Source organism: Cynocephalus volans, chromosome 4 (assembly GCF_027409185.1).
Source record: "Cynocephalus volans isolate mCynVol1 chromosome 4, mCynVol1.pri, whole genome shotgun sequence".
In the NCBI taxonomy this organism is placed as follows: Eukaryota; Metazoa; Chordata; class Mammalia; order Dermoptera; family Cynocephalidae; genus Cynocephalus; species Cynocephalus volans.
This window is the reverse complement of record NC_084463.1, coordinates 126,922,318-126,994,406: the sequence shown is the minus strand read 5'-3', so window position 1 is coordinate 126,994,406 and position 72,089 is coordinate 126,922,318. Positions and strand designations below refer to the sequence as shown.

The following is a 72,089-nucleotide window of genomic DNA, read 5'->3' as shown; positions in this document are numbered from 1 at the left end:
AAGAAGTAGGAGGGAAGGAAGAAAATAATCTATCCAACACAAGGTGAGATGAAGAGCTTGGCAATTTACTGCAACCAAATAGATTTGAGAAGAATAGTTGGGAGGAGAGAATGGAAGAACTGTCTCATCCACATGTGCCTTGATATGTAAGAAGGAGTACACAAACCATCTTTTAAAAAGTGACTTGCTGAATTTCCTTTTAGGAATCAAGAGAGTAGACTTTTGCTCAAGAGATATTCCAGGCATCTCTTAATTCTCTAAGAAAAAGGAGTCCTCTTCCATTTCTGGTTTTGTAGACTCCTGTTTTGTTATCCCTCTTCCACTAATTCCAGGACTCTTCATACATCTATTTAATGATGTTTTTCTGTCTCCTAGTCTTAATGAGCCCCTTCTCATTATTTTTGAACACATCTTCATAAAGATACAGGCAAAGACAAGCTTTATAAATGTGGCTTCGGTGAAACAAACAAACAAACAAAAAGTCTGTGTGAACACTGTGGAGCTCACCTACAAGGAATACAATACCCATAGTTTGAAAGCAAAAATCCTTCCTTCTAAGTTGTGTAAATACGTTTTGCTTTAAGTCTGGCTACATTGCTAGGTAGTGATCTTTAAGGAACAAGATTTGTTTACTATTCAGTGTGAAATGTTCTTACCATTACTAAAAATGAATGGGGTCAGATGAACCTAGAGAAATGTAATATTCATGTCATAGCTGACTAGGTTTGGGTGGAAAACTAAGATGAATGACCTCAGGAATAAGTGCTCCTGAAACTAAAATTGTAGCGGGTACAGTACTTGGCGTCTGTCTTAACAAGATGACTGTAACATTTGCTTGTAGTAGACACTGGATTTCTGCAGATGAAAAGAAAGGAAATATGTGAATGGAAGGAGATAAAAGGCTGGAGAGCTAATAATGCACCAAGAGAAGAGAATTTTCCCCCAGATCACTGAGAAATCAAGGGAGGAAAACAATATATAAGTGAAACACCATCTCTTCACCCTTCTCCCCAACTCCCTATAGCAAACTCTCACTATATAGCAGCCTCTCACTATATAGCGACTCTCTGCCCTCATCTTGGTCCGTGTGTTCTAGGTTTTAGTAATGGCTCCAAGAAATATAGGCAGTGATCAAAAATATTTCTCAAGAAATATTTTCAGTCCAATCATGTGTTGTCTAAATGATTTCAAACTAATCAATCATTCATGTTCTAAATCCTCAGGCACCTATGCCAACAATTCAGGGTATCCCACTATGAAATATGGCATTCATTTTCAGAATAAAGATCCATCAGAAAAGAAGCTGATAGTGTCTATAGAGAACACAAACTGTTGACAAAGAAGTCAGATAAATATATCACATGGATGACAAGGCGGAATAAGTGTGTTCATATAGTGATCATCTCCCTGTGTCATTTCAAATCTGGACTAGAGTCACTGAACTTGTCAACTGGCAAGGGAAGTTATTAACAGCATTATGGTTTGCATTCTCAGAAAACCAGTTTTTCCCACAAAGCTTGTACCCCAAGAACTCTGAGAATGGTATGTGCCAGCTGTCCCAGTCTTAGGGCAGCATCTGCTGGCTAATTCATGGATGGACAAAAAGTGGCAGTTTGTGGTCAATCTGAGCAATCCTTTTAGTTGGAGGGAACCGTTTCATTGGTGACTGTGAGGGTGTCTAGCATCCTTTTATGATGAACTATCTCAGGTCTCCAGGAGGGTAGCAGGTCTAGAACTGTCCCTAATGAGGTCCAGGAAGGTTTGTATATATGTATCTTCTCTGGAGCCTAGGATAAGCCGGTTTGACTTTGGAAACACCTCTAGAGAAGTATGAACTCAACACTGTACTTACTGCTAATAATAACCCGGTTACCAGTGGGGGCTCCAATGAACAGAGTCCCATAGACAGAATTAGGAAGCAAAGCTGATTCCATCAGGAAGGCCTTTCTGGGATGGGAGGGGAAGGGGAGCAGGACCTTGAAGCAGACCCTGAATGCTAATGTTCTGTTGCTTCTAATTATCCTATTCGTGTAACTGAGGTTTTTATACATAAGGAAGTATGAATGACATTCAAATACAGCACTTTTGATTGGAATAAAGTAACTGGAAATTGGAAAGGGCTGGGTGGTCTGAAATTTAAGAGCTATCCACCATCTTCTGCAGCATCTCTCTGCCTCATCTCTGCAGTCAATAGCGCCACGGCCAGGGCCTGTGACGCCGTTTGGTGGGCTCCCCTTGGTGGGAACTCTGGGTGGAGAGTAAAGTCATGGTGTCGGTGCCAAAACGACGAAACCTGAAATGCTTCTGGGGACTTCCCAGCTCACTCGCGCTCCTCCGAGCGATGGGCATCTCCATAACAACTGGTTCACATTCATCCTCGGTTCCTCTGCTCGGCAGGGCCGGCGATGGCTGGGGGTGGGCCAAGGGCAGCTTCAGTGGAAAGATACCTCGGGTTAGCGCCTCCCTGGGCTGAGGGACGTTGCCAACGCTCGAGTGATAGCTGATTTCCGGAGATTTCCGGAGTTGTCCCCAGGCCTCCCGCAGAGAACGGCGCCCCTCCCCCGCCCGCCTTTCCCTTTATTTTACACACGGGGGGTGGAGGAGGAGGACGGTTGTTTTATTGCGCTTTTCTCTTCTTCTCGAAGTTCATCCTCTCGCTGCCAAGTTACTTTCCGTCCACACGTGACCTCTCCGCTTCGCAGCCTGCGCAGCCGCTGGTGGGGAAGCGCGGTGCTCACCGCGGGGCTTCCTGGGAGCGCCCCCTCCGGACGCTCGAATCCCGGCTCCGACTCCCCGCCGCGCTCACCCCGGCACCCCGGCGGCCTGGGCGCCCCCGGGCGATGCGGAAGAGACCCCGGGAAAGGGGCACTGAGCCCGCCGCGGTGCCTCCGCTTCCTGCCTTTGCCCGCTGCTCCGCTCTCCGCGGCTCGCCATGCAGACCTCGCTGCGCACCGGGGCTATTAACTCACATTGGAGAAGCCATAACCCATTAGAGCAAAAGCAGTCATAACTTCATTCAACTCAGCCGCTCGAGAGCTCGGCTCACACAGGCTCCTGTGGGCAACTAGTGGCTCGCCCCGGTGCCTCTCGCCTAGTCATCGGTCCCTCAGAGGGAAAAGGAAAGTTGCCGGGCTGATGCACGCTTCGACGCATGCAGCTGTTCCCAAGGACAAGTCACTAATTTCCCCCCGCCCCTCCGCCCGGTACCCCAACCCCCATTTGATCATCACGCACGACCTCATCGGCTGGAGACCCTTAGTCATGACGGGGTAGGGGGAGGGGCACGAACTTTTCTAAGAAGTTTGCTTTTTCCTAAGGGAGTCACAGTGGGTTGGTCACGTAAACAGCCTGGATAGTCGTCGTCGTTGCCACCCCCCACCCCCCACCCCCTCCCCGCCGCGCTTTTCTGGTAATATTATTAAAGCGGTAGCCGGCTGGCGCTGATAAGCAACAAGTTCCCCAGCGGTCTTCCCGCCCTAGCCTGAAAAGAAGGTTTTCTTACCTGGCGACAGGGAAATCTCCCGAGCCGAGCTCAGCTTTGCCAGAGCCCCAGGTGTGACCTGAGCAGTGGGCAAGGGAGCGGTGTGCAGGCTGGGTTATTTTTACGGGGTTACCCTGAAATGCCTCACTTTCTCGGGGAACTTTCAGTGCCAGGACCCAGTGACGGGCAGTTAGGAGGCAGCCCCAGGAACCACCAGCTATATAGCAGGGCAGTTGGGCGGTCATTGGTAACCTCGCTCATTCACTAGAATCACGTAAGAACTCAAAGGGAAACGCGTCTCTCGGAGTGAGTGGGGTTGCATAAATCTATAGGTTTTTCAACATCGGTGCCAGTTGCTTTGTCTTCTGTAGTCGCCAAGGTGGTTTAGAGTCTAAGCTTACGGATATTGCAAAGGGTTATTAGATTCATAAGTCACACCAAGTGGTGGGCGATCCACTGAGCAAAGCCGAACTTCTCACATGATGACTTCAAACAAGACACATTACCTTCCAGCATCTGTTGGGGAGACGAGATTTTAAGACACTTGAGTCTCCAGGACAGCAAAGGCACAATGGTAAGTAGCAATAAACCCTGCATTATAATTGAAAAATCTTGACATGTTGCTTAACAACGGGCATATCAGGGCTCAAAGCTAGCACTCCACACGCCAAAGAACAGCAGCTACTCAGGCCAGGGGAGTCGGGTTTTTACACAGTGCAACTTTAATTGAAATCATTTGAGATTGAACACAGCAATGTGGAACTGCGTGGAACAAACTTGGAGCTGGAGGGGGGAGTGTGTGTTATACTGGCTGCTCAAGGCTGATGCTTGTCTCCCAGCCGTCTTGCATTGCATTCTTTGCCTTTATGTGTGTGGTGTATGAGCATATTCTATGATTTATATGTGGGCATGTAATTGACATTCGCGAGGGGATTAATTTCCTTCTGAAAACGATAATGCTGTTAGAGGTTGGGGTTATGGGGTGGAACGGGGGTAAGGGTGGGGTAAAGACTGGGAGTTTAGGTGCGGGTGGGGGTGGGGGGGTGAGAAATAAGTCGTCAGAAGTCCATATCACCGGTAATGAAATGGGTAATCCTCTCATAGAAGAAAAGGGTCTCATCAACATGTGATCAACTGTTAACAGGATGGCTTTGGCAAAGCCATCCACACGTGACAAAACGTAAGGAAGTGGAAGAAACCGTCTAGAGCAATATCAAGTATCACTTAATTAGAGATGTTTTAGCCTTTTCCTCCTGCCGCGCCGGGTGTGCAATCGGGGCTATCGGAGTCCATTCAGCACCTTGGACAGAGCCAACGGATTTGTCCGAGGCGGTGGCACCCCAGGTAGCCTTCTTGGCCCCGCTGTGAAACCAGCCCCGTGTCGCCCTTAAAAAGCGTCTTTTCTGAGGTTCGGCTCACACTGAGATCGGGGGAGAGTCAGATTTTGGAGCGGAGCGTTGCGAAAGCGAGCCCCAGTTCGGTCCCCTCATTGAGCTTGCTGAAGTTGGCTTCCTAGCGGTGTAGACTGGAATAGACTCTTGGCAAGCTCCGGGTTGGTATACTGGGTTAACTTTGGGAAATGCAAGTGTTTATCTCCAGGATCTAGCCACCAGGGTGGTGTAAGCCGCAAAGAAGGTAAGCACCGGGGCGGGGACCCCCTGCCTCCCCAATTCTTGAGCTATTTTGATACTCGATCTTCTGGAGAGGACGCAAGGTGGAGGGGAGGAGGCAGAGGGAGAGCGTGCGAAGGGATTGTTTCTTGATATTTGCCCAGTTTGTATTGCCCTAGGTGAGAAACCAGGGGCAAAGCGAGAGGGGAAAAAAACTGCTCAGTCTTCCTGCGGATATAATGAGTTTAGTTAACTTGGACCTGCAAATGTCTGATTCAAATGTAAGATTTCTCTCTCTTTTTTCTCCCCTTCCCCTCCCTCTTTTCCGTGTTCTTTGCTGATGTGTGTGTGTATACAGTAGATTCATTTTACTAATGATGAAGCTTTTGCACAACATTCGATTTCCTAAAAATTTGACTTTGTACCATTTAGAATCAGGCGGTGGAAGTGGTTGTGCGATGGGGAAAGGAGAGGTGGAGATTGGGGAGAGGGGAGGTGGTAACGCTAAATCTCCAACACAAAATGAATCAAGGTAATTCCAGCTCTTCTCGTGAGAAGGATTCATTCTCTCCACATCCCTCCCTCTCTCCCTCTTTCCTCCTCCCTCCCTCCTTCCCGCCCCCCCCCCCTTCTTCCACCCCGCCCCCTCCTCCTGCCTCCATCCCTCCCTCATTCTATCTCTTCCTCTCGGTCGCCCTCGCTCCTTGCTGGATGTTTCTTTCTGGGTGTCTTTTTTTTTTTTTTTTTTTTTCTTCTGTCCTCCCTCCCCACGAGTTTCGAGGCTTAGAGGGCTCCCGCTTTCTCAAGGGAAGGGGAGCCGCCGAGACAGCGCTCCGCTCCCCCACCGGGCCGGATGCCTCACTGAGCCCAGGTCCGAGTCAGTCAGGGTAACTCAGGGACAGGGGGGCCTCCGTATGGGAGTAGAAGGTCCTTTCTGGACCAAAGAGCCAGGGAGCGGGCCGGGGGAGGGGACCTGAGCGGCTGAAGGCGGTGGAGAAGAACACTCGTAGCTCCGCGCAGCGGCTGGACAGAGCCACCAATCAGCTGGGCGCGCCGAGAGCCCAGCCAGGGCGAGGCTGAGTCCGGAGGCGCGGGTGGAGGGCGGCCGGTTCTCGGCGGTGCCGCCGCCGCCACCCGGGTGAGCCGGGAGGCTGGTGGGGGGTGGGGAGCCTTGGCGGATGGTACGGAATAGGCTTGGAGCTGCCTAGCCTTCCGTTCCGCCTCCCCCGCCCCCGTCTGCGCCCCCGGGGAACCTGGAGCGGCCGGAGCGCGCGGCTGCGTTGTCCTGACTCTGCTAGGGGAGCCCAGGGACTTGCGCGCCCCTGGGCTGGGGCCACCAACATCTCCATACTCTTAGAACCCTCACCCCTACCCGCTTCCCGGGCCCTTTGTTCCGACCAGGAAGGCTTGTCCGGTGGCAGTTTCGCCCCAGGGCTTGGTCGTTCTGGACTCCTCCCCGGATCAGTCCTTAATTAAAAAGCAAAGGCTTGGGGTGGGGGTGTGGGCAGCGTTGGGAAAAGCCTATTTCTGAAACTCAAGACTCGACTGTTTTCGCGAACGAAGGAAAGAATCCCAACTCTGCGCAGGTGGAAAGGATGGATTCATAGGCAACGCGAGGATACTGTGGAAATTTAGGAGGAAAAAATAAAAAACAGGCACTAGGATCAGATGACGGTGATAGGCTGTTCGGCACACAAAGAGAGCGTAGGGCAGGGTTTACGGAGCAAGCCTGCAGCGAATGGGGCACAGATTGTTCCGAGATCCAGTCGTTTTCTCAGTCATATCTACGCGAAGGGAGGGGAGGGGAGGAGCTGGGAGGGGAGCTTGGCGGGAGGGGCTGGGCTTGGGGGCGGGGGGATTTCTGATCAGTCTGATGCAATTCCAAGCGTGCTGCAAAGGAACTCCAAGGCGCCCGCATCACCGTCGCCACCCACCCTTCCCAGATGGTGCTGTTTTAAATACGGATCTGCAGGGCTGAACGCAGAACGGGGCGATTTATTGCAAAATCCCGGGAAGGGGGAGGAACGGGGAATGGATGGGCAGAATTTAAAGGTGCAACGCTTGCTTTTCCCCAATCAAGAACCGGTCGGAATTTTTTTTTTTCTTTCTTTCTTTCTTTCTATCTGCTTGTCTCTGGATTCTAATTCACCAAGGAAGAGGTGTAAATATTGTGACATTTTGAGGCGGCTTGATGGATGGGGAAAAAATCAGCTGTCACTCTAAATTGCAGAGTTCCCTTTCCCCGCGCCATGCCTGACTGGCGAATACTCGCTGCTGTCTAATACAGTTGCCAGGGCTTCAAATGAATGCATCGTTGAGGAAATATTATCCTTTTAGTCGACTCACCAATTTGTCTGACAGTTGGACCGAGAAAATTGTAGATTTCATGTCTCTGGAGAACAAGGACGGTAACAGTCTAATTCTTGTAACCTCGAGATCCTTAACAACTTAAATAAACCTCAAAAGTGTCACGTCATCCTCTTACACGCATACACATACACACCCTCGACTTGTGAGGTGAAATGGTTTCGCCTAAAAGTGTGGTGAAAATGAATGTCACTTTAAGAATGAGGCACCTGATATGCACCATTTATGTGTATTTACATAGAGTTCTTCCCTGTGGAGGCAAGAAATTTCAATTGTCCTATTTTGAATCAGTCAGAAGATTAAAAGGTGATGATAGAGAGGAGAGGGGAAGAAAGAGGAGAGAGAGAGAAAAAATGTTAACCCTAAAAAAATTAACAGTTATTTGGGCTACTTTTGTACTCCCTGGCCTTGCATATTATTTCTGTGTGTGAGATTTTAGCTTGGTCTAGCTCCCCCAATGGAATATATCAGTATTGATTAAGATGAAAATATGTGCATCCTGCCCGTAGCTTTTTCAGTGTCATTGATAGTAGACCTACAACACAGCAGTTTTTAGAGGATAGGAGAGAATGTCTGAAAGGGCTTTGCAAACTGGGAAGCAGGCACTCCATAAATGGGAGGTGTTATTCTGACATTCTGTCTGCATATAGCATTTTCATTTGATGGAAATAGTGTACTAGTTATTAAAAAACATCATCTAATTTGTATGGTCAAGACAGTAACTGGGGATTTCAAAAGGAAGGGATTAGTTTACAAAATACTACTTGTCAATTGTCTATCAATGTAAATTGGAAAGAAGGCTTTAAAAAGCTCTGAAATCAACATATATAAGCTTCCCCTTTTGTTTGCCAGACTCTTCCTATCAAATCTCTCATCTAAATTCTTAATAAGAAGAGAAGCTGGTGAATTTAGTTTCTTTCCTTTTCCTGGCCTGTCCTCTAGGGGAAGCTTTAGTAAGAAACAGTGTTCTAATATCAGACAGTGAGAGAGAGCAGGCAAGAACTGAATGACCACGAACTAGATAATCAGCCATGAAAACCAACAATTAGAAATAAGGGAAAATCAGCATTAAAGTATGGTTTTTATTTTTTAATTCTGTGATCTTGAGACCAGGCTCCAACTTGCTCAAATGACATTCACTCGATCATATTGCTTACAATCTGTCAATTAAAATGATGTCTAACTGAACATATTTTTTTATTAAATATACTTCTACTAAAGACCAGTAAAGCTAATCTTTGCTTTTAATTAGCACAAACTAATCTAACCATTTAAATGATTCTAATGAATATGAACTGATATCTGATTGTAAAACTCTGCTTAAAACTAAATTTGTTCTGAAAAGCACTGACTTGCCAGAAAAATATCTATTTTTGCAGCTTTCTTTTCTCTCTATGGGTAATTTAATGAGTTGCTTATTTTAATTTTACAACTGCTACCTCAGAAATATCTCAAATTATCTTTCTTTGGCTGGTGTTTTTCTCTGCTGATCTACTGCTGTGTGTTTGTGTGTGTGTGTGTATGTATATGGGCGTGTGTGTCTCTGTGTGTGTTTTCTAGTGGGAATTTAACAAGCAGTGAGTCTCTTAAATTTACATGCCATAATCTGTGAAAAGAACAGTGTGTAGTACTTAATAATAAAAATAAACATTAGCATTTAGTGAAAGCTTACTTATTGAGTGCTATGGAACTGGGGGAAGGGCGCCTTAAAGGGAGAAAGATCAAATTCTTAAACAATAAAAAGAAAATTTTCTCTCCCTTTCAGCTTAAGAGTGACCATAATTTCAAAAATATGAAATTTTTCTTCTTTCACTTTGCAATTAAGAGCTGCTGCTTTAACAAGTGTCTCTTGAGAAAAATACACATATTCCATAAATAATAATACCCCCAAAACACCATGGTGCAGAGATTGAAATATTGAATTCTTTATCCCTCCCTCCTCTCTCGTTCGGTGATTTTTGGAGTGTTCATTCTGAGTTTTTAAAAATTCAGATGGTTTTTTTTTCTCTCTCTCTCTTTCTTTCCAACATTCTAAAAGAGTCCTATAATGAATTCTTTCTGTTATAGTGCAGACTTTATTTGTATTTGTATTTTATTTGTATTTCATAGTAACAGTACTTTATATTCGTATAGTGCTTTAGAAGCTATTTACAGGTTTCTTCATTTGCTTTCTTTATCAATTGAATAGTGTTGGAATCATCAATCACCTTTTACAGATGAGGAAATTAAGGTACCTTGTTGGCTAAGACTTCCCTGCCAGTAAGAGGTAAAGACTGACTTGGAACCTGTTTCTTCAAATTTCAAGGACTGTGCTTGTTCCTCTCCAGACTTTGCTACTTCAAACCCCACTAAGTCATCTGAGGGGGCTATAGGCATTATTTCCTCCTATTTTGATTTATTTAGTTTTTTAAAGTCTACAAATATTTTTGAAGATTCTGCAGGCCTAATGGAAAGTGTTAACCAGCCTATGACCTTACCTTCCTAAGCCCTTCTTTCCCTCTCCCACAGTTGGAGACTCAAAGAAGGCAGGAATCTTCCTGTAGCTGACACACACTGTCTAAGTCACGGTAGCTAATTCCCCTCAAAATAAACACTGAGACTAGGAAGAGCCAAAGCCAAGAAGTACATTACTTTTACTTGTGAGTCATAGAATCTGAGGGCTGGAAGGTTCTCAGAGGTTACTTTGCTCAGCACATATCTGATGCATGAACTCATCCTGGCTTTTTTTTTTTTTTTTTTTTTCCCCAACCCTCTGGAATTTCATCCCAGTCTTAGATACCTGGATCCTCGTTTATCATGGTAGACACTCTGATACTTACGTGAATCATGAACTTGAATGGCCATTTCCCACTTTGCTCAAAAGATACACTTTCCAGAGACTCTAACATTCATAATTTTATTCTATAAGCATTAATTGACAGCTTACTATGTGCCAGGAACTGTGTTGGGATCTGGAGATTCAACAATGTGCAAGACTGAATGGTCCCTGTATTGGTGGAATTTGTAGTCTAGAGACAAAGACTCATTTCTTTATTTGCTCTGATCCCTAGAAGGGGCTGGACTTCTGGATTCTTAACTCTTTTCAAGTGAACACAGGCTGGCTGGTTAGCTCATTTGGTAGAGTGTGACACTGATTACATCAAGAGAACACAATGAACCAAACTAAAGCCTGAGTTCAAGCTTAACTCCTAACTAGTTGTCTATAGCTAGAAAAGTCAGTCACTCTAGATCTCTATTTCCTCACACATAAAACAAGGAGGATATTCTCAGGATAAACTCTAAATTCCATTTCAGCTCCAAGTTTGACTGATATAAAAAATATGGTTGATAACTATTTCTTGATGGGAAGTAGGGCCCAAATTACCCTAATTTTTGATTATTTTCAACTTGGGGCACCATCAATTTTTAACTTGTGAAGAAGTACATTAAGAAAAATCAAAGCAAATTATTTGAACCCAGCATAGAAGGAATCCAGATGTTGAACCTATCATTTTTTGAGGAATGATGACTTGGAAAGTTTTAATTTGAACAATAACTTCAAACTTCTGCAGATTATTTTTAAAAGGGGGTGGTGTGATGGAAGACCCGCTATCAAATTTAATGCTTATTTCCTTTGTGCAAGCACAAGTTTCTAATTTTTTAGGTCATTTCCTTTTAAAATCAAAGATACTAACACCCTCAAATTGCCTGGGTCTCATAAATAATGTATTATATACACATGATAATAGATAATTAGATGGGCCAACCAGGAGAAACATAAAAGAGAATGGGTAGCCCAAGGATTGCAGAAGGTGTGTGGGCATTTTGACATCCAGGAAATGCTATAGATCTGTCCTTAGCTAACTCAGCCTGGTGGAGATAATTAAGAAAAAATGTGGGTGTAGAAAGACTGCAAGCCATTCCCTGGGATTGGCTAGATTGCTGCAGTAGTTCAAAAACAATTGGCACAGCCACCCACACTGGACATGATTGCCCTTTGATGAGGCAGCTATTGACTTTTATAAAGATGCCATATTTAAAATAACTTCTGATGCACCAGGGATGACAGACATCATTCTTGAATTCTATTTTAGACAAATGGCAAAATAGATTCCAAAGTATTAATTTAAAAATAAAAAACCTTTAAAATCTACTTTCTAAAACCCAGCAGTTTAGCAACATATGACCTCTAAATTTAACAATTCAGCCTGAAGCTGGGCGAAATCTGTAGCTTATATGAGACACTTTGACCGGTTATGGGCATTTTCTGGACCACTACAGGAGGTACAAATTTCTTTGCCAATGTTCTTAACCCAAGTGAATGTTAAATGTACTCCAAAACCTTCACATACTGGGATAGGAGATACAGCAATTGCCCTAAACAGCAGGGGAAGAAAAAGGTCTCAGATCTTTGTGCCCATAGTGCATGTTATAATGTTATGGTATCTGGAAATTCCTTCAGATTATGCTAAACCCATGCTTATCACTATCAGAAGGAGTTAGAACTAATCTATCTCAGCTTCAAAGAAATAATATCAATTACCTATTGTACCTAGAAAATAAGGCTACTATGGGGGAAAAAATACCCTAATTAGATGATTGCAGAAAAGCTCCTCAAATATCTAAAGCCTTTTGGGTAAGACTGCAGGGTGAATGAATAGAGAAAAGAGAGGGAATGTGGAGAAAACTGAGTAGAGAAATAAAAAGGGAAACCAAGATAGGGTTAGGATTATACAAGGGCTCTTAAATTGAAGTTTCCTCTCTGTGAGTATTCCTCAAGGCCATTTGTCCATTGAGACTAATCCCTTCCTTCCATGTTCATTATTGTTCTAGTTACTTTAGTTGGAAACAATGATTTCTTCTGCTTTCACCTTCTTCCTCCTCCAAGGGCTTCTTTCTTCTCAATGACTTTCATAATCAATATTTAAGAATTGTTCTCATTATTATCTTTTACTGCATATTGGATTAACATAGGGTTTGTAAGCACTTTTGTGCTATGGATTCCATAGCACAAAGAGCATATATCTGCTAAAGCCTATGTCAACCCTTCTGAGAATAATGTTTTTAAATGAATAAGATAAAAAGTATAAGATCACAAAGGAAGCCAATTACATTGACATACAGTTATAAAAAAGCTTAAAACAGTATATTGTATAATATAACAATATATGTGCTTTTTCATGCATTAAATAAGATCTAGCAACAAGGTAAATACCATAGTTTTGAAGTAGTGATAAGCATCGATGTATTTTGAAATATATATGATTGACACATGATATGAAGGTGTCTGTGATTTCTATTGGTGATAAAGTCTACAAATACTACTGTGCAACATTTCCACACGTATTTGACAGCAGAACACTTGAGGACACTTATTAACATAGCATAGATTCAGAAATGTTAATTTAATCAATGTCAACATTAGCCATTGGCTTTTCTTTTCTGGCCAAAAAAAAAATGGCATCAGGGGAAAACTTTTAAAATTCACTTTTGCCAGTAGACAAACTGCCAAGTGGGGAAAGGACCAAATGATGAAATGACTAAGGTGTGGTAGGAATTTTTTATTGACTGAGCTTGCTGTGAACTCTAAAGTTTATCCTTAGTATCAGCAGCACAACTCCCACTGCCCTAACAATTCATCACTCCATTGGAAAAGATAAAAAGTTCAGACTCTGGTCATTAACTCTGTGAGCATTGCCTCAGATACCTGGTATGACCCCACTCACCTCAACACACTAACAAAACTCTTCATTTTTGTGATTACTACACCATAGGAAATTGTAGGAAAATTTCAATGAGGTGGGACAACATTTATTTTGCATTTTCCAGTGCTAAGTTATTTGCTCTGTATTTAACATGTATTATTTAACCCTCAAAATAACTCTCAGAGATAGAGTATATTCTAATGGTATAAATAAGGAAACTAGAATTCAGAGAGTTTAACTAACTTGCCCAAATCTACAAGCAACTCTTAAGTGGAGAAGCAAAACTTCAAACTTAGTTTTCTGGTTCCAAAGTCATTACAAAATTCTGCCTTCCTATCTAATACCCACCACCCAGATTTGATTTGGGTCTCCCATTTTCAGACGGTTTGCACATACATTTTCTTAAGAGATCTCCACCATAACCTTTTGAGATGGCCAAGTCTCAAAATTAGTGGCCATGAGTGCTACTTTAGAAGTATTTTAAATCTTCTTGAAAGTCTTAAATGAAAGACTTTCAAGTAGCTAATTGTTACCTCTGCTTTCTGAAGCCCACTTTTCACAATCATAAAATGGACAGAAAAAGTGTTTTGTGAGGATCAAATAAATGAATAATAAAATCAACTGCATTTCTATAGTTCATTGAATCCTCACAACAATCTTCCTAGGCATAGATGATTATTATTCATATTTTAAAGACAAGGGAACTGAGGCATCAGATAATTAACTGTCCTATATTAGCAGATTCAATAAGTGGCAAAAGTTGGACTGCAACCTGGGTCTGGCTAATGCTAAAGCCCTAACTAACTAATCTAAAGCCCTAATCACTGAACTAATCTTCAAATTCCTATGTGACAATTCCTAAGCAATTATTATTATAATTGTTGTCACATTTAAAACACTATCAAGATGGAAAACTGTCCAGAAATAAGTATATAGTCACTGAAGAGAAAGATGAGAATCTGAAACTCTTCACCTGCACATTCTTCCTTCCACTTATTTTAGTTTATTAATCCAACGGATGATGTCTAACTCCTTTCCTAACTTGTTTAGGGCAGTTCCAAGTCAGTTGACTTCTGAGAGTTATTGAGTAAGAAATGTTATAAATTGTTTAGATTAGGATTTAGTGTGTTTAGAAACCATTTCATAAGTTTGCCTTTCCAAACTGTTACTGGCTACAGTCTTGCAGATGCTATGATTAGGAACGCCCACTCCAACGACACACAGTGGATGACAAACCTCCAAAGCTAACATATTGTTTACAGATATGGAGGAAAAAGAAGATGGACAAGCACAGTCTTAAACGTAATTACAAGGCTTACAGTCCCTGTTGGGGACTAAAATGTTTATTGGATTTCCTTGTGCAATTGAATGTTCTTCCTCCAAAGGCTCTACTTCAAACTTGGAACTCTCTGGAAATAGCATCTCATTTGGAAGAATGCCAGGAATTGGAGTCTGGGTCCTTTGTGTCTTTGTACCAACTTAAAACAGCTCTAGAAACTAAGCTGGGAGATAGTCTGGGTAAGGGAATCGTATATCTACTTGGGCATCTTCCTGATAAATTTCATCCATTTTCCTCCTAGAAAGCAACTCATAGGAAGATGTGGTTTTAGATGAGGGTTTGGATGCATACTGGTCTTAGTACAAGTCAGTGGTCTTGGCAGATCTGCCAAAGTCATGTAAGGAATCAAAGATGCCGAGGTCTATGGAGAGACCTCATCCCCTCTCCACTCTGATTTATTCAGGGAAGGACACCATTATTTCACAAAGCATTTGATATGTCCCAGAGCTCAGAAACCAGCCCAGCAAAAAAAGGATGATCTTTCAGGACATTTTGATATGTGAAAAAGTTCACCTAAAGCTTTGTCAGAGATAAGTACTATAATAGAGGTAACTAAATAACATAATATAAATTAATATCTATTATATAGAAGAGTGAATATATGAATCCTTACCTTGGCTCAAGGCTCTAACCTTAGGGCAAATGATTATGTGAGTTCCAAGTTTAGTTTACCAAATGATATGAAGTTCCTGAAAGCAGTTCAAATTCAGGTGGAAAAAATATCCTTAAAGATCATCTAGTTTACTACTGAAATCACCTGAATCATTTGTTCTTTGTGAGTCAAGGTCTACATATGTTGCCAGCTTTGGCAACTACAGTTTAAGGCCCACTGACCTCATTTTATTGTTTGGGCAACTGAGGTGCACAGTAATGATTTCTCAATTTATTCAGTAAACATTTATATGGCACATATAGTATGTTCCCAGGTCACATGTCCAGAAAGTGACAGCATTTAAATTAGGACCCAAATTCTCTTGACTACTACCTGGATCTTATCTCAATGATATTTTTTCCATTTCCTAATAATCAAAACAAGAGAAAACGATGTATAGTCTGTGCAAGATTTTAATTATCTCAATATTCAAAATAAAGCATTTTGTACATATCATAGATTAACTACTAAAATATAAACATAACAAAATGTTAATAGCATGCTACTAAGATGTCGATAATTTCAAAATGGTAGAACAAAACTAATTACACTTTAAACTTCTTAAACACCTTGTAGCTGAACAAGATGAATTGAAACCTCAAGTTTTCATTGATTCCTTTATTATTACTTGCATTTCACAGTTACTTCATTTGGTTCTCTTCTATGACATTTGACAGTAGCTTTATTTGGTTTTCAGTGACAAAATTATCTTAGCTCTTCCTCTCCCCCTCAGAAAACAACAACAGCAACAACCACCACAAAAACTGACTTATTTCCCTTAAAATAATCAACAAATAAAGGAGGAATTCTAAAATTAGTTGTATTCATTAAGATTCCCTACTCTTTAAAATGTTAGAAAATGTTTGTTTTTTAAAATTTATATTTTTAATCCACATCATTTTCCAAGGAAATACTCTTTAGGGCTGTTCCCTTGTTCTTCATATGCCATCTGTATGTGTAATTCTGCTTTTGTGATTAGCTTTCATTATTAAATACTGTTCTTAAGTTGTGCTCTTATAAACATTGATTAACTGAGGGTAAATTAGATATTTTATAAATTTTTTCTAGGAATAGAGGGCAAAATCATATAAATAAATAACAGTATAAATTTCTAAAAACATAATAATAAAACGTAATATTAGAAAAACATCAGTTTAGCAAATAGTCAAGAATATGTCAAACGTCTACACATTTTTGAGATAATTGGCATATGTAGGTTAACATGGTTCTCTTTCATGGAATTCAATTTATTTTTACTCACTTTACTCTAATTAGTTTTTGTGTGCAGACAAAATGGAAGGCAATGGAAATCTGGCTTGCAAAGTAGTTCTAACATGATCTATACGACAATCTGGTTGTGATGCTATAAGAATATGTTTATCATGTGAGAATGGTAATTAAAGTCAGTATTCAGTATCGACATAAAGCAACCAGCAATGCAAAGCTAACTTCAGTTGTTTATACTGGAAACATTTTTTCTTAAAAAGGTCAGGGGATGGTAATATGTTGGGCTCATTCTTCCCAAGGCCTTCAGGAAAACATGCCTGTGAAATAAAAGATCCTCACTGCTAAACATTTTACTGTACTTGGGAGAGGCATGAAATTTGGTAATAAAAGAAGTGTTGGATCTTCATTTTTCTAAGTCAGCATGGAGACTGTCTTGAAGAAAGCTGACTGTGGTCTGAGTTTGTGTCCCAAAAATATATTTAATTTACATCATGGCATCAATATCTGACTTCCGAAATTGGATATCTAGCCATATTCTCACCCACCAACAACACCCCCTCCCCCAGCCAGGTCATGACAGCTTTACTGTCCAAATAGCAAAAAGTAAGGAGTTTCCCAGATGCGTATATAGCAGTGACTACAAAAAAATAAATTAAGGGGTCTTGGATTATAAAAGCTTGGCTCTGTTTTCCCCCCATTCATTACCTATTCCACCTCATCTCTGTCTTCAACTTTTATGAAACATTATGTTTGTCCTATCCATCTGCATCAACATCACCCTTTCTTAGGTCCAACTAGACTTACCACTTCTTCGTGCCCTTCACTGGCAGACTAAGGTTTCAGAGGTGCTACTTGCAGCAGCAAACACTCCTAGTAGTCCCCTTTTGGTCATAGAGTCCCTTGACAATTTCTCAAAGTGGTATTATGAAGAGGAAGTAAATGTTCTCCTCTCCTACTCAGTTTCTTTTTAGAGTGCTGACTTCATTCCATATCTGGCCTAATTTCTTTTGAGGACCATTGGACTGATTTTACAGTCACCATTGAATATGCCCTAAACAGACGACCATAAGTAGTGGAAATGGTATTTCTGCTGATCCCATACTCTTCAGCTGGGTTATAAAGAATTAGAAGGCCCAAAATATTTGATCATATTGGGTTGTGAGGCCTTATGGAGATATACCTGATGAGTGAAACATTCAGGTAAAATTGATCCTAGGTATGTAGGTTAGCATGATTATTCGCTTTTATGGAATTCAACTCAGTTTTATTCACTTTATTCTCATTTGTTTTTTTGTGCAAACAAAATAAAAAGAAATGCTTCAATTTAGGAGAAAATGGGAACTTTGAAAGTAGTATAGCGTGTGTAGACCTTACCTTCTGAAAGAAATTATATTAAAATATATTAGAGCATAGCCTCATAACACCAAGGTCATGGGTTTAGATCCCCATACCAGCAGCCACTATATATATATATATCTCAAAATATAAACACCTGAGAATGTGAAAGCACTATCTCAATTTAACAGTTAAAAGTCCATAACTTAGGATGTTAATTGGAATCTGGGAAAATCATTTGTTCTTAAACAATTTTGTTGAGGAGGGAAAAAAGTAAAAAGTAAACAGCCTATTCAATATCTAGCTTTTTGGGAAAAAGTTTCATCTAAAAGCTGAGAATAGAAGATATAGCTTTGATATGAAGTTTCATCTTTTTATTAAACGACTTCTGTCTCCATGTTGCAAGGGGAAAATTTGTCAATCTGATTGAATCTTCCCTTTAGTTTTTCCCAACAGCTGTGTTCAGATAATTCATGACTCCCATGTTTCCTGAGCCCTGGATAATTTCACACACATGTCTAGCTTGGGGCTCCACATTTTCAGAAGAATATGGAGACATTGGAGGAGGTCCAGGGTAGACCAAAGGAAATGATTAATGGATTGGAAGTTGGAGTTTATGAAGAAAGGTTGTGAGATCTGATCTCTCGCTATGAGAAAAGTCTCAGTGGTGACTTAACACAAGGAGGTTAGTAAGCAGCTGTTCTCCATCTTCACTAAGGTTGGATGAAATGAAATAAGATATAAATTGCAACAAGAACAAAAATGTGTTACAAGCAGGAACTTTCAAGCACTAGCATTGCTAGATTCTAGAAAGTCCTCAGAAGAAGTATGTGTAGTCAACTTCCATGGTCTGTAATGATAAGTCTATAAGTAGTGAGGAAGGTGAAATAATGTCTTAAGATCCCTTCTGGACCTATCTTTTTATAACTCTACCTAATCATATTCAGAAAAATTATTTGCCTCAAACAAAAATTATTTGTCTCATTTCCTTCCTAGCACCCCCTCCACTCTTTATCCTTTGTCTACCTTTTGTAAAACATTGCTAACCAAGAATAACTGGTGCACTGGTTCCAGCCTCTGGGTGCCCCTTCAGCTTTGGGAAAAAGTTTCTTGTCCATCACTACTACCCTCTGGCCCCAAGGGGCATGCTGCTTGTCATCTTTCTATACACCAAACCTACAGCAAGGGAAAACAAAATGTAATTTCCTTCTCTTGACAAATTCACAAGTGGCCCCATAGATTAAAATACAACTCTTTGTCTTAGAATATGAGCACCTAAGGGGCTGAAATGTATTTTATTCATCTTCCTATATCATAGGCCATAGAATAAATAGTGTCTGACACATAGTAAGTGCTCAGCAAGTTTTCATCAATTGAATGAATGTAACTAAAAAGTGAAGGAAAACTGAAATTGAGAAAGTCAAGAGTCTCAGGTGTTTCCAGATGTATGCTAGATAAATCTAAAGCCTAACCCATGCTGCTCACGTGTGCTACTGAGCAATTTTATTCCCACCACACCTGTGCTATCTGGAGGACTAGGACAAGACAGACAGTTGCTCATCCTGCCCAGGTCTTTGGTCAAAAAGACCACTAAAGACAGGCACTGTGCAGATTCGTATTTCAGAATCATTCAAAAATAGGCCAAATTCTTAGTGTGTGTTTTTAATAGGACTTTGGTGAGTTCAGTAATTTTTTTTTAAGTTGTCTTTTTGCATACTTTTCTAATTTTCTCCATTTTTTTTAAAATGAAGAATATAAAATTTAGCAGTAGAAAATCCCTCACACCAGTCATCATATAATCGAAATAGCCAGGTCTCAAAAGCAAGGTAATCTGCTTCTTAGATCTGATTCAGTATCCAGAAACTCTTCAGTTTACATTTGTTAATTTTTCTCAAAGCTCTTCTCCTAGCAAAATCAACAAATGCCAATCATTTATTATTGTCAGCTCTAACTTATGTCCTAAGTCCACGATCTCACATTTCTTTTGACCATGCTTATAGAAATATTACAACAAGCAAACCAATTCATTCTTCATTATTAATTTTTAGATGTTCTCAGGGAGAATTTGGTAACTCAGGGGTTACAAGTTGATGATTTTCATATGCTTGGGGGTTAGTCTCAGCAGTCCCACAATGGTTTTTGTGCTGTTTTTCTTGATTCAACTAAATATTATTCCCAGATGAGATCAGTTCTTGACCCTCTTTTTCTACTCTCCTAATCTCAGCCTTTCCAAAATTTTCTTACTGTGGTTCTTTTCTTTTGTCTGCACTAATGGCCATGCCTGGTTACATAATTCCCATAACAGGTGTTGACCAATTTGGACACATTTGAGCCTGGCATAGAGCTATTCTTAAAGTTTATAAAAAGCTTACAGAGAATAGATATCACTAATAAACAGGGAAATTATTTCTCCCTTAAGGTTTTTCTCAAGACAGGCATTCTGTAGTAATTTCAAGGATTGTGAGTGACATAGTTCAACACTGTATTGGGCCTTTGAAATGATCTAGCATCAATTTGAAAACAACTTTGCCACTGTGCTCAGCAGGGAGTTTTCTGTTTACTTATTATTTTTCCTATGCTAATTACTCCAGTTTTCAACAGTTTTTGAGGTCAATTCATTCGATACTAGACAATATATATATATATTTTTTTGGCAAGGAAGACTGAAGGTAGGAGTAACTAGGAAACTTAAATAAACACAATTAAACATAAAACACTTAGAGTGATAGTAGAATTGACCTCAGCCAATTAAAATTATTAATAGAAAAAATATATCAATGTTAAATCTTAGCCTACTGCCTCTATTCCCACTTGGGTAATGAGGATTAGTTTGTATTTTCTGACAAAAATAGATGGACTTCACATTTCTTCCTGACCTTTGTTCTCCTAGAACATTGAGTTAGGATTGTATTAGGACATAACCAAAAATAAAAAAGATTTAGACTAATTCAAAATTAATTTTTAAGCCCCACAAAAGTGAGATAGCATTTTCTTTCAAGCTGTGAAGCTTTTCCTTCTTTTGGTGACAAAGAAAATGTTCAGATCATAAGCCTGGAATTTTTGCTTCTAACATATCAATCATGTAGGAGACCAACCTATAAGAAGAATCAGAAATGCATGGTCTCAGAATCACCCTTGATCACAATAGAAATATAATTTTGTAGAAAGTTTGCTCTTACACCTTCAAAACTATCTCTATATGCTACTTGAATTAAACAACTTAAAAAAAATTTAGAATTCCATGCAAGGTACTGGTACAACTTCAGTTCATTTTGGCCTCATTGTTTTTGAATGTAAGATACACTTTCAAGGCAAATAGGTGTTTTATGTCTGGTTTGGTAATGCTATAATCGTAAAGCAGAAAGTTTGGAAATGCTCTGAAGTGTTAAGAAGTCTGATTCATCAGACTTATTTAAATTGGCATTTGATCTTTTATTTCTAAATATCTCTGCCATTTCTGACTCTTCTGCCTTTTCCTTAGTAAAACTGCACCACACACTGGAAAGCAAAGATACAAACATTTATTTATATAATGACAAGGGAGAGTAGGAATAGGGAGATTGGCCATAGACCCGCCCAATCAGTGTCTCAGAATGAGAACACTTTTTCCTTCCTGGGAATGTGAATTTAGCAGGTAAAAGATTTGGCATAACATCTAACTGAGCAGCATTGAGAATACTAGCTAAGATTCTAAACATTCACTTGCCAGGTATTTTTCAGAAAGGAAGTAAATTACAATTGAGCTTATAAACCTGGAGATATAGTTCATTTGCAAGCAAATTTAAAGTTGGAGAGTAAGCATCAATTTGAAGTTAACATACAGTTATAAAAAGAAAGTTTGGGGTAGTGTTTCCTCTAGTCCTTTATAAACTAGTACAAGTGTTTATTATTATTTTTAAAACTAGCCTCTTAAATTGTGTTACAATATTAAAGGAAATTTTGTTTGCATTCAGCCTACACCCCTGGAACAGATACATAGCGTCTTTGAGGTCGCTGAGCCCAGCTTCATGCCCTCTGTCCTTTATTGCTTTCTGGTTACCCTGCATATTTCACATACATTAAATATTCCACAACAAACTCTACCATCTGTGCTGTAGGGTAGTTTGTATTGGTCATGTGCTCTGCCAAGTTGACAGAGGTGCAAAGCTAAATGTGTGACACTCTAAGAATATGCATATATTTGAATAATTTGACTATTTCATCCAGCAATTTGCAAAGGCGCTCTGAATGATCACACATTTGGATAATACTTCCAAGAAACATGTAGCTTCATTTATTGGGGAGGAGAGGGTGGAAGCAGGGTTTTTTCCAGCTAGACTTCTTGAGTTCATTGAAGTCTTGTCTCTGTTACTTAACCATGTGAACTTGGGTAAATTATTTTGTAGCACTGAGTCTCAGGTTCTTCATTTATGAAACGGGAATAATAATTTCTGTCATTAGTCTTTAGAGGCTCTAAAATAGCTAATGTTAGTGAACTCATTTTGTTAACTATAAGCTCCTGGGTAAATTGAACCAAATATATAACAATATTATATATTCAGTTCAACAGCACATTCCTGATAACCACAAGAGGGTCCAGGAAAGGAAACTGTTTATAAATCTTTCCCTTTGGCAAAATTAATGTTGGAGTGTTTAGGGAAATTCTTACAGCAATGAGTCTTAGCGAGTCAAACTCCTTTGAGATTACAGAAAGATGCATATACACATAAAACTGCCTGCAGAATTTGGGGACGGGGACGGGAGATTCCTCTTATACCCATTTTGCACTCCTTAAGAGATAGTGTTTCTTAAAGTGTGACTTCAGATTGTCTGCATCCGAATTTTGGTGCTTATTTAAAATATAATTCCTGGACCCTGCCCCACCCTTACTAAAGCACAATTTCAGGAGGAGGAATCTTCATCTTAACACTCACCCAGGTGATTTTTATGCTCCGAGGAGGACCAGGGATTCCAAGTACTGCTGTCTTGTTCTTTATTCTAAATTTTAAAGTCTGTCCTAGAGCTTGCAAATTGGTTGAACTGAGAAGAAAATTCAGCTTTAAAGCAGGAACACAGGTAGACAATTGTCAGAGTTCATCAAATGGCTAATTGAAAATAGTCTACTGGACCTTAGCCATGTAAGTTCTTTCCGAGGGTCTTGGCTCAGGCATTAGAGAACTTGCTCTTCTGCTGGGGGCAGGGGTTAGGGTGGGGGAGAATTAACTGAGCCCACTCTCCCCCGACCCCTTTTCTCCCCACTCTGGTTAAAGCAGAAGAAGCCTTTTTAATTTATCCTTGCTGCCCAGGTTCATTATTAGAAGGATTGGCTTACGTGTGTAAGTTTGCTAGGGCTGGAAGTGAAAACATCTGCAAAAGCATGCAATGCCCTGGAACGGAACTCTTCTAATAAAAGATGTATCATTTTAAATGCGCTGAATTTTGATTCTGGTAATTCGTGCACTAGAGTGTCTATTTCGAGGCAGCAGAGGTATCATATGACAGCGCACGTCAAGGCACCGTGGAGCCCTCTCGTGGACTCCCACCCACTTTCCCATTCACCGCGGAGAGGGCTGCCTGCGCCTCCGCTCCCCCGGGCGAGCTAGCATGAAATCTCCCTGCCTCTGCCCATATCAAATGGAGCTCTCCGCTCGAGGGGTGCGAGTATTACCTCCGCCATGCAATTTCCACTATCAATAATTTAACTTCGCTGCAGAACAGGAGTACATACCGGGCACCAAAGACTCGTCCCCCACACCCCCTTTTCAACCGAGGGGAACGTGAACAAAATAATAGAGTCTGGGAGTTTGGGGCCGAAGTCTTGCCCAGAGCAGCTGCCTTGATGTTTACTTTGACAAGTAGTGACTGAAAAGGTGGGTTTTCTTTCTTTCTCTTTCCCTTTTTCTCTGTTGGGTCTGCGGGAAAGCGTGTGGCTTTCGTGGGTCTGTCATTGCCTCGGCTTCCCGGTTGGAGCAAGTAAGTTGGTGTAACGTTATCTGGGGCGTTCATTAATAAAAAATGCCGTTATTATCTTGATGGAATTCCTATCAGGCAAGCTCCGGAGAGGTCAGTGCGCGAACTCTGTTTAAGCCGGCGTGTTTAAGGCAGCGGAGTAAACCAATAGCCCCCGTGCTCTGTGCGATTTCATTGTGTGCTCGCGTTTGCAAGCTCCGTCTGCGGGAAGGTGCGGGAAGGTGTGTCCGTGGCCCGGGAAACGCTCGCCCTCTCCCCCTGAACTTGGGTGCTGGGGTGGGGAGGAAGACCTCGGGGCGGCCGATTCGCACTCGCTCCCTCCCGCCCCAGCGCGCACTGCCGGGGTTTCTGCAGAGAGCTCGGGACGCGGGTTCCCCGGGGTGGCGGCTCGACCGCCCGTCCAAGCCGCCGGCGTCCTGCCGAGAAGCCCCAGACGGGCGCGGAGCTCGCGGGGAGACGTCGCGGGGCCCCGGGGGAGCGGGAGTGGGGAATAGGTGGCGCGAGGCTGGGGACTCGGGGAATCCCAGGCGCCCTCGGGGCCCCGGGGGCTGAGCCCGGGCGAGGAAAAGGCGCGGCGTTCCCTTTAAGCAGCCGCCCCGAACGGGTCTCGGTAGCGCGGGCGAGCCGGGGGAGGGGGGCGGGGGGCGGCGCCGTCTGACCAATCGAAGCTCAACCGAAGAGCTAAATAATGTCTGACCCGAGCGCAAGGCGCAGGCAGGAGCTCCCGGTCCCCGCCGCCACCGCCGCCGCGCCCGAGGGGGCCCGCCCGCTCGCCGTCCCGCGCCCCCGTCGCGCCCCGGGCTCCCCGGCCGGGCCCAGAAGCCGGCTCGGCGCGCCCTGCACCTCCGCCTCGTGAGGCTTGGATGAGACACTTGAATGCAGTTGCCACCGCTACTGTGGGGCCAGCGGGGAGCAGCACCGCGACGGGGACCCGGGCTGGGCGCTGGTGCCAGGAGCAGGACAACGATGTGACTCCGCCGCCGGGGACCCGTGAGCTTTGTGTGGACCCAGAGGTAGGCGCGCGCCGGGAGTGGGGCTTGGCGTGGGAGCCGCCCGTCCGCAGGGTAAAGTTGCCTGGGGGACCCCAAAGTTGTGGGGAGAGGCCAGAACTCCTTTCCTCCCCTCCGGGAGGGTTTGGGGTCCCCGTCGGCCACGACCTAGGGGGCAGCTGGCAGCCCTAGAGAGAGGGACCCGGGGAAGCCCTGAAGGGGGAAGAGAAGGCCGGGAGGAGACGCGGAGCTGCGCGATGGGAGCCAAGACGGCGCCCCGGGGATCCCTGAAACCCTCCCCCAGCCGAAGAGGGGTCGTGAGAGAGCTGTGGGACTCCAGCTGTTGGGGGCCCTGACTGAGGGGAGGGTGTGGGGGCTAGGACAGGAATCCTGCCCCCGGGCCGGGCTGTCCCCGCGCAGATTGGGGGGGGGGTGGACCTTGCGCTTTCAGCCCGCATCCCCGGCCCTGGGGCTGGGGCCAGGCTGCACACGGTCACCTGCTCCCCAGGAGTTAGGACCAAAGCGGACTTACAGGTTCAAGGCCAATCTAGCTTGGAAAACTTGGGCTATGCCTGCCACTCGGACTTGAACTGCGGGACTCCGGAGCCCACAGTACCCACACCTCTCCCCAGCCCGCGCCCCTCCTTTGGGGCGCCTTGCAGAGATGTGAAACTTTTGACTTTCGGGGAATGGGTGGGATGCATGCAGGAGATGTGTGGGATGCATGCGGGAGATGTTCTGACCTCGGGATGCAGAGCAGGGAAGAGGAATGGGTGAGCGAGCTGCACCTGGAAAGAAATAGCTGCGGGTTGGGGGCTTTATGCCCGACGGGCAGGGAGAAGGGGAAGTTGCAGACCAGGGCAACTTTTTTCCCCAGGGGAAGAGAGCCTCGGGGCTGCGGGAGGGAGCTGGAGTCGCAGTCGGAGGTTGCAGTGTTTGTATGTTGGGGGTGGAGCGGGGATGAGAGGCTGGGGGGTGGGGGGACGGCGAGGAGGAGGAGGAGGAAGAGGGGCCTGGGAGAGCGGCGCTAAGGAAGGTAGAGGGTGCCCTCTGCCGGCCATGCTGCCAAGAGCAGCTGCTGGGGGCGGGAGGCTGGGGGTGGGGAGATGGTAGGGGATGGTTTTGCGGGATACCTGAGGGAGCTGGTAGGAGGTACCTGTTGAATGATGCTTCTGACCCCAGCTCGGTGGCGCATGCGATTCGTCGTCGGTGGATTTTGATTCGCCCTTCTTTGGCTCCAATGCAGAAAGTTTTCCTCGCGCTGGGGGAGCTTTGATAAGCCATGCATGGTTGGTGGTGTGTTAGGGCTTCCTGGATGTTATTTTAGGGTCCTCCAGGTATCTTGCACTTACTTACTCCTCAGTGTCAGCAGCAACCAGTAACATTTTCTGACAAGAATGCAGGAATGTTCTTGGCCAGAGGCAAAGAAAAGCATATTTCTGAGTGTTTATTAATCCTCCTAGTACAGTTATCTTTTAAAGCAGAGCAATATATAATTGGGAACGTTGATTTTTAACTGCATATAAAAGGTACTAAGCTGGTAAATGAGACCTCCCCAAATGTCTCAACTTCTTGGAAAATATCCCTCGTCTCCTTTATTTTTATCCAAAATCTGTTTTTATATGAGTTTGCTGTAAGATTAAAAGCCATTTTGGTCTTACAGTTTTTTTCAGTACATTATTATTTATTGAGGCATAATTACAGTCTTAATTCATCAAAACATGACAGCCTTCTGTGCTTACCTCATGCAACATTATCATTTTTAGGTTGGAGGTTTCTGAGATTTTGACATATAGCTCTTTAAACCATTACACATAATAGATCATATAATATGTTGAAATTTCACTACAAAGTTTTGACCCAGGGAATGGCACCCCTTTAAAACAATTTAAAACTCCTTCTGTTCCCTGATGTTTCAAAGCCTTGCTTAAGACTTTTTAGTTTTGTGGGTTTACTTTTGGACTAGCAGCAGAGGTAAGAGAAAGGAAAGAGACACTTGTTGAAATGTAACCATAACCTTTACTGGAATTTAAAACACGTTGGTTACCATTACTGGAATTCCAGGGCCATAAAGTCGTTGTCTTTTTTTTTCTTCTACTTTATTTTGTAAAATGTGATAAATGTTGGTAAATATAGACTAGTAGTAAGTATAATGACATGAGAAGCATTATGTATGTAGAACTATTTTAAGTTATTACAGAACATTTTCTATTTATAAATGATATAAGCAGAAAGAAATGATTTCCAGATAAACAAGACTTACGTACATGTTTTGAAGCATGAGAACATTGTCGACACACTTAGACATCACATGTTTTTAAAGCAAAATAACAAGCAATTTTTCACATACCTTTGGAGCCTTTCATAGCCCATTCAGAGCTGAGTTAGTAACTGGAAAGCTTGTTTATTTTAAGGTTATATTTAAGGCCATTTAAAATGTAGAGTAGGTCAACTTTTCTGTATCCAGAAAATAAAGCACTTAGGAAATCTGTTTTAGGATGTCCTTTCAATGTGCATAACTTTTAAGTGCAAACAAAAGGAACCTGGAAAATGATCGTTTGCCTAGAATGCAGTAATCACCTCAGATGATTCATTTGTACTATGTGTGTTACTTGTGTAAATCTCATAATGGCCAAAGTGGGGAGGAGAAGTGGGGGGGAGGGAGTATTGTGATTCATTTTGACTCACCAGGAGAAGCAAAATCCTGTAAATAATGCAAATTTCTAAAATTCTGGCTCAAAGTCCTTGGGTTTCCTGTTTAAAAGGGGCATCATTAGAATGTAAGCTATTCCTTTCTTCCTGGAATCATTAAGAGTCCCAGCTTTTCAATAATCAGAATGTGGATGATTGATAATCTCATTTCTTTCAAATATAAATAGCTCTGGTTTGCAGCTCAGCACAGAGAGCAAGCTGAGTATGCCCACCTGATAGTATAGCAAAGAGCTTGTTTACATTTTTACATTCATCTTTTAAAGCCTTCTGTAAATCTCTCTTTCTCTCTGACACACACACACACACACACACACTCACACACACTCACCTACCTCTATATCCAGGTAATAAGCTAAGCTGTAAATCTCTCTCTCTGTATCAGATCTCCATAATGCTGATTTTATTTTAATGGTTAAAACATAATTTCTGACTTGCATCTCCCAGTGTGGAAGATTTCCATTTGTGCGAGGGGGCTCGCCTATCAGTGAACAATACAAGTGAATATATCCCTTTAATAGGGTAATTGCTAACTTGTCTCAACTTGTTTTCAAACAATTGTTATGGAGCACTCAGTTTCCACTAATTGCAAAATTGCTGCTTAATTGAAGGACTCTCAGCCATCTAGTGCAGCCATTCAGCCATTGGCAGGCTCTGTGATCTCAAGCTGTGAATTGCATTTTAAAGAGGAATCGAGGAGAAAATTCTGCGGAATTCTAGGTTTAAAATGCTGGCTGTTGTTCAATGGAGGAAGAAATCATTTGAACAAGAATCACATTAAGTTGTGTTGTGATAAATTTTCTTTATTAGGATGAATAACATGCACAGATGGGCTTCAAAAGTGAATGAGAAAACTCATTGGTTACACTCTGCATCCATTTACTCTGTTTACTATGGAGTGATGTTAAGCAATAAATGATGTTGGCAAATGAAATCCGTATGTCATTTGCTTGTGGGATTTAACCCCAGGACACGTAGGGAGGCTTTGGTGTTTTTAAGCTTAGGCATGTGTGTCCTAAAGGTCCCCTTAAACTTCCACTTAAGGCACAGAATTATTTAATTCTAAATAATTTGTTATTTAAATGGTTTGCTGGATTTCCAGAACACTTATACTAAAAAGAGGTAGAAAAGTCACGGACCTTATTTTTTAATGTATAAAATCATTATTGATGACAGAGGCAAAACAATGGAGGTCACTAATGTACTGACATTAAAAAACTTTGGGGGAGGTAGGAGAAGTGGTGAATAGGTGTGTTCTCTAAGTTGAACAAGAAGTTATTCTCTTTTCTGTGGAAAAACATGACTACTTGGTGAGATAAGAAACATGGAAGCTTGTGTTTAAATGTCAGTACATGCTGGATGCAGAGAAGGAACTTGTTGCCCTGATGTCTCCTTTATAGATTGCCTAAAATTTGAAGATGGGTTGCATTAGATGAGTTAAGGGGCCGGATATGAAAGGGGAGAGTGATTGGGGGAAAGCAAAGTAAACTTACATGCTTCAGTGACAGCCATAATAAAGTAAAAGTTTATTTCCAAAGAGCCCAGAGAATAACAAATGTTATGTATTTTTCCCCAAAGGTTCACTTGAAAGAACTTTTCATTGGTTGTCATGGTAGTAATGTCCTGATTTTGAAAGCTTGCAGAACCTAGTAGCTCTTAAATGTGCTTTCATCTTGGTTCCTTTGGTCTGACTGAAACTTTATGACGACCTTCTGTGTTTTGGACATGCCTCTGCATTTTTGCAGGGAGGAGGACAGGCAAAGGAGGATTTCTTAATTCGAAGGCAATGTAACAAGGAAATGTAAAAATTTATGATTAAAAAAGTCACTGAACTTCAGATTGGCTTATTAAAGTAAAATCTAGAAGGCAACCTGCCTTTACAACTATTACCTATGGAATTAAGATTTATATAAAAGGAATTCAAAGAAAATAAGCCGGCAAGTTTCAAGTAGTTTAAGCAACTCATCAAAAATTGAAGTAATAGTGCCACCTAGAGAACAAAATCACTAGCTTTACCAGCCCAAGGGCTTATTTCCATATGAGCCATTTTTCCAAGGCTACAGTTACTAGGATTTCCTTGCTACCCTATTTAGATTTGGTGAGTTCCTGTGCTGGGAGAGGGCGGGGGAGGAGGGGACGTGCATTTGGGATTGTAGATGAAATTTTAAAACAAGCAGATCCACAGCTCAGTATATACACTTAGTAGCCAAATGTAGAAGAGTCTGCCAGGAATCAAGAGCAGCCTCTTTTTTAACATTTGTTACATTCAGGGATGTGTCCTGGAGCATTGAGTACAAAGGTTCTGATTTTATTTGCCACAGGCAATTCAGCACACATTCTGAGATACAATAACACCAATAAATAGAGTAGGGAGACCTTTAAGAATGTCTTTGATCTATGATCTAATTTTAACATTAATGATTTGAGAAGATAGATGAATAAAATAAAGGGTCGTATATGTAGCAGGATTTTAAACAAACATCAAAAACGTAAGAAAAAAAGAAGGGGAAGGAAATTATAAGGATTGCCTTTACCTTAGAATGGATAAAGATATACATCTGAGCCAACACCAAAAAAAAATACGAAAGGAACCAGGAACCAATAATCACAAATTGTCTTAAAATTCTTTGATGACAAAACCTGTATTTAATTCATTTTTGCATGCTTCCACAATGGCATCCAGAACAGTGCTAGTGGCAGAGAAGCATTTTGATGAATATTGAATGAAAAAATTGATTCATACTTGCTTCATATTCTGACTAGTGATATAGACAGTGAAGAAGCTTTGTAGCTATAGAAAAATATTTATTTGTTTTGCTTGCCAAAAAAAAAAAAAAAACAGAAATTGGAGGAAACAAGTTTAATAATACTTATTTTTTTCCAGTACCTATTATAAATGTCATTTAGTTGGCTTAGTTCTAAAATTTCTTATGCATAATTTGATTCACTCATGAAATGGTTTTTGGAACATGTGAAATGTTAAAGTTGATTTAGACAAGCAACTCTGAGATTTTCTTTTAAATGTCTAATTTTTTGGATGCCAGGGGAGATACGAGTTACTGTGCTTTAGAGAATGGAATATAATATATTTTAAATTTGTGCCAATTTCTGGTAAGCGAGAAAAAACAGCATGATAACTGAAAAAACCACTATATTGTCTGTACTTTGTGTCTTCCATAGAAGGAATCAAGTGCAGAAAACTTCCTTTTTCAGAAAAAAAAAACTTTACAAAAATGTATGTGGTGTGTTTGTTGGGGGGCAGTGGGGGAAGGAAGCTCATTGAATAAATTTCTTTTTTTTTTTATTCTAGCCACATGGGATGTAGTCTAATCAGTCTAGATTTTGGAGCACTACCATCAGCAGTTCTGATGTTTTCTTTCTGTCTTCTTGTGCCTTTGAAAACTGAAATTATGCCCAAATTGAAATAAGTTTCTCTATCTTTTCACATGTTCACTTATTTCTTGAATGTGTTTTTAAACACAGACAAATTTCTTTTACATCATGTAGAATCTGAAGGTCGAGAAATTTGCAGAGAAATTTGCTGAAGGGAGATGCTTGGCGGAGTCCCAGGCTGTATTCCCAGACCAAAGTCTTGAAGGTGTTCTCTCGTATACAACATTGAGAAAGTACATACAGCACTGAAATGTTGGCTGATACTGTGTCTGAAGGCACAGACGATATGCTTATTATATTGAAACACGAAGCCAACAGACATTACAGACGTTCTGTTGAATGATAGAATATGGATCATTTACATTTACTGAAATGTCAAATACTATGATTAAGTTAAAAAAATCAATTGAATAAATAAAGGATAAAATAGAGAGTTGTGGGTGTGGTTTTGGGGAATGACTTAGCAGATTATAGAAAGGAAACCTGGATGTCTTAAATAACTGCAGATTCAATTTGAGCCAGCGGTGTGACTCGGTGCTGTTACCACAGCTTCTGAAATTTTGGGCTGCACCAGTAGAAGCATAATACTCAAATGGAGAAGCTAATAATTCTCTTCCACTTTTTAAATAGACTGTATTTAGAATATAGACTATAGTCTGCTTGAGGCCATCATTGACAAATTGGTGTACATTCAGATCATTGTGACCAGGATGCACAGGGAATTTGAAAACATTGCATGTGAGCAGCGGTTGAGGGAACTTGGAATGGGAGGCTTGGGGATGAGAAAACTTAGGCTGGAATGGCAAATGGTTTTCATTTCTCTTAGCAACTCTAATCACATGATTGTAGCTACCTGGAATGCTGAATTGAGTAGAATTCTGAACCTGTCCAGGCTCAGTAAGAAAGAATGTTTTCATTGTTAATGCCTGCTGTGGCTGGCAGATTAGAGTGGTAGCATATGTGATGTATTTTTGACATCCTTATTTTGATGACAGTTCTTCAAAAATTTGAAGAACTGTCATATGGAAAAGGGAGTAGTTGTATTTTGTGTTGTCACAGAGAGCAGATCTAGGACCAAAGATATAAATTTAGGTACTGTATGTGGTAGCTAGAAGAACTTTCAGTTCAATTTAATTAAGCAAATTATTGAGTACTGCATACAAAGCACTTTATTAGGGGAATTTATAATCTAACAAAGAAAAAAGAGGCTTCTTTAGAATCTGGTCAATTTCTTATTATAAATGTTTAAGCAGAGGCTGAAAGAAACCCTTTTAGAAAGGAAACACACTAAAGTGGGAGGTTGGAGTTAGGTATTCTCTGAAGAAACTGTTTTTCTAATGTCTTGATCATAGGTGAGCTCCTTAATTTTAGGTTGCAAACAATCCTGAGGACAGTCATATTTGTAGATTTCTTTGAATCCTCTACTTGAGATGTGTTTAGCATCATGAATTGAATATCAGAAATCCTTCCCATTTCTTTGCAAAGTGCTGTACTTTACTTTTTCCATACTTACCTATGGATTCCCCAAAGCACTTTATTTTGCATCAGAAAGAATGGAATGTCTGGGGGGAAAAAAAGAGTCCTGATTAGATTTAGATGCCCAAATTGCTTAAAGATTAACTTTTGATGTTAAACTTTTTTAGAGTTCAGAAGCTAAAGAAGGCTTCTCACTATTCACCTTCATCTTGTGGGTGAATTCACAAAATCTTCAGATATTACAGTTCTACAAAGAATTTCTCTTTTTAAATGTAAACTGTCAAAGAAATCAACACCTCCCCCAACTCCGTTAGACTTCAATATGGACAGAGTTACATTTTTTTATAACTTATTTATAACTTATTTTGCTCTTCTGTAAAACAGCTGGAGATTAACCAACATGAAGAAATTATAAAATGCAAGTTTAGACCATAGGATGCACAGCCCATTCCAAGTATTCATGAATATTTATTCTTTGGTCTCTCGCACTGCTATCAAGTATTAATATTATCAGTCAGCAACACAATCAGTTTACTGTTTATGTCACCTTGAGGACATCACATATTTTATAGTTTATATAGCTGCATGTATGTTTTCTCCTGTTCCAAAGCTTTTCTTTAAAAAAAAGGTAAAAGTGTTACCCACAGGAAATGTTTCTTTCACTCATTAATTCACCAAGCATTAATGAGTGCCCAGTGGGTGCCAGGCACTGGGCTAGTGGGGTTTCTTTTTCCTACACTGATACATCTTCAAGTGCTACTTGATATGGAACTCCATTGATTCTCCCACATAAGGCTTCCATTACCTATTTATATATTCACTCCCAAAGAGGCTTGGTCTAAAAAAAAAAAGTCTGTTGAACAAATTCTGTGAGTTATTTCAGAATTTCCTGCTTATACTATATTTTCAGTTATTGACTATAACATTTCTCTTTTAAGAGGTTGAACGTTTTTATTCTCTCTGGTTTTCAGGTATCATTTTGTGTTTACATGAAGACAACAAAAATGCCTGTTAGACATTGTCCTAAAACATTTTACTGTTTGAGGACATTTCATGAGGAATTCTTTGTAACAGTGCCCCTACAACAGAAGCCCCAGCAGAAGGAGAACCTCCAGACCAAAAATGCTGTTCGCTTCTATTAATTTTATTAGGGATTTTTTTTCTTACATACAAGGACTCACTTGGGTCCCTTACTATCAGAAATGTCTTCTTCATTTGACGGTATATATAAATACCGTGTGTTTACCCCTCCAAAGAAACTTAAATTTTGAGAATGCTTCCATTTACTAGAAGCTGATTTCATGATCATGCTGCATTAGGAAAAGAAGACAGAAAAATCAGTTTAGAGAATATTATCTTGCCTTTAAACATTAGTCAGTTGCATGTTTTAATTTAGTAATGGTATCTCTTTAGAGTTTACTAGAAAGCACTTTTCAATCCACTGGGTCTCCCTTCACTGTGAAGTCAGGTGGTGATTTTGCTCAAATATGTGATGTAATAATCTGCATGTGGTGTTCATGGATCTTGGTAATACCAATACATAAAACAAAAGTTAGCAACGCTGATTTAGTTCAACAACAGGTGAGTGCATCAGAGCTCTGCCCCACTTGACCTCAATTTTGCCACTTACAAGAGATTCTTTTACACTCTGCTCTGCAAAACCTCATTAGAAAATATAGGGCCGAGCCTGCGCCGCACTCAGTAGAGTGCGGCGCTGGGAGCGCAGCGATGCTCCCGCCGCGGGTTCGGATCTTATATAGGAATGACCGGTGCACTCACTGGCTGAGTGCCGGTCACGAAAACGACAAAAAAAAAAAAAAAGAAAAGAAAATATATTGTTCTAGATCAGAAGTCAACAGGTAAGAGTCTCAAAGCAAATCCTAAATCTTCCTTTCTTTCTCATGAAAATGACAATTCCTGCCCATTCCTGTGGCCATTCTCTTACATTCAGAATTGTGTTTGCCTGCTCATTCAGAGTATTCACAAGTGGTAACCTGATAAAACAGACACTTCTTTTTTTTTGCATTGTTTAGTTTTTAGATATAGTCATGTATAATGGCTGAGAAGCAATATGGGATGATCTTCCCTTAAACATTTTATTGATCATTAAAATGTTATCGCTAATTTATTTTTAAATGCTTTTCCTAAAATAACACTGTTTTTTTTTTTTTTTTTTGCTGGTCTTCACATCCGTGACAGTGACTTTCTTAAAACTTCATAACACCTATTTTTCCAGAGCCTCTGGAAAAGCTTTTCTGGAAAGCCTCTGTTCTCCAGAGGGAGAGAGAACCCTCATTATCACTGTTGTAAGCAATACAAAGGGCTATGAAGATTCGCTCTAGTGCAGCACCCCTGTAGGCATTGGTTGGTACTGGGACCAAAAGTAAGTTCATTTGTTGTCACTAAGATTCTACATTGTTTTACTGGCTGAAGTCATATGTAGATAGAATTGCACATTTCAGTAATAATCTTGTACAAATGTGTAGAATTCCACACACAAAATGCATTTGCATATCTAATTCCATCAGCTCCTGCATGTAACCCAATGAAAAAGATTGGGCAGACATTATTTCTACATAACAGAGGAGGAAACTGAAGCTCAGAGAAGCTGAATAACAGTCCAAATGCACAGCTGTAGAACCCAGTCCTCTACTACCACTCAGCTGTCTCCAACCATGACTGCAGAATTCGAATAAGAAACCATATTTTGCCCTTGACACATTGTGAGGGCCTGGAGCAGGTGCAGACTGATATCATCACCCTGGCCTAGCATCTACTTTCTCTTTACCACAAAGGCTGGCACCCTTCTGTGTGCCAAGGGAAAAAATGTTGATGAGAAGATAAGAAAATGTTTAAGGATTTTTGTTTGTTTGTTTTGTTTTGTTGGTGGCTGGCCAGTGCTGGGATCTGAACCTTTGACCTTGGTGCCTTAGCACTCTGCTCTCCCAAGTGAGCTAACCAGCCAGCCCTACTCTAAGGAGTTTTTGAATTCAGATTTTTTAAAGAAAAAAACTCTTGAAAAGAGGGAAAATGAGTATGTGATTTCTTTCTTGAGCTTCTTAGTTATAATTTTGCTTAAAGCTGTGGATCTTGGTAAGCGAACTCTTAGAAATGCTAATAAAGTAGAACATAACAAAGCAGTGATTCCCAGACATGATGATCATTAGAATTACCTTTGAAACTTTAAACAGATATAGATATGAGGTCCTGTTCCCTGAGATTTGTAGGTGTGGGATAAGGCCTGGGCACATGTTCTGTTTTGAAACTTCCCCAGGTGGTTCAGATGTACAGGAAAATTTGAGAATTGCTGAACTGGAAGCCAAATAAACTGACTATCCTGTGATTTAGAGAAACTTATTTACTTCATTGTCCAAATACTTGGATTAGAGCGTGGTTAGAAGGGACTTGCAGCCTTGTAAATAATCAGAAATTCAGAGAGTGTGAAATGGGAGGCCTGCTGAAGATATTCCTTTTGACATGTAAGAAATTTCCTAATCAGAAACTTAGGAAAAGCAAAAGACCTGGGATGATGTTTCTGAGCCCAAAGATGGAACTTGATTCCGGTCCCAACAATTTAGTATGTTTATGACCTTGGGTGAGTTACTAAAATTCTCTGAGCCTTGCCCTCTTAATGGAGTAGTTGTAGGGATTAAATATGTTAATACATGTAAAGTGTTTAGAACAGTGCTTGGCATAGTAAATGCTTAATGAATTTTAGCTGCTGTTTTTATTATTAGCACTTTCTAGCCCCATACTTTTTTTTGTTACTTATTAACACAATAAAAAGCATCATGCTTAGTCCTAAATTTGCTTGACCTTTGTAGCAAAGTTCCCAAGACCAGAACTCCGTTTTGTTGTAGTTCTCTGACTGTAATTTGTTTATTCATGACTTTCTCCTCCTTTTATCCATCTAAATCCTATTCATTCTTGAAGACTCAGCTGGAATTCTACTTCTCTAGAAAGACTCCTGCCCATAACACATCTGCCCTATCTCAGCTCCTAGGTCATCTATGGTCTGTGTCTCTCCACTTAGTAGTAACTAATCAAATAACCATTAAATCATTATTGTGTGTCTTCTCTGTGTCAGATTCTATTCTAGGAGCTGCAGATATGATGTTTTAGTCAAGAAATATGTTCTAGAATGTCCCACTCAGGAAAGTCTGTTGACTTTAAAGAAACATTCCCTAAATAGAAGCTTCACGAGACAGCCCAGGCCTGGTACCTGCATTCCTGGGCCTGATGACCAAGTTTGAGTCCACACCCATCACTTACCAGCTCTGCGATCTTGGGCAAGTTACTTAAATTCTCTGTGCCTAGAACAATGTTGAGGGAAATCCTTTCCCCCAATCCTTATGTTTCCACAGTGGACTTGCATCCTAAAATAGAACACAATGAGAGGAATATTCTGGGTCCTTCGCTTGTCCCCATTACTAGCTCCTTTCTGTGAGAAGAGGAGTGATTAATCTAATTGATGAGACGACTAGATCCGTCATCTTCTGAACTATAGAACATGTGAACCAAAGCAACTGACCACTGTGTTGAAATTGAGCTCACTTCTGTCTTGTTCTTTGGTACCGCTATGCCCAAATTTATAGGTTCTTGGCATTCTACCCATTATGTAGTTAACAATAAAGTCAGGGTCAGTTTCTCACAGACCCTGTCAAGACCTCTACTCTCTCAGTTCTCATTTTTCTGCTTCCAACTGTATGGGTCCCAGAGCCTTGGTTCAAGATCATAGGAAATAGGCCCCACTGTGTTTTCTACTACAACTTTGCTAGCATGAGGTTGACCCTGTATTTTGATTCCTAGTTGATAATTTATTTCTATTTTCTCAATTCAACATCCCAAGGGGAGGAGGTATGATTACTCCAAACATGTAACAGGAGGAAGTTGAATAAATGGTATTTTTTTCAAAGTTGCATGAGATATGGTCCTTGTTCCAGAGAAGCTGTCTTATAAGTTTGCTTTTTTTTTTCCTCCCATGTATTTTAGTGGTAACTCTACAATTAGATTGTATTTTCGTTTTTCAAGCGTTTATAGCTCCTATATTGTCTTAGTCTCCATAGCACATAACAGCCTGCTGAGCACATACATAGTAGGTGGCCCTGTAGGTACTTGCTAAATAATTCAGCATGTCTTTCTTTCATGGAAAAGAAAGATTACAGTGTTGTTATCAGTTCTAGGTAAGTATCCATAAATGAGTTTTGGGTTTCCAGCTCATGTGCTCCAGAAACTCACCCACATTGAACTCTTCATGGGTTCTTTGTCTTGCTTTATGAGTTGTACATGCTAAGAGGTTAGCAGATCAGATAACATAATCTTTCGCTCCACAAAATATGATCTATATTGAACGCAAATCTGGGCCCAAAGCCTCTTCTTCTCTGCCACGTTCTTCCCCTTTTCATTCCCTGTTTTCTGAATATCCTTTATGCATATGTCAATTACAGCATGTACTACATTGTACTATAATATATGTTTATGTGTCTAACCTGCTGCCCATCCCTCCTCTAATAGTGAAGCCCCCAAAGGCAAGGATTCTGTCTCATTCATTTTGGTGTCTCCAGTGCCTATACTCAGAGAATGTCTGTCAAATGAGCAAAGAGTTAAAAGTAAATCTTAAGGGAAGATTAAGTCACAGTCATCCTAAGCTTTCAGTTTGACAAGTTCACATCGAAAAGAAAGGCTTTCACAGATAACCTAGCCACAGAGGATGCTGGGTGACCTTTGTTGCTCTGAAGGGAGAAGGAACAGAAATAGAGCTTTAAAAACATTTGGGGGTTTCCCCACCCCCACCTCATGAAATAAACACGGCCTGCACATGAGTTCTCTTCACATGAGGGAGTGACAGAAACACTGCTGGTTATAACCTTCAGCTGACCAATCAGAGCTCTGCTGAGGACGAGTGAGCATGTATCTCTGTCCTTGATATACACCTTGAAGGTGTCAGTCCATTGTTTCTGTGTTCACTTAAACATTTTCATAAGAACTGCTTTTTATCTTGTGAGCTTCTAACTAAATGATTAACGCTGTAAAATTGACCATTTGGGGTAACCCTGAAACACTTCTCTTGAAAACTCTTAATAGGTAAGAGTGTGCTCACCTCCATGGGTCTCTGATTTTCTTGTTATACTTGAAAATCAGTGACAGTTTAACTTGGGATGATCACTTAACAAATCCATTAAGAGTTACCAAGTTAATTATTCCCACTTTACATGAAGCAACCTTGAAAATGATTTTCCTAAAGCGAAGTATATCTAAACCTAGTGAGTTCTTAATAATCTTTGCTGATGAATGAATCATTAATATATGACACATTCTTAATACTTAATCGGAGGCAGCTTTAGCATCTTGGGCAAGAGGAGGCCCTTATTTGAAATATCACAGGATAGTAAGCCTCCTAGAGAAATTTCTTTAAGGAGACATGGTCTGCTCTGAAGCATGAAGCTAGAGCCAAGAGGACATTGTATTGACCCAGTGTGGCCTCAGAGCTTCTCAACATGGCCTAAAGTTAAAGTACCTCATTTCATTAAGAGGTGGGCCAGTTAGAATACTTAGATGTGGCTGGAACCAGGCACCTTCCCTAATCAAAATAGAAAGGACTGCCTTGCTTGCTTTTTCTGAGTTCTAAATAGCTGCTGTCCTAACCCAGCATCTGGATAGCAGTTAGAGCACCTTCAGTGAACCTCCTCATGTGGTTATCGCTAGCCTCGTGGAATGTTTTACTTTAGAACGGTGAGGAAAGCAACCCCTGGATTTCCGTGATTAATTTAACATTGTGGTGCAGCTCTGACCATCCCTTTAATGGGCGATCTGCTTTCCAGATGACTGTACATATGAACAAGAAGTGTGGGGGTTTTTTTTTTTTTTTTTTTCCTTTTTAAAGGGTTTTTTCATTCAGTCTCTAAATTGGGTAAAAAGTCCTCTAGGGAACACTTCCAGAAGTGTTGGACTTGCAGAGGGAGAGAACATACCTTGGGAACAAAGTGGAGTGAGCGGGAAAGTGGGAGGGGGAGGGAGGTTGGAATAATTGGGTGGGGGACACGGGTTACAAATGCAATTTGTAGTAACGGGCATGCTGCCAGTATGGATCTGGCCTTCACATCTTGGGCATGAGGGGTGACAATCAGCTTTGTGTCTCATGAATATTCATAACCAAAAAAAAAAAAAAACATTTGAAGTTCACATCTGATTTTGGAAGTCAGTTGGAGGCCTCCTGTCTGTGGGTGACAGTCACATGTCTCCAGCAGCCGCACTGATCACAAGGAATAAGGTCATTCTTTTGGGTCATTCACTCAACATTGGTCTCGTATCTGCATTTAACTCTGTACAGTTTGCTCCCATACATGTCTCCTCACTTCCCCAGTAGGCTTTACAGAATTTTCAGTCAGTCAATTGCAGAGGACCACATACGGAGTCATTTAGCCACATGTCTTCCTCTTCAAGTTAGCCTGCCCTTGTTTTCTGTTTATGTTTAGATTCCATCTTTTGGAAGTTTTCTTTCCTCCCTGCTATCACAGTGCATCAGACTCTTATGGGAATGGATCCCATTCCCCTCCTATGTTCGGCCATGGCCACCCTTCAGGCTAGTGTTATGTTTTACAGCAGTTGTTTGTAGAGTTGCCCTTTACAGTTTACAAAGCCGTTTTCCATGTGTTGACGATCCCTGTGTGATGCTGTGAGTCAGACAGGGTAAGTATTCTTATCCTTATCGTATCACAGAGGTGAAGGCCACAGGGTTCTTGAATTTATTCACCCATAAATTTGTCCAATTTGTTGGTTAAAAATGGTCAAATGTTAGCCATTTCATAGTGTCAACTTAGTAGAAAGCAGGAGTCAGGAAGGGCTGGGATTCAGGTCTTCAGCTCCCACCCTCACGGACTGTCCTCTGTACCCAACTGCCCACCTTGAATTAGTTTCTTCGGGGAAAATGTCTGCCAAACTGGGATGGCACCCACCAGACTTCTTAATTGTATCCATCACCAGGACACGCAAGCAAAGGAATTGGTGTGAATCTCTGGAATATCTGTTGCATCAGAGCAGTGTAGGAGATTGTTTGGTGCCACAAATGAAGCTGCTAGGTTAAACATTTTTTTAAAATTGGTTATTTTAAATTTTTGATAGTTAATATACATGACTCAAACACCAAAATAGAATTAAAAAGAAGTTTACACTGAGAAGTCTTGCTGCACCTGTGCCTTGCCCACCCCAGTTCCCCCACACAGCACCACCTATAGGTGATCATTTGTATTAGTTTCCTGTGAATCCTTTATAGTGTGTTCTATGGAAATACAAGTAAACACGAATATGTGTTGTTATTTTCCCCCATTTTTAGACAAAAGATAGTAAGCTATATATACACTGTTCTGCACCTCATTTTTAATCACTTACCAGTATATTCCAGAGAGCTTTCCATTTCAATATATGGGGAAATAACTTGTTCTTTATAGTTGCATGGATTCTATTTTAAGTATGTTCTATAGTTTAATCAACTTTCCTTTATCTGGAAATTGGACTATTTCTAATAGTTGTGATTGTTGCAGTTAATAACCTTGTATATATATCATTTTGTACCTGTGTACCTGTTATCTATATATTTATTCCCAGAAGTAGAATTGCTGGGCCATTTATAATCAAAATGATAGGTGTTGCCCAGTTGTCTTGCAAAGGGTTTGAACTGTTTGTACTCCCACCACCAGCGTATGAGAATACTTGTTTCTGCACAGCCTCACTCACAGAGCATATGGGGTGAGATGAGAAATGAGGCAAACTTCTAAGTGAAGACTCAGTCTTCTACCTTGTCCCTAGTTTGCAGTGGGAATACTGCACAGTTCCAAGAGCTGGTGCAGGCATCAGTTCCAATGGAAATAATGGCTCATCATGGCCATGGGTGTAAGCCAGCTCTAGTGGCACACATGGAATGGACCCACATTGCCACTTGCAGAATTTCCTGTGACAGAAAGTTGAACACATATTCATTATTCACCCAATGGGCAGTGCTGGATCTAAAGAGCACAGCAGTTCTTATTGGAACAGTAAAGACAATTGTTCCACCACAATGCACTGTGTACCAGGATTTTACTATTCTTTTCTCAGTTACTCCAGGGACTAAGTTCAAGAGATATAGCTCAAATCACAGAGGAAGTCTTGCTAACCTTGGAACTTTCATACCCAAGGGATGCTCTTTCGAAGAATGATTTTGTACTTCCCCCAAGATTTGTAATTAAATAATTAGTGCTTTATAAGATAAATCTGCCAGGGTACAATATAAACATTGAACTGTGATGCAATATTGTTAGACTTTTTCCTGAAAGTTGCCAGGCAGTTTCCTGCATTATGCAAATAGGGAATCATATAAAAACACGTGATTTATGGCCTAGATAACATCTCCACATTTTTTTTTTTTTGCAAGAGTCATTTTCTTTTTTTTTTTTTTAATTTTATTTTGTCGATATACATTGTGGTTGATTATTGTTGTCCCTTACCAAAACCTCCCTCTCCTCCCTCCCCCCCAACAATGTCCTTTCTGTTTGCTTGTCGTATCAACTTCAAGTAATTGTGGTTGTTATATCTTCTCCCCCCCCCGTTTTTTTTTTTTTTTGTGTGTGTGTGTGTGTGTGTGTGTGTGTGTGTGTGTGTGAATTTATATATTAATTTTTAGCTCCCACCAATAAGTGAGAACATGTGGTATTTCTCTTTCTGTGCCTGACTCATTTCACTTAATATAATTCTCTCAAGGTCCATCCATGTTGTTGCAAATGGCAGTATTTCATTCGTTTTTATAGCTGAGTAGTATTCCATTGTGTAGATGTACCACATTTTCCATATCCACTCATCCGATGATGGACATTTGGGCTGGTTCCAACTCTTGGCTATTGTAAAGAGTGCTGCGATGAACATTGGGGAACAGGTATACCTTCGACTTGATGATTTCCATTCCTCTGGGTATATTCCCAGCAGTGGGATAGCTGGGTCATATGGTAGATCTATCTGCAATTGTTTGAGGAACCTCCATACCATTTTCCATAGAGGCTGCACCATTTTGCAGTCCCACCAACAATAACATCTCCACATTTTAGAAAGCGTATATTCCAGGTCATCCCCACATAACTCCTTACCATTCTTGTTGGAAAGATTGATTTTCAGTATTCTTTTTCTCTGAGGACAGTGTACTCTGTTTAGAAAAAATTCCCTTCAGTTCTATTGCATAGAAAAGTGTGGCGAATGGAGCCTTGGTGGAGTGGTTGTTCGATCCAAATGGACATTATTTTTTTTTCCCCAGAGATATTGCAACAGGACCCCTTTATAGGGAAAGCCACCCTCTTCCCCTATACAGGATAGCTGCACTTGGAGAATTGCACTGGTGACTGTATCTGGTCTACACAGAGATCACTCCCGGGCATAAGGGTGGACTGCCACAAGCTAGCTGACACACCACTGACAGATACACACTTTCTTTTGTTAATAATACCTGCGAAGCCTTTCCCAACAGGCCTTTCCAGTTTTGTTCTCAGGCTCCTTGCAGCTCCTTCCCTAAAAGTCTCTTTCAAGAGCTGGCAATGGCCAGAAGCAAGGTGTTCTGTCTTTTGTGCCATTGTCATCCCACCTGCCACGGCACATTCAGGATGTCAGCCCAGCTACGTGTTTTGCAACAGTTCAGTGTGGCTGTGGGTCCAGCTGCCTTTGTCATTCATGCCAAGGGCTTCCAGGTACTAGTTTGGTGGGAGAGGATCCATTCTCTGACTCTTGTTCCTTTGGCTGTTTTGCTGGCACAATCAGGGAGAGTCTGCTGCTCTATCTGTGCTGGCCCAACTTTTCTGCCACCTTTGTGGTCTTGACTAATTGTCTGAACTACTCCTGGAAAATAAGTTTGAGATGTCTTGCTATCACTTCCTTTTCACTCATATCTCAGTCCCTCTGCTATATTCCTGAGGAATAGGACAAATGAGATGGGTCACAAGTAGGGTGGCATAGGGTCCCAGACCTCCAGATTTTGAGGGGATTAGGTTTGGGTGCTAAAAAGAAAGATTTAATGTGGCAGTTATTTTCTTAAAAGGCACATTGGCACTCATGTCTTGACTGAAATCATTCTTACTCAAGTGGAATTGACAGAGGAGTATTTGGTAGTTGTGGTTACTGGTCTAAAAAGTACGTGGTTCTATTCCATCTCCTGTAGAAATCTTCTCAAGGGTAAATGTTCTGACATCTCCAACAAATTACCTTCATGTGTCGTTTTGACACTATGCCCTGTTAAGTATGCATGTATGGTTGGTACTGTGAGGGAATAATTGTCTTGGCAAGAGGGTCGTAACGAAGAAACATTAGGGTTATATTCAGCCTCTGTGAAATTAGTGTGTAAACAAACTGCTTATCAGAACTGATCATATGGGGCTTTGTTTAAATAAATAAGAAAGTGGTGCATAGGGTCTGCAGGATCAGGATATGGGTGCCAAGTAGACCTCCCTCAAAACATAGGATGCCACTTCCACATCTGACCCCATATGGAAAGAGGCACTGCTCGCATGGAAAGCCAGCCCTGGTTCATATGCCATCTCCACCACAGGCTGGGTATGTGGCCTTAGACAGTTTACTGAACCTCTCTGAGCCTGTTTCCTCAGTTGCAAACTGTGGATAATCAGATTGTCAATCTTATAGTTAATAAATCCTAGTGTTTTTTTTAAATCATTTTTAATACAGAGAAATTTTATATATTACTTATCATTTATCCAGCTGCCCAGAACATCTTCCAAAAATCTCCCTCATACATACCACCACCAACAAATACTGTATTTATTTATAGACACTATGTAGAAATACAGTCCCTGTCCTGTGCTTAGATTGAACATATTGCTGCTTGAGTTTGCATGTCATCTGTAGAAATCAATGTTTACTGAAAAGGAAAGGGGTGGAGACTAACCACAGTCTTGACACTCGTGGCATCATGGAATTGAATGTTTCCATATAGGTGCATTAAAGTTATGTGGATATTTTCTGGCCAGCCAGCTGGATCTCTTTTGTCATCTGAGATGTTAATATTTTCCTCATATTTTATAGTAGTTCTGGAGCATAGCCAGTTTCTCAAATACAATCCACATGGCTCATTATGCACAGGGCAGAGACTGCCTTTCTGGTGCTGGTCAGATGATCAGTGATGATCAGAGGAGTCAGGAGCTGGAGTAGGGCCATGGGCAGGGGAACATATTAAAATGATTTTCCTCCTGCATTAAGTTGCAAATAGTGAGCACTTTCCTGTGCTTTATAGTAAGTAATTAAAAGAAATTATAGAGTTGGATGCAAAAATAACCTGAAGTACAGTGTTCTCCATGTGTGCAGGAGGTTAATCCTCATTAATGCTCAGAACACTGGGTTTCTACAGAAAGGGCCGCATGTCCCCACATGTTTTGGCAGCTACCCACACGCTTCTGTATGGTGCGACTGCATCCCAGAAGAAGGGCTGTGCTGTGTGCCTCTGTGCTTCAGTGGAATTTAACACACTGATTCCTGAAAATGGTCTCATAAAGGTGAGCCACAGAAAGCTAATAGCCTTCTCTTGCTAATTTTCTCTTTCCCCTGGGATTTCTTGATAATCACTTGAAAAGGAAAGTTCTTCTTTTCCCTCTAGAGGCAACTTATCTTTCCTGTTTCTTCCCCCACCTATTTCCACCTCTCTTGCTTTCTTACATTTAATATTCTATGTACATTAGAGGATAGGGTCTAATCTAGAGATATCCCTTCATCCGGTGGGAATCCTCCATCCCATTCTCATTTCAGCCCTTCTGAATCAATGATGTTGAAGCCTGCCAGTTTGGTTCTAAGGTGGGTCTACTTATGTACAGATATTCTTTCTGTAGTGGAAATTGCTCAGATAACTCATTAACCACAGGAATACATTGACTATAAGAAATTTCAAGAACATCATCTGTGGAAAAACTGGGAAGGGCATGCCTTTGCCACAGCTCTCAGGTCCATCAGGAGTGTCATTGTATGGTGACAGTGTCTGATAGGGGGTTGGCTCTCAGCTGTCAGATTTCCCATAGCATCTTATGGCGAGAACTTGGGGTGTCCAGTAACGTGCTTAAAGCAACCTGTTGATTTAAAGCTGACAATTCTGAAAAAAGAGACTGACATAAGACAGACTAGTCTTGACTTTCTTTCTCTTTATTTAATTGTGATTCTTCTGGCATCTTCCCAATCTCCACATAATGGCAAACTTCTTTTCTTAAAGGAGGATTCCCTCTATCCTTGGGTCTGAATGTTATGATGTGTTCTCCCCTTAGGGACAAAGAATACAGTTGCGTCACACTTGCTTTGTTTTTTGGTACAGAGCATGCTTCTTCTGGGGTGCAGGGACTTGGAAGACAGTGCCCTGGTTTGCTTTCACAACATCCCCTGTTAATGGGTGTGTCTTGTGTGTAATTTAGGGGAGGCAGTCTTTTAGGTATGTTGACATCTGTACTTTCCAATGTGGGGCTGAAGGTGGAACCCGACAATACTTGAGATACCACCTGGGAAATTAGCGTTCTGTGTCATCTCAGCCTCACACATTTGCAAATGATTTAACAGCAACACTATCAGTGTTTCTGGTGTGAGTCATTTGCATTTGGACTGGTGAACTTGGTGACTTGTTGGTGTTTGGAAATTAGCAATCTTTGCAGTCTTTTGCAAGAAGTGTGAACAGCAGACTAATCTCCAGTTCTGTTTCCACAACTGCCCGATCAACCCCTTCATAATGTTGGTCAGCTCCAAAAATTTTATACTTTTCTGTGGAAATCTAACTTACGTTTTTACCATTTTGGATACTTCAGTCTTTAAGCAAATGATCCCAAATATTGGCTGCCAACTGAAAAATTGGATTACCTGCTAGGCACCTTACGTAGAGTCAGATTTGGGTTGGGGAGGAGTTTTTGATACTTATAGTAATGTATTTTAGGGTTTTGTTGTTGCTTCTGCTGTTATATTTTGTTAGTTTTTGTTTTTTGGGTTTTTTAAAATTTCATGGTATTTGATAGGAGAGAGCTGGATCCGTTGGTTTTAAGACAAGTCTAGAAATAAGAAGTCTGCTATTAAGTGGGCGAGTCAGTGCTCCCTGCCTCTGTCTCTATTTCACCATTTCAGAACAGAAAGAACCCAAAAGGGCCAGAGATGTGTGGCTGAAAGTAACATTAATGTGCCTGGAAATCTATCACTTCCTGTAGCTGTTCATATCATTTCCAGTATGATTCTGATTGAGTGGTATTAAACTGTGTTACATGATCAGGGAAGTCAGTTATGCTTGCACTTGCCTTGTAGCATTTAGGTAAAAATTATTTATTAAGTAGAGGTCCAGAGTTAGGTCAGCAGTACTCTATAAATTCTCATTCAACCAATCACATTTATAGATATTCTGTACTTTATGGCATAAACACAATAGTGGAAAAGCCAGTTGTCATTAAGGAAAACCAGATTTTACTTAATACCATTACAAAGGCAAAGATATTTTTCCACATAGTAAGTGTCCCAATAAAACAGTTGAACCAAACAGGAAAAATGATAGGTAACCCCATGGCATGCTGAGAAAGTAACCATAATACTTTCCTTATCTTAAGCAGCTTCCTTTCTCTTTATCATTTAGTCTAGTGATTCTCAACATTAATAAGTATATGAATCATTCTGAGTTGTATGAATCTTGTGGAAATGCTGGTTCTGATTGAGTGGGTGGATGGGATGGGGGAAGGGAAGCTGCGATTCTGCATTTCTTCCTGGTGATATTAAAGTTGCTGGCTCATTAATATCACTTTGAGAAGCAGGATTTGATTTAATTTCAGCCTGTGGAAGTTTATCCCATACCTACACTTCCGAAAATTCTAGTTACAGGTCCCATAAACTTCTCCCTTTGTTGGAGTTTTTTTAATTGCAAATTTGAATTGCATTAATATATAACACTCAAATAAAAAATTATCTGAAGTTTGAGACTTTAGGTTGCATAAAATTAACTTCATACTTTAAATTTTTCTATAAATTCAAAAGTCAGTATATTTAAGTACAACTTGAATGCCTATGTTACAGTGACATTTGTTTTTCTATCTCCCTATTTACCACTTTCAGAGTCATTGTTCCTTTACAGGAAAATTTTTCCCACACGATTTCATAGTAGTTGTAGAACACCTATCATTAAACATGATGTTTGATGTTTACTTCATAATTTTTCTAGGTCCTTCATTGCAGAGTGGGTCACTGAAACTTCATGGAACCAGTTGGAATTAATTTTCTTCTTAATCAATGTCACTGTCTACCATGTATGGGAATTTGGTAAATACTACTGAATTGCCAAAAACAATGTATTAAGAATATTGTTAAATCTAAACTTTAATGAATTCTAACAAATTCCCATCTGAAATTCTAAACAAAATGGAATCCTAATTAAAGAGGTTATACTTTCTAGTTGAATGTCAACTGTCACTTGGGTCCTCTAAACTAAAAAATGGTTGTTTTAAAGTATGAAGAAAGCATTTTCAGACAAGCTACTCATTTGATATGCAAGTGACTTGGGTATGCTAGGACCTCTTTATTATAGACTAGAGATGTGTGCTGTTTGGGCAGTGTTGCTCCATGATGAGGAGGCAGGAGAGGGAGGTCAAGGCACGGATGGGACCACCAGCTCTGGGTGGCTCTGGCTTTCAGGGAGCCTCTATCAGTTACAGCAGAACAGCAGCCGGTTTCCTAGGGCAGGAATGCTGGAAGCACTTAGAGCCCTTTGGGTGGTGGCACTGTGCCTGAGGTTGGGATGCTAGGTGGGATGTTCTCTGCTCAGATCTGGGTCTTGTGCCAGGCACTTTTTATTCATTATTCCAAAATTTATGACATAATTTCAGCTCATTTTAAGAGTTACTCTTTTTACTTTAATTGCACTTCCCTAAATAGTATACAAATATTACCAGCACAAAGAGAGTTGAGTCATTCAGTGTGTTGGGAGAACCTAGTTTGTACAAGGAAGGTACTGTACAAATTGCTCTTCGTGGTAATTCAGGTGAGAATACCCAATTCCTATTCTTATGGAGCATGTGGTCTAGCTTTACTCTTGAAGAGAGGTAGATCTTCTGCCAATAGAAAAATCCTTATTTTTTTAGGGCAAAGTTGGGGAATAGAAGGAGATAACAGAGGACCAGAGCTAAAGTGCTTTTTTTATCAAAAATGCATGTAAATCTATCCACCAAATTAATAATTCAGGCAAATATGCATTTTTTCCTCATGGTACTGACATGTACATACTACTCTGGATATGAACTGAGAATCAGCAGTTTCTCTGGCACTCCTAGTGAGTTTAAGTAATGTCTACAAGAGTCACTCAGCACCATGGCCATAACAGGGGATCAGAGAGTACTCTGACATGAAGGACTGTGTTTTGTAGGAAGTGTATCTGGATTCCCTCATACATAAACTACATTATAGTTACAAACTACATTTTTAAAGGCACTTTCTTCAAAGCTGTGGAACATCTGCAATATCAGATATTATTTACTAAAATATTTATTAGTTTCAATTGATGAGCCACCCAGATAAGTAGTTGAGTACCTATAATGATCATTACATTTTTTTCCTCATTTTTATTTCTGGATTTCAACTACCCATTAGTTTCTTTGAGGACTTTGGTGGGGGAAGGGGATTGTTGTGGTGGTTTTGTTTGTTTGTTTGTTTAGTCTTCTTGGCTAAGCACTACATATATAATGGGAAAATAAGGTGGAAATAACGTAGAGGGATGGAACAAACTGGTCCCTGTCGTTTAAGTCCTAGTTTCTTTTGGAATCTGGGGTTTTGACCTTGCTCTATCAGGGGAACCACAGCACATGGATGAGTTGATTAAAAACTCTGGTCCTCTTTCCTCCTGTGTGAAAAAGGGATAATTATAGTTACTTGCACCTCTAGGGTCCTATGAGTCTTAATTACTTAATATTTGAGAAGTGTGTGGAGATCTTCGAATTAAAAGTGCTGAGCAGTGGAATCAAAGTTCAGTATAATTATAATTGGAATGAAAGTTTGTGGTCCCACCTTCCCTCTACCTCTCTCCATCCTGTTTTTCTCTGCCACCCTACACATTACTGATGGTTACTACTCACATCTGCACACTTCTCTCTAGCGCTTTTTCTCCTGTAGCGCACTTCCACTTATTAATTAATTAATATATATATTCAGGCCCTTAACCTCACACTTACATAACTATGTAGTATTTATTTTTAAAGCTGAGTAGTCACTAAGAATAAAATCAATAAGTTAATTTGTTTCTTCCCATCTACCATTCTTGCAAGTCCTCCTCCACATGTTGACAAACCGGTCCTGTTGAAGCATTGCACGGTTCAGAAACTCTGATTGGCTCTTCAGTACCTGTAAGGCAACATCTAAACTCTTTAGCATCATTCTCAGAGTCTTCTAAACTCCAGCAACCATTCAGTCTTGTTTCTCACGATTCCTACCTATTCCAGAACTCCTTTCTCCAGACATCTACTCTATGCCTTCCTATCTCCATGCCGTTAATAAGCTGCCATTCACCCGCTGGTATCTTTTCTGGGTACATTCAAATCATTTGCATCTTCTTTACAAAGCATTCCTTCCTTCCCTAATTGGAAGTAACTTCTTTCTCCTTACAGAGTTTTATCTATACCTTTCCTAGATGGTTTCTACCTTTATATTTTAGTTACATATATATCCTATCTCCCTCCTGAACTATAAGGCTGGAAAGTAGACTCCATGTCTGATGAATGAATGAACAAAAGGAAAGCTACTATGGGTGTGGTGACACTGGATGAAAATGAAAGATTTTTAATATTGATTTGCAAGATTTCATCATGTAAGTTAGGAATTAAATATTAATTGATAATTTCTTCAACCTTACCATTAAGCTTGTCACTTACAGGACTGTCTAAAATGAGCAGCCATATCTTTAAACTGTGTTTTCTTTGATTATATGCTCACAGACAAAATCCAAAGGGACTGGGAACAAACACTGCTTTGCTTTCTTTTTTTCCTGTATGCCTGAATTATCTGTACTATTGTTTGGTTTCCCTTCTTAGCGTTGGATATGAAGACTTGGTTCTAACACACCTAAATGTTTGCGAGCTTTCTCTTAGAAGATCACATTGTCTGAAATTCCATTCTACTGGAGCCAGCCTTAAAGTTGAAGGGTCTTAGATAGAGGTCATGATTTATCAGCCCTACAAAGTAATATCTTAATGATGCTGCTCCTTTAGAACGTTAGGTTCCAGGATACATGTAACTGCAGAAAACTGTGTCCACATTTCATTAGCTCCTTCTCTGTCATAGCCTCTCTCCTCCCTGCAGTTAATATTCTAAAACTGGCAGCACGTCCTAATGGTCAAAGCTTGCATCAGGATACAGGTGACCTATTAGCTTTGTGACATTTGACAGGTTACTTAACCTCTCTGAAGCATAATTGTCTCATCTGTATAATTGGGATAATACTATCTGTCCTGTTTCCTTGTAAAAATCAAATTAGACAATGCTTGTAAATGCTCTATAGTCTTTTAGGTGAATATAAGCTATTACTATGGCAGGAGAGCATGCTGTCATGAGTAGTCTTCTGGCTAAATGTTTAAGATTTGTGAGTCATGCTTAAAACCAAACTTTATTTCTACTTGATTTTCTTTTTGGTCCTGTGTACTATATCAAATTTTCTGACAGTGCGGCTAAGAAAACCTTCTTAGCATTTTATAGATGTAGTTGAGTTGATTGTTGTAAGACTTGGAGCAGAAGTAGACAGCACCAGTGAAATTAAATAGATTATAGACTAATGATCTACTTAGCAATATTGCACTTCCTCTTTATCTTTTGTGTAATTAAGACTCACCTGAAGGGCAGAAATGAAGAATTGTCATGGAAGTTCTCATTTAATCTTTTATGACTTCCTAATACAATCTGTAAAATTACTCATTGAAGAGCTTAGCAGAATAAAGGAAGTTAAAAGACTGAAAACTCCAAATTCTGCTATTATTATTATTATTACTACTACTCCTGACTGCTTTCCAAGTCTCCTATTGATCTATTAGAAACAGAACTTCACAAGAAATAGTAGGGCAGTTAGTACGTTGTACTGTTAATTGCTTTTTAATTATTCAAGTAAAGCTTTACCATAATAACAGAACTCAAGAAATGGCTCATGGCTGATGATCACCGTCTGTGAAATTCCTTAGAACTTATAATTTGGGGTGAGTACAGCCTATACTTTACCTAAGAATTTTAGTGAGTTCACTGATGCTTTCCAAATGAAAAGCTTCCTGTGAAAATTATGTCGGAACTGTCTTTTCTTTTAGTTTATTAAACCCATCAGTAAGCTTTTACTGAGTACTACCATTACATTTGTCTGTATTAAGCATTATGGGGGAGCAGAAATGATCCATTCCCTCAGAAAGCTTACCTTCCAACTGAGGACTGAGGACTGACCATAATTAGTGAATACAGTTAACAACTAACAGGTGAGTAGGGAAGGAAGTACTGAGTAGGAGTAATGTGGAATTTTAGAAGAGGAAGGCAGTGTGTGCTGGAGTAGAGAAGGCAGCATGCATGACTTGATGCTTGAACTGCATCATGAAGGATAAGCAAGATTTAGTCACAGAGAGAGAGAGAAGTTTTCCAAAAGAATGGGACAGGTAACTTCCAGGCAATAATGTATATAGGGCTCAAGGATTCTGGCCTGATCAGAGCAGAAGTGACGAAGCATCAAGTAATAAAAAGTTAGCTAAGTAGGGAGAGACTAGATTTTGGAGGGTGTTGAATACTAGATAGAAAAGGTGAGATGTGATCTGATGGAACAAAAAAGCCATTGCAAGTTTTTGTGTGAGAGAATAAGAAGATAAGAGTGGTTAGTCAGGAAGTGGTCATCAGAGTTGTATGGAGCACAAAGGATGTTTAATACAGCAGGGACATTGTAGTCATGAAGTGAAATGGTAAGGGCTCAGCTAAGATGGTAGCAGTGGGATGGAGAAAAAGAGATGGACCGCAGAAATTGTTTTAAAGGAAATATCAGCAGGCTGTATTTACTGACTGGATTTGAAGGCTATTCAAGAAATGAAGGGTGATGGGCTAAAGGGTACAAAACTGTACTGTCTACCCTAAATGAATCATTGTGCAGTACATGCATGTATTGAAACAACACACTGTACCCCACAAATATATAATGTAAGTGTTAAAATTTTTGAATAAAAATATTACAGCTAGATAAAAAAAGTAAGTTCTATTGGTGTACAATTGAGCCAGGCATCTATAATTAACAATAAGTTTCTGCATCCTATCAGATGACTAGAATAGAGAAGGTGAAATGTCCACATCACAAAGAAATGATTAAGTTTTATAATGATGAATATGCTTATTACCCTGATTTGAGCATCACACATTGTATACATATCTTGAAATACTGCTCTGCACCCCATAAATATATATAATTAATATGTTTCAATAAAAATATTTTAAAAATATTCTTTTAAAGAAATGTATTGTCCAAGATTTCTAGCCTGTGCCTGAATTGTCCAAAATATCAGCAAACCATTGTTTGAAACAGAAAAGGTAGGAGGTTTGTTTCAACAAAAAGGTGATGAGTTTGGTGTTGGACCCACTTGACTTCAAGAACTTATAAGTGAGTAGACAGAATTTCAAAAGTGCCACTCAGAGGGCAGAGCTAGAGATATGGGGTGGGACTTCATCGTCAGTGAGTTGATTTTTGAATCTATGGAGACGTTCAGCTTTGAGGGTTGCCCACGTTTGAACTTCAGAATGAAGGCCAAGTAATATTTACTTAGATGCCGATTGTTCCTCTGAAATATTTGCTTGTGGAACTGATAAGAGAATTGTGCATAAAGCATTAATTACTTTTGTAATAAAAAACTTACTAATAAAAAGATAAATGAGACCAGCGAAAGGCAGTACCATTAAAAGACTCATTATTATAGTAATGATAACAAAACAATTTTTCAACTCTGTATTTTGATGCCTCAGTACCTTGGGCTATTTTAAGCAGTTAGTGTGATTACTTAAAATAAATACTTGTTAAATTTACTATATTTCATTAATTCTAAGATGCATCTTTTTTTCATATTTTAACATGCCTCAAATCTTACAGTTGATGCCATTTGTCATATTTAGCAGCCATGACATAGTTGTCATTGCCTTCACCAATTTATTTTGCTTGTTTTTATTTGTTACGTATACATAAAATTTATATACGATCAAACGTATCCAACTAAATCTAAAAATATTCTTTCAGTAAGTATACAATAAAAGCTTTAAGTGATATAGCAATAGTTTGGCTGCATTTTTTTCCTAGTGGCACATAAAATGGTATGTTTTATAAGGATGGTATCTTAAATTTGATGAAATATAATATTAAAAGATAGCTGATCATATATATCTCTACGAGAGTGATGTAAGTGGCTGAAGTATTCTAAATTTGCATTCTTTCATTGACCTAAATGTAAGGTGCCCCATGGGTTGTTTAATTTGAACTGGGAATATTAGAAGAAAGATCTTTCATTCAATGGTGTAAGTACCATCTGCCAGGGATAGAAACCTCCTTGGAGGATCCATTTCTTTAAAGGTACAGAATCCAGAACATTCACAAAGGTTTAAATGTTAGCAGAATAGACATCTATATTTTATTCAGACCAGTGTGCCCCTCCTAGTGTCAGACCAATGTGTAATCCAAGCATTTCTGAGCATGGTTGCTGTTTGTGCAAAGTGAGAGTGAATCTAAAGGAAATTTGTGTTTAGGGCTGATAATAAAGTCTCTTAGTGGTAGAAAATGTTATCTCTTAAAAAAAATGGAGAGCAGAAACATTTGATTCTCAGCATCACAGTTTTCAGCCATTTCTACACTGTTGACTGGAGGTAGGTTGCCGTCTCATTCAGTATCACTTCGTGGACAAAATCACAGTCCTTTTTCCTACTTATTTGCACAGCATAATGATGTTGGCATGTGTGTCTTTTTGTAAGTCCATGCCCTAGAACTGAGAAGTAGGAATAAAGTTACAATGTCAGGGCTGCGGGATGCTACGCTTTACTACTAAGGGACACAGTGCTTCAGGTAAGTAATTCTGAAGTCCTTCAGCACCTGACAGTGACCTTGAGTTGGTCCATAGGTATGTTTTCATTTTGCTTCATCCATTCTAATTGGCTTCCTAGAGCGTGCTTGTAGATGTAGAGACACATTAAGAGTAGAGCAACTCTGTGGCAACAGGAAGAGATTAATTTTGTGATGTGCTGTTAAAAGACTTCCCAGGAAACTTCAAAAGCACAGAAAGAAGCACTAGCTGCCTGTACCAAAATGTGTAAAATGCCACTCAGCTTTTTAACACACACACACACGCACACACGCACACACGCGTGCGACCACATTTTCAAAGTTGAGCTTTCTTAGCTAGGTCTATATATTAGCCAGAAGAGACAAGGGGTGAGGGGCTTCAGAGAGTTGGTGGAGATAAACACAGAATCCGCATATGGGAGGCATTTGAAATTGACTTAAATGCTTTTTTAATGCTGACTTTTCCAGTTTTCTCTTAAGCAGACACGTTGTTTTCATGGTATCAGCCCCAGGCATAGACACATCATTAAAGTGAACATGTAGAAAATGATTTGTTTGGAAATAAGCAAACATTTTTAGTTATGACCACCCAGGTGTAATAGAACACTGCAGTTGGGGGCCCTGAGTTCTAATATAAACTTTCTTCATGACATGAGGCAAGTCCTCTATGGCCTTTGGTTTTTCTTATCTGTAAAATAGGATGACTCAATAACATTACCTTTTTTCTTTGCTATAATAGATTATCTCTATGGGAGAAAAAAAAATAGTGATGTCAAGGCTCCTTACAGCTCTCTGCCTGCTGTTTTATTGTGCTATTCATGCCTAGACATCACATAGCTAGAAAGGCCCATCAGATCCCTCAGGCCACTACTGTTCCTGTCACATAATCGTGCAAAAACCCTGTTGCTAACTTGAAAAAAAAAAGTTACTATTACACTTCCAATTGTTGCATAGTAACATTTCTGATTTTGTATTTCTTGTAAGAGCATGAGCAGAGATCATTAAAAATTAAACTTACAAAGCTGCTAAAGTGGCAGGAAGGAGAGCTTGAAGCTACAATTTTTTCACTTGCTTAGAAGCCATCTAATCTCAGGTTTATATGCTCAGTCTTGGGGAAAACACTGCACGTCTCTGGTTTATATTAAACTACATAGAGCAGAGGACTGACATTGATTTGTGTCTGGTGCAGCTGGAGTTTATCACCAAGACATAGAAAACCTTTACCCTGCAGAATGGACTGGAATTACAATCAGATGGGCCACATTGTATTCCTGTGAAAGAAAGCCCTAACCGGCTATGTGTCTTGTTTCTGTTTTCTCCCTGCAGTTCCACCAGGTGAGAAGAGTGATGACCATCCTTTTCCTTACTATGGTTATTTCATACTTCGGTTGCATGAAGGCTGCCCCCATGAAAGAAGCAAATGTCCGAGGACAAGGCAGCTTGGCCTACCCGGGTGTGCGGACCCATGGGACTCTGGAGAGCATGAATGGGCCCAAGGCAGGTTCAAGAGGCCTGACGTCACTGGCTGACACTTTTGAACACGTGATAGAAGAGCTGTTGGATGAGGACCAGAAAGTTCGGCCCAGCGAAGAAAACAATAAGGACGCAGACTTGTACACTTCCAGGGTGATGCTCAGTAGTCAAGTGCCTTTGGAGCCTCCTCTTCTCTTTCTACTTGAGGAATACAAAAATTACCTGGATGCTGCAAACATGTCTATGAGGGTCCGGCGCCACTCTGACCCTGCCCGCCGTGGGGAGCTGAGCGTATGTGACAGTATTAGTGAGTGGGTAACAGCGGCAGATAAAAAGACTGCAGTGGACATGTCAGGTGGGACGGTCACAGTCCTTGAGAAAGTCCCGGTATCAAAAGGCCAACTGAAGCAATACTTCTACGAGACCAAGTGCAATCCCATGGGTTACACAAAAGAAGGCTGCAGGGGCATAGACAAAAGGCATTGGAACTCCCAATGCCGAACTACCCAATCGTACGTGCGGGCCCTTACCATGGATAGCAAAAAGAGAATTGGCTGGCGATTCATAAGGATAGACACTTCCTGTGTATGTACATTGACCATTAAAAGGGGAAGATAGTGGATTTATGTTGTATAGATTATATTGAGACAAAAATTATCTATTTGTATATATACATAACAGGGTAAATTATTCAGTTAAGAAAAAATAATTTTATGAACTGCATGTATAAATGAAATTTATACAGTACAGTGGTTCTACAATCTATTTATTGGACATATCCATGACCAGAAGGGAAACAGTCATTTGCGCACAATGCATTACATTCCTTGATAATGTTGTGGTTTGTTGCCGTTGCCAAGAATTGAAAACATAAAAAGTTTAAAAAAAAATAATAAATTGCATGCTGCTTTCATTGTGAATTGATAATAAACTGTCCTCTTTTGGAAAACAGACAAAAAACAAAAAAACAAAAATTTGAACCAAAACATTCCGTTTACATTTTAGATAGTAAATATCTTCGTTCTTGTTAGTACTACATCTGTTTTACTGCTTTTAACTTCTGATAGCTTTGGAATTAAAACGATGTCAAGGTGCTGTGGTCATTGCTTTACTGGCTTAGGGGATGGGGGATGGGAGGGGAATATTTTTGTTTGTTTTGTGGTTTTTTTTGTTTGTTTTCTTTTTTAGTTCCCCCAGGGAGTAAGGATGGGGAAAGAATTTCTTCATTATATATCCTGGCTGATAAAAGATACATTTGTATGTTGTAGAGATGTTTGCATTATCAATCAGATGACTGGAAAGTGAATAAAAATTAAGGCAACTGAACAAGATGCTCACACCCCACTTCCCATGATGTAGCTCCCAGGCCCCCGCTCACTCCACTCTTTGGGTGTTGGAAGCTTCTTTTGTTGGAAAGACTAACATTGGCTTTGAGCACATTCTTTCCCTCCCTCCCCCTCTGGTCTCCTCTTTGTCTCGTTTTAACTTAAGGAAGAAAAATCAGTTGCGCGCCCTGAAATACTTTACCACTGTTATGAACAAATTATGTCACGTGGTGGCACTCCTGTAAGCAGGGAAAACAGTTCTTTCTTTTTTTAAAAAATTTTTTTGCAAGAGAAAAAGAGCAACAAAAATAAAAATAGTTTTTTGTTTGTTTGTTTTTATGAGGGGTAAACATTTGGGTGAACCATGGTAAGGCTTAGAAATGTCTTGCAAGCAAAGAGTAGAGTTCTGTATGAACCCAGAAACATCTAGATCAGAGCACGAATCCACATTGCCAGTGAAATGAGACCGAACAGCTATGTGGAGGCTATGTGGGGCTGACATATCATTTCCCGGCAGTGCAGGAGGAATTTCTGAGTGGCCATTCCAAGCTCCAGGTAGAGGTGGCAAATGGTACTTGAGACATTCCAAAAGGAAGGCGTCTGAAGGACCTTTTGGAGGAAGCTCTGGAATGACGTGTTGAGTTGCTTGGAACTCATGCTTTAAGTGCCTACATTATCTAACTGTGCTCAAGAGGTTCTCAACTGGAGGATCACACTCAAGCCGACTTATGCCCTCCATTCTACCCCTGGATAATTTTGCATAAAGTTGGATTAGCCTGGAGCAGGTTCGGAGCCAAATGTGGCATTTGTGATCATGAGATTGATGCAGTGACACAGAAGATCTTTGTTACATGAACACTTACTGCTTTGAAACTAGACTTGAGGAAACCAGGGTTTTATCTTTTGAGAACTTTGGGTAAGGGGAAAGGGAACAGGAAAAGGCCCCAAACTCAGGTTGAATGATCAAGGCTACTGATAGAGAATCTTGTCCAAAGACAAGACTTTGGGAAGGTGTCTGAGCATCTACGACACGAAGGCTTAAAGGTACCTTGCTCAATGGAAGAGGCCAGGACAGAGCTGACCAAACTTTGCTCCCCAGTGAAGAACACAGCAATCTCCTGCCCGGCCTGTCTGTACATGTGGAGGACACCTGCCTCACCTCTGCCATTTTGAGTTTGGAGAAGTCAAGTTGTGAGCCTGGAATAGTGATCCTAGGAAAAATGGATCCCAGTGAAAATTAGTGCTGAGCCCATTCACCCATTCCATCCACTGAAAATGTTATTGGTCACCACCTGAACCAGTGTCCTGGAGTATTAGAAAGCTGCAAGCAATTGCTGCATCCAAGTTGGGTGAGGGATATGCTAAACAGGATGTCCACCATGACACAGGGGATGAAGATACCATCACCGGATGATTTCTATTTGTTCAGTCTTTCATTTAGAACTAGCTCGTCTTTTACAGTACCATCTGAACACCTGTCTTTAAAAGAAGAAAGGCTTTGTGTAGTATAGGTTTGTTTTGTGCCGTTTGAAAATATTATCTTTGTAATTATTTTTAACATGTAAGGAATGCTTGGAATATCTTCTGTATGTTAACTTTTTGCAGCTTCCTCTTAGGGGACAAAATTTAAAAACGTTAAGTCCCCATCACAATCTCAAAGTATCACAAGGGCCAGATCTGTGAAGTGGTTTTGTAGGAGACATTTGACTATTGTGTGGTCACTGGCTCTCTCTTACCCAATAAGATATCACAATCACATGCTTGGTGGTTTATGTTGACCTAAGATTTATTTTGTTAAAATCTTTCTCTGTTGCTGTTTGTTCTTGTTCTGTTCTGTTTTGTTTGTTTTTTAAAGTCTTGCTGTGGTCTCTTTGTGGCAGAAGTGTCTCATGCATGGCAGCAGGCCTGTTGCTTTTTTTATGGTGATTCCCATTGAAATGTAAGTAAATGTCTGTGGCCTTGTTCTCTCTATGGTAAAGATATTATTCACCATGTAAAACAAAAAAAATATTTATTGTATTTTAGTATATTTATATAATTATGTTATTGAAAAAAATTGGCATTAAAACTTAACCGCATCAGAAGCCTATTGTAAATACAAGTTCTATTTAAGTGTACTAATTAACATATAATATATGTTTTAAATATAGAATTTTTAATGTTTTTAAATATATTTTCAAAGTACATAAAATCTGGGGGTTCTGGGTTTTTTTCTCTTCACTGTAAAACAAACATGAAAACGTGCTTTATTATAAATACGTGTGTTCCTTGCTTTAAGACCAACTTTTACCAGTTTTAACAATCGAGCAGCCCTCCAGAGAGGATGCTTATTTCAAAGCACAGGGAGGCCGGTCCTGCAGTCTGTGAGCTTCTGAGAAGCTGTAGGATTGAGTCTGTCTTCCACGGTGGAAGATGGGAGTGTCATTTTCTAAGACACTTGAAAGTTTTCCTCTTTGAAGTGATATACTTTCATCAAATACCAAACCATGTATCCTAGCAACATCAGGATTCATGAATCAGGGCTGGCTGGCTCTATTTGACTATAAAATAACTCTGAAAAATTCAAAGTATGTTTACTTAGGGATAATGAGAATAAATTGGCCCAAATTTAGAAAGTCAACGACTAAAAAACATATAAAAATTCAAAGTTTAGAGATAGGTCATGTACCCTCAGTTTGGTAATGGTGCCATTTGCAGTATGTATTTGTATACATTGCACTGACTTAATTTTTGTACATGGAGCATGCAGATTTTATATCATAGTACCCACGATCTAACAGATTGCTAGGATTTCTAAAAGGATTTGATGGCTGCCAAGCCGCTGGGTAATTTAGTTAAAGTGTTTAAAGTTATCACTAAATCTTAGGAAAATAAATGGAAGGATTTTAAATGAGCGAAAGGGCCATTAAGGAAAAAAAGCATCTGTTCCTGCTCTTCAGACTCCCCATTTGAACACTGACAGCCCATCCCAGAACGTGGTGAACTATATCTGTGCAATGTATCATTTCTATTTCAAACATACACACATGGTTTCCTCTTGCATTGTCTTATAAATAAGGATCAAGCAAATCATAACAAACATTGACTTGTGCTGTGTATATGGAAGAACAGATCAAATGGGATGAATTGCTCCATTCTAATTTGTCCAGTGAACTTGGAAAGTACTCTAAACTCTAAGAGAAGCCCTTGAGTGCCGGGACAGGCCAGCCGTGGAACTAGAACTTTGACGAACTTCAGGCTTAACCAATTTTCATAGTCAAACAAGACTAAAATTTTTTTTTTTTTTTTAAAGATGACCAGTTAAGGGGATCTTAACCCTTGACTTGGTGTTATCAGCATCACACTCTCCCGAGTGAGCCACAGGCCAGCCCCAAGGAAGACTAAAATATTTTTGAAACAGTTGTAAAAAGAAATGAAAATTAAATATGACATCCAAATTAGTTGAGGTTAAAGGAGTTTGGTACACATGATTGGACATTTTCATTAGATGATGAGGTCAGAGAAACAACAGCAAAAAGGAGGCATCTACTAAATTAACCAACTTAACCAATTTGTACTGTATTCCTTGGGTGAGCAGTTAAACTTGTTTAATCATTAAGATGCCTGGAAATAACTCAGATTACTTTAATCTATTGCTTTTCATCATACTGATAAGCCTCTGTGGTCATGAGCTGTGTCTACGAAGTCTTTTTATTAGCTGTATTAATTTTAAGAATAATATCAGTGTTCTGAGTGAGAATCTGAACTAAATCTTAGAATGGATCCGTGTTTAATTGTCCCTCATTCATTTAAGTGGTTCTAGACTCTGGATAAAATGTCAAACACCTTTTGAACTGCAACAAAAGTCTTCAGGCCTTGCCTCAGTTCAGCCAGCTCTCCCAGCAGCTTTAGGGTTTAAGCTTCACGTAAAACACATGTCTCCATCATGTTCGAACATTAAGCCTATTGTACAAGTCAGTTAAAATGGAAAAGGCTGCATATTTTGGTAAGCCACTTTTAAGAATGTTCATAATTGGGATAAGAAACAATATATATACATAAATGTAGGTAGATAAAGTGATTTTTCCTGGAAAGAGTCATCCATGGATTTGATCCAACCTCAAAGTGTTGACCAGCAAAATTAGTGTTTGACAGAACATGGGCCATTGTTTTTTAGCTGTGGATTGTTTTAACTGTTGTTTTAAAGGTATGTTGGTTGGTTTGGTGTGGGAGTAATGGCTGCGAATCTGACTCTTGTTGGTTACATTGAACTAAGTGGTGGTTGGTGAACTTCCCCGGTAAGAGGCAAACGCAGTGACAAATGGCAAGCCACTCCAGACCAGCCAGCATTTATAGATATTCCAGCTAACAAACACCCTGCCTGCACCTCTCCCACAGTCTTTCAAAGTATCTTCATATATTCCCTCAATTCTGGCCATTATTCTAATTTTATGTAGGAGAAAAAATGCAGCCTCCTTTTTGATATGTGATTAGATGCAGTAAATTACTGAAGAATATGTTTAAATATTAACAGAAAAATATTGTCACCTTACGCATTATATATCTCATTAAGAAAAAGAACCATTTGTGTGGCACTCTGTAGGATTTACACAGGCCTTTACCTCAACCCCTCTCATTATTTACTAGACACAGACCACCAGATCAGGACCTCCCCAACCTGGCATTTGCTTTTCTGAATAACAATCCTGTGTGCTTGATAATGCCACTAGCATGGAATCGTAAAAGCTGGTTTTTCAATTAAATCTCACCACACACACACACACACACACACACACACACACACACACACACACACACACACACACACACACACACACACACACACACACACCCACACACCCTAAATATGACCTTTGCTTTCATTACATATTTAAGTGTAAGCTGCTTATTTTTTATATCTGGCGAAACAAAAATACTTTCCTTTGGAAAAATAAGCCTTTCTGTCCTGAAAAATCCTCACACAAAATGCTGTAGTTAGTGACAGGACATGTCAAAAGCCTGTAAATGACCAAAAAGTGTTGGTGGAAATACTGAGTTTGAGGTGTGTGTTCTACATTTAAAAAGGACATATGGATGCTTCTGCAGCACTGCACTCTGGTCTGTATTCTATTTCAAGTTGTTCCTTAGAAACCAGGATCTGGTCTGCATAGAATGGCTGAACCCAGGGGAAATATTTTTGTCTAGCCTAAGTGCTCACAATTTGGAAAAATGCATATCAAGTACTGCAGTACGCATTCATATTTATTTAGCCGAGCTGCATTCTCCATTGAGCCCCAACATTTAAAAATCAGTTTCTAAACTGGGATTTGGTGCATGTCAGGGAAGGAAACAGGAAAAAGACATAAAATATAAACCCTTAACCAGCAGACATCTCCAAAAGATACTACGCAGTGTTTACTTGGAGATGGCAGTATCCATTCTCTCCTCTAGTTGAACTAATGCAGTGATTCTCAGAGTGTGATCTCCAAGCAGCAGCAACATCATCTCTGAGAACTTAGAAATGCAGATTCTCAGGCCCCATCCTAGACTTACTGAATCAGAGGTTCTGGGGCTAGGACCCAGCAATCTGTTTTAACAAACCCTCTAGGTGATTCTGTGCCCACTCAAATTTGAGAGTCATTGAACTAAGAGGATTAAACAATCAACCTTCCACGTGTTCTTCTGGGTAAAAGGAAGATAGCACAGCCTAAGAATTTGGAACTGTGAGTTCTGATCCTAGCCGGACACTACTTCTTTCCATGGCCCTGAAAACAACATTCAAACCATCTAGGTTTCCATTCCCTAAAAAACCCAAGAACAACAGGTGCTGTCAGGTGAAGCATGGCTTAGTGTTAGGAGAACGCTCTGATGATTTAAAAGTGAGAACGTAAAGGTGGGACAGGAAAGCTCACTGCAGTTTACAGTCAACAATTTTTTTTTCTTTCCTTTCAAAGAGACAGCAGTAGTGGATTTGGGACCCAGAGCATGTAGTCATTTGTAACACATTTGGAACGACAGAGAGAAATGAGAAGCAACATGCAGCAAATTATTAAAGAAAAGATTATTCCATCTGGGGAGCGGCTCTGCACATGCCAACACAGCCCTTTCTCTGTAAAGTAGAGCTATATTGGTCACAAATTAAATAAGTGTCCTGAATTAATCAGCTATTAGTGTCCAGCTGAGAAGTCCTACATTCACCCCTCCAGAATGACCAGAGTGTAAATACAAAGGGCTTCCCCAGTCTTTGTGGCAAACCTTCTTCTGATCATAGGAACTAGTTTCTGGAAATGAGGACTTGAACATAATCTGTTCCCATCCCCACACCATCCGTGTGTGTGCACACTCCTGCATATTTTAGGCTGCAAACTGCATTGAAGATTTTCTGTATATATGGGATGGAGGGGAGGGTGTCCAAATATATTACCCATCTATTAGGCAATATGGAAACCTGAATTCTACCAAGCCTGCCTTAGAAGCAAGGAGTCCTGTTGGTTCAGTTATTAACTAGATTGGCCAACCCAGTCTCTGAGCCTTCAAGCCCCTCATCTGTCACAGGAAAAGGCTGAACTGGATGATCATAGAGGTAAATTCCAGCTTTAAGACTCTATAATTCCATTCTTCCTACTTCATCCTTTTCAGTAAAAAGAGATAAAAGGGGTTTTTGAAGCAAGTAAAGGCTGGGGGACATTCTGAGATTATTCACATCCATTTAGTGCCTCACTCCATTGTTGGTGCCCTTGTTACTTGCCACTTGCCACAAGATTGAAATCAAGAGGCACCCTGGGTCAGCACGAGAGTTGGGACGGGGGTGCGTGTGCCCTAAGGAAGGTTTTCACTTCATATGTAACTGTCAAAATGTTACCAACTCTTAGACAATTGGGCAGAAAATGCCTGGGCAAAAGTGCCCAAATATTCAAGGTGCAAACTTTTTTTCTGCCTGGCTGTAGCCTTACTTTCAAAGCCAGGCAATGTTACTTACCTATATTTTAAGTCACTCACTCATGTCATATTACACAGTGCCTAGCAGAGAGATCCAGTGTGTTTTGCTGAGTTTCAGAGTCAGGAAATCCTAGATTAGACTGCTGGATTTGCATACTGTAGAGTCACTGTCTGTAGAACTCTCCGAAACTAAATGGGTTTGTACCTCAGTTCCTTTGGGCTTTATAACTTCACCAAGAATGTGGAGCTCTCGCCTCACTTCACTGCCACCCCTGAGCACTCTGGATAGGTCTCTTCTTGAGAGGATATCCCTGAGGACAAGGGTGTCTCATGATATCTCATGGCAATAACATACCCAATAGCAGATTTCTTCGGAGAAGTAAGACCTACTTCAGTACAGTAGGGAATGTCATTCTGAGTGGAGCTTTGGCCAGTTTAGGAGACAAACCTCACTGGAATTCCTCATCCCAGCCACCTAGTGCTTATTCCTGGTCCAGAGTCCTTTGGGCCTGAATCTCTAAGAAACCTATGTCTTCTTTCTAGTTCAATCCACTCCTACTCCCACTTAATGCCCTGCTTCCCTTCCTGATGTCCTCAGGGCTGCTTCCTCTGGGATCCAACTTCTCACTTCTCAGAGGGCATATAGTATGGTGGTTAAGGGTACAGATTTTGGAGTCTAACCACTGAGGTCTGAATCCCAGCTCTGCTATGAGATCTGTGTCACTGTGGGCAAGTCACTTAACTTCTCTGTGCCTCAGTTTTCTCACCTGTAAAGGACAGGTAAAAATACACCAACCTTATAGGATTTTGTGAGAATTAAATAAGATAATACACATGAAATACTTAGAAAAGTGCCCATGGAAAAGCCTCCAAAAGTATTTACGAACTGTTAGTAGCCACTCTGTTGACTGGTGATGAGCCAGGCTCACCTAGTGCAGACTTCAGAACTCTTCCCTTGTATTCTCTGACTTTGTATTCTCTGACTCCTAGATGGGATCACACGGTGTCTGTGTCCTTAGCATCCAGGCCCACTGTGTCTTTTCCAGAAGACTCCAAGAGGCAACTCTTATTTATCCACTAGCAACATTGCTTGGCAGTTAAGCTGTGGCCAGTACACACACTTAGGCAAATGGAGAAGATACACTACAATAAAAGGTGTTTTTCTAGACTGCACATTCCACATGTAGCCCATTATCCATCCCTGTATCCATCCAGCTGAATGGCAATGATGAAGCCACTTGAAACGGATGAACTCACATAGTCTGAAAGAGAAACAAGGAGCCACAGTCACATTTCTAAAAATAGCCATGACACATCAGGAAAATCCTATCCCCACCTTCTGTCCCACGTCCTAGACATACATCCAGCCCATTACATGATAACAGTGAGCAGTGCTTGCTATAAGCAGGCAGCGTTCAAGGCACCTCATACAGATTTAGTCGTGTCACAACAATCCATAAACCAGGGGGTAATATTAGTACTCTTGTTTTAGAGATGAGGAAAATAAGGCACAGAGGAATCAATTACATTGCCAAAGGTCACAATGCTAGTGAGTAGCGGAGCAGGGACTGGAATCCATGCAGTCTGGATCTGGAGCCACCCTTATAACCACTGCAAAATTGAAATAGTGTGAAAGGCATCAGGAAAATACAGAAGCAAAAGAAATAGAAAATAGCCAGCTACATGTCTGGGAGGATATGGGTTTCCATCAAAAAGGGAGAATACTAGTGGTGCTTATAGTTTTTAGCTTTCAAGAGAGTACTGGCTTGCTGTTTTCAGGATTAACATGCATACAGGCTCACATTGCATGGAGGCCCTTCCAGTAGTGGACACCATACTGCTCTGTGCTGAACAATCTGAGGGTGGGATTACTAGAGCTTTGTGCCAGCTGTTTCCAATACCTGGAAATGGGGCAGCTGTCATCCCTTCAACCTCATATCAGATGTGAAGGGTTTCCTGTGAGATGCCAGGGTAGGGTAGACAGAGTGCTCTGGAACTACTCACTAAACTCAGGAATGCCCGATCCTCCCGGGGTCAACATTTTACAAAGTTATTTTGTGTTTTGGATTGATGGAGAAGAGAAGGGACAATGACCCAGGCCCTGCTGGGTCTGCCATAGTCTTGGACACCAGCACCAGCCATCTCTCCCCCACTCCTCCATATATGGCAGACATCACTAATAAGTCCTTGCTGAGCTCAGCCTCAGCCTCAGAATCCTTCTCAAGATCATACTCCACATAGTCACCGCCAGTTGAATAGAATTTACTCAAAGGGTGAACTCAGTTTGCTGTCCTGGTTTTCCCAGTTTCTTGAGAACAGATCCCATAGGTGGTAGGGTAGATCAGGAAGCAAAGTCAAGGTGCTGAGGATTGGATATGCCCCTCAGGTGGAGCAGAAGTTAGGTGAGAAAGGGTGAAGAATTTTCTCTGGACATGAATGTGAAGAGTGAATCCATGGGCTTCAGACAGGCGATCCCTGTGCAAGAAGCCCAGGGAAGAGTGATTTCCCTAGAAAGCAATTGAACATAAGGGCAAGAGACTGGCAATAGGCAATAATATCACAACCCCCTTTTGTATCAGCTGCCATGCTAGATGCTGTTCATGCTACCCAAAATACTGTTCAACCACGAGAGAGTTGTAATTTTAGAGACAAGGAAACTGACAACACAGGAACCTAAATAACTTCCCCAAGGTCACCCAGTTAATAAATGGTGTAGTCAGATTTGAACTCACATCATTACAATTCCAGACCAGTGGCTCCATCCTGACCTGTACATTTGAATCGCATAGGAAACTTTAAAAAATACCTTCGCCCAGGCTTCACCCCAAATGAGTTAAATCAGAATCTCTGAAAATGGGGCCCAGGTGTCTATATTTTTAAAAATCTTCCCAGCGGTTTGGTTAACCACCCAGGATAGAACAGCTGTCCTAGATTCCTCTTTCTCTAAGTAAACAGAAATCAGAAATATCAGAAGATTCTGCCCATGGGAAGCAGGACCTTAACCTGGTGGACTTGAGGACTTGAGCATGGGATTTTAATAACTGTAGATTAGCCAGACAGAACCCTAGTCCTATAGGAAATTGAATACAAGTAGGACCCTAATCACAGAAACAAACAACAACAACAAAACAATTTTAGATACTAAAATCGACATTCAGAGTCAAAATGGGACCACCTGAAAGCTCAATCTGACACTGAGCTCCTGAACTAGAGTCCTTCAATTCCTTCAAAATCCCTGAGTCTACAGATGAGGGTCAACTGGCATGGGGGTAGGGAGAACATAGCTCCACAGCTTCTCACAGGCAGATCATAACCTGTCCATTTCCAAGCAACCTGCTCTGAACCAGCAACATGCTCTCACCAGTCATCTCACTACTGCTTGGCTTATTCTGCTGAAAGGGCTTTATAAAGTTCAAGCAAAGGGAAGAAAAAACAATCTCTTATTCTGCTGAAAGGACTTTATAAAGTTCAAGCAAAGGGAAGAAAAAACAATCTAGGTCGGTTGTTCAGAGCATTTTCTCTGTTTTCAGAAGTGACCGTTAGATTAATATTTGGATTTTTCTTCTGCTCCTTCTAATGTTTTTATCTCTTCCTCTTTCCCTACCCCTACCTCAAAATGCCAGGCAGTCAGCCTTGATTGACAGTAGGGGGAAAAAAAAAAAACCCTCTGAGTCTCACAGCCCATTCCTGGAGGGCTGCTTTTAGCAGCAATGCAGGACATGCCCAGCTTAGCCAGGCCACGAGACTAATTGAAATTGGCAGATGCTCTGCATCAGCAGGCACCAGGGTGCTAATGCCCTGGGTCAGCTGGTGAGAGAGCAAGTGGGCAAATGCCTGGCTTCTTCCCCGTGTTTTCCAAACAGGAATCTGAGTCCCAGTAATCACTAGCCTGTGGGACAAGAGGCTATTTTGGGCCAATGGAAAGTTAGGGGTTGTGTCATCTGAAACTGCCAAGGAGCATCCGGTTTCACCCTTATCCAGGACATGTCCCTAGAGGAAATGGAAGAAAAGTCAAGGAGACCAAAATGCAGGTGTCAGAACTTTCCTTTGTTTTTATTTCTGTGTTCTTTTCATCTGTTTCTTCCATTCTCAGCTCACCTCTCTACTACTCCAGTTCAGGTGTTTGTTAAATCTCACTCTGGAGTATATACCAGCTGTTCAGTGGTCTATCTCCAATCTATTACTCCACCCCTTCCAATATATCCTCCTATGATAGCAGAATGATCTCCCTGAAGGTTCAATGGAAATAATGAATGTGAAAACATTATTCAAATAGTGGCCCCTACCCATTTGGCAGAAGAGACAGGGATGCAGTCCTTACTCATCCTGGTGACTGCACAGGGGCAAAGTCCAGTGCTTTTTCAGGGAGATGAAATAGAATAAGAGGAATGCTTTAGGGTAACAGGGGTATAAGTTGGTGCATATAGTATTGGAACCTTCAAACGAGTTCTCAAGCATTCGAGGTGACCTGTCTGCTTGGTAATTCTATGTCAGTGTGCTAATCCTGATAAGTGTAGGATGTAGATATAATTATGCCCATTTCTCAGAAAACAGAGGCTGAGAGAAGCTGTTATTTGCAGATCACTCAGTGAGCACATGCAGAGCAGAACCAGAATATAAATTCAGAGGACTTGAACTTTCCCATGTGCCATAATGAAACAGATACATTGATGTAGGTAGATGGATGAATGGATGGATGGATGGATGATGGATAGTTAGATAGATGGATGATTGGTTGGATGGGTGGAGCATATGATTTTTCTCTCTTTAGCATTTCAAAGTGCCCTTCATTGTCAGAGAACAAATCAGTCAGGCTGGCATTCATGGCCTTCTAGGACTGGCTTTATGTTTTTTTTCCTACTTTAATGCCCAGACGACTCCCAATATACCTTGTATTGCACTCCCACCCTACTTCTTTCTATTCCCTAAGTATACCTTACACTTTCCCTCCTACATGCCTTTGTTCATTTCCTGTCTCCTTCCCTAACTGTAAAACCCTACCCAATAGTAATCATAGTAGGTTTGCCAGAGAAAATATAGGATGCCAGTTAAATATAAATTTCAGATAAACAACGAATAATTGTTTGATATAAGTATATCCAAAGACTGCATGGAACATATTTATACTAAAAAAGGATTTGTGTTCATTTAAATACAAATTTCACTGGGTGTCCCACAATTATAATTGCAAAATCCAACTACCTTACTCAATAAGTTGGTTGTCCCATGTGCATCCCCTGGGTTTACTCTGCCCATCTCAAAGTGGGATTCAGCACTTCTTTGTATTTTCCATACAGAGTCCCCTGTCAGCAAATCATTAATGAGCAATGTGTATTTAACTGACGATTTCTTAGTAAATGTGGAAAGTGGGGTTTACATTCCCTAATATCCAACATTGTTTTTTTAAAGTTCTTATTAAAAATGGCCTTATGGCCTCTGTTCTTGGTCAAAAAGTTACTACATGTTCTTTTGACCACCTCCTTATACTGTGTTCAGTCCTGATCCCCTACTCCCACCCTGCATTATACATAGAAGCCTCCATCTTCCAAACTCAGGCACTAGCCCAGGGTTCATTTGTATGCCATGGTGGACTTATCAAACCAACTTTTCAATCCAGCATGTCTCTTTTTACAAAGGAATCTTCTCCTAAGAAGATAAAAAAAATATATACCTATATGTTATAAAATCTCCAAGGTTCAATTTTGTGCAGCCTTTAGGATTTTCCCAGGAAAAAAATAATTGCTCCCTTACTAGATGGTAGTTATATTTTTTGACAGTTTTTTTGAAAGATAATTGGTTACATATATTTTTGGGGTACAGAATCTAATACCAATACATGTGTACAATATGTGGTGATCATATCAGGGTAATTAGTATACTCACGTTTACAAAACATAATCAATCTCTGTGACCCTTAACTAGTTTGTCGCTAACACCTCTCTCCCTTCCCCATTCCCACCTCTAACAACCACAGTTCTGTTCTCTCTTTTTTTTGAAAGTTTAATGTATTATTGTGATTGTTTCTTTACACAGATGATTGAACACCTTATTTTCCTCTATGTTCTTCTAGGCGGTGGACATTTTCATTCACCTATGCACCCAGCCCAGTCCACCTAGCACCAGAAAGCACTCAACAAGTGTCTATTAAATTGAATGGATGCGGTATAAGACCACATTTTGAGTATATTTAGCCATTTGTGCTGCAAAATAGTTAGCAGCAGCCCAAAGAATGGATCCCAGCAGTCAAGAAAATCTACTTGATAGTCTAATTGAGTAATTCTCCATCCTAGGTGCACGTTAGATATCTGGGGAGTTTTAGAAAATCATGATGTCTAGACTTCATCCCAGATCTAGTGAATCCAAATCCTTGGGGGTGAAGCTCAGGCATCAATATTATTTTCAAAGCTCCCAGGTGGTTTTACCAGGCAGACAAGGCTGGGAACTATGGGTGGCTGCTGGAGATTTGAAACAATATTCTTCTCTGGGTCTAGTCTATAACAGAGGAGAGAGAATGGGATAGTAAGAGGAAGAGCTATGAGTTTCTTTCTGTTTTCTCCTTTTGTATGTACGTTCTAGTTTACACAGTGCTTTCATGCACATGTGCACACTTATGCACATCCAATGCCCACTGCAGTCTGGCTATTGAGCCCTCAGCCGTGTGTTCACTTTGTGAGTGTGGAGAATAAGGTAGCTACAGAAGTACACATGCCATCTTGGTTTTGACTTGGTCGGGTATTGCTTCACCAGGTTCCCAAGTCCACTTGCACTGTCTTGGGTTCTGGTTTCACCAAGAAGCCAGTAACTGTAGTTCTTTCTGAGTGTGGAAGGATAAAGAACCCATTAAAGCAGAATTGTCCAGCTTTTCACATCCCCAGCCCTACCACATAACCTACCTGAACTGACCATCTAGAGGAAGTCCATGGGAGTGGTTTCTTCCTGGTTTGGATACATTCCTCTTGAAGCTCCTCTAGGCATTGTGAAGCAGAATTCCTTTCAGTGTACGTGACTGTAAAGAGATGGATTCTTGAAATGAAGATTTTGAAAAATAAGGATGAGCAGATACAGAAAGAAAACATGGGCCTGGAAGTCAGCAGATTGGAATCTCTGACCTGGCTCTGCCCCTCTTCAGTCATGTGAGATGGGCAAGATCCCCTGTCTTCTTTCAGCCTTGGTTTTCTCCTCTGCAAAAGGAATGTCTTAGTCCACTTCACATAACAGAATACCTGAGATTGGGTAATTTATAAAGAATGGAAATTTATTTCTCACAGTTCTGGAGGCTGAGAAGTCTAAGATCAAGGCACCAGCAGGTTCAGCCGTCTGGTGAAGGCTGCTCTCTGCTCCATCCTCTGGAGGGGAAGAACATTGTGTCCTCACATGGTGGAAGGAACAGAAGGGTGAAAAGGGGCTAAACTCCCTTCATCAAGCCCTTTTACAATGGCATTAATCTACTCATGACCCAGACACCTCCCGAAATGCCCTACCTCTCAACACTGTTTCATTGAGGATTAAGTTTCCAACACAGGAATTTGGGGGTACACATTTAAACCATAGCAAGGAGGATGCTGGATTTGATGATCTTAAGGCTCCCTCCAGCTCTAAATACTTCAGGGATTCTAAGTCTTGAAGTAGTACATGAGAAATCTATTTAGACTCTGTGATCTATTTCTAAAAAGCTAAATTCTTCTCCAGAGCCCTGCTTATACCAGTGCTCAGACAATTCACTGAAATGGGCACAGGATAGCAGACAGAGAACAAGTCCAGGTCCCAGTTCTGCCTGGGATTGGCTCAGTGTTCTTGAAAAAGTCATGTTCCTCCCTGAACCTTAGTTTTCTCAGCTGAAACATGAATGTTAGACTCTACTAACTAGTAGATCGTCTCTACTGTCCCTTTTGACTCTGCACTCGAGGATATTAGGTGCCCTAGTGGCTAAGAGTTCATGTCACAATGAATGTGAAAGGTGAACATAAGACAGTATTTAAAACATGAAGGAGAGATCAGAAGTAAAGAACGAGAAAACACCTGTTATTAGACCAGGGGCGTGAACTGAGCTCAAGGGCAAGCAGAAGGAAGGAAGGAAAGAAAGGAGGGAGGAAAAGAATTCACAA

The 72,089-nt window shown here is 40.6% G+C and overlaps 1 protein-coding gene across 1 annotated transcript; it reads left to right on the top strand.

Moving 5' to 3' along the window:
* The first annotated feature begins 24,506 nt into the window (after window positions 1-24,506).
* Window positions 24,507-56,412, top strand: BDNF (brain derived neurotrophic factor). Its single transcript, XM_063095873.1, has 2 exons — window positions 24,507-24,657; window positions 55,595-56,412. Exons 1-2 carry the CDS (start codon window positions 24,508-24,510, stop codon window positions 56,357-56,359), a joined length of 915 nt encoding a protein of 304 aa, XP_062951943.1. The 5' UTR covers window position 24,507; the 3' UTR covers window positions 56,360-56,412.
* Window positions 56,413-72,089: the final 15,677 nt, after the last annotated feature.

Coding starts and splice junctions, on each gene's coding strand:
- BDNF (XM_063095873.1), top strand. CDS start 24,508: ATGAGACACTTGAATGCAGTTGCCACCGCTACTGTGGGGCCAGCGGGG. Junction 24,658..55,594: donor AGCTTTGTGTGGACCCAGAG/GTAGGCGCGCGC, acceptor TTCTCCCTGCAG/TTCCACCAGGTGAGAAGAGT.